The following is a 71,195-nucleotide window of genomic DNA, read 5'->3' on the forward strand; positions in this document are numbered from 1 at the left end:
ACCTAGGGAGGTGGTAGAATCTCCTTCCTTAGAAGTTTTTAAGGTCAGGCTTGACAAAGCCCTGGCTGGGATGATTTAATTGGGGATTGGTCCTGCTTTGAGCAGGGGGTTGGACTAGATGACCTCCTGAGGTGCCTTCCAACCCTGATATTCTATGATTCTATGATTCTATGTGGGACTGAGTCTGCATGGCCACACACATACAGCTGCCTGTCCAAGGGTCTGTCTGGTCCTGGCCTCAGGATTCCCCACAACCTGGGGTGACACCCACAGCCACTCGATGGGCTCTCAGAGGGGGATCTGTGGGTAGGATCTGTCCCTCATTAGAGTCACAGCCCTAGAGAGCTAGGCAGAGCTCAGCCCCATGGGACAGGGTTACAGCTTGCTGAGGCCTGGATCCCTGCGAGGAAGGCATGGCACCATGAGAGGCTGGAGGGGAGGGTGGATGGCACCCAACTGGCCTCGTGACCCTGCTGGTTCTGACAGCTCTGCCCTGAGGGAATGCAGAGCACTCACCGGTGGGTGTAGCCCCCGGGCTCTGGCCCCCCTCCCAGGTCCCTAAGCATTGCTGTGAAAGCTGGGGTGATGGCAAGGCTCCCCATTGTCCAGCCCAGGAACTCCACCCAGGGCCATGGTGAGAACGGCTGTGGGAGCTGTGCCCTGGTGGGACGGAGGTGATGCTGGTGGGGAGAGGAAGGGCGGAACCATCTCAGCTGCCCATAGTGCCCCAGGCAGTGCTATGTTCAGGGCCTTCTGGCCTCTTCGCCAAAAACAAGACCCAGCCTGTGACCTGAGTCCTGCTGGCCAGTAACCTGCAGCCAGCGCGCTGAGCTTCACCCTGGCTAGGGCGCTGCAGGCTGGCAAAGGAGAGAGAGCCCCTGGGGATGCCCTAGCTGGGCCAGCAAAGCTGGAGGTGAGAGCACTTCCCCGGTACGGCTGGCTCCTCAGGACTGTCAGTGCTGCTCCATCAGAGCGCTCAATGTTCTGGGTCTGAGCCCCATGCTGGCCCCAGCTCTCCACTGATCCACACGGCCTACTATGCTGTATCTTTCTATTTGCTATGTTAAGTAAGAACTTGCCATGATGTGTTCCAAACATCTCACGAATCCTCTTGCTTGTGCACAGCTGGCTGAGGGTTACTGCAGAGCCAGGAAGCTGGGAGTGGATGGCTCCTTTTGGGTGTGTAAGTCTCCCCGTGTCCAATCCAGGTGGACTCGCTGCAGGGAGCTCATGGCGTGAAGCAGGGGGGCTGAAGGCGCCGAGGTTTAGTCTCAGGAGGTGGTGAAGCCAAGGGCCTTACCCCAGAGAGAGAGTGTGACCCTTTGGGGCCTGACACACTGAGGGGTCCTCCCAGGGACTGTTCCAAAGCTGGGCCTGTGGATCTGTGACACTTCCATCTCCCCCTGTGATCCTATCCCTCCGGCACAGCCCCCCATCTCCCACAAGATGGTGGGTTTGGGGCTGCTGAGGGTCAGTGGTGGGGCAGGGAGGCTGAGGGGTCAGATTTGGGGCTTGGATCCCTCAGTCAGCTGCCCCCTCCTCCATTTCACCCCTCTCTGGGAGCACTACGCCACGCAAAGAGTGGGACATCCCTGTTTACTCTCCTGCTGCCTGTGTGTAGCAGGGTTCAGGCTTCTAACCAGCCGTCAGGAAGGAAGCACGGCCCTCGGAGCAATGAGGGCACCGAGGAGTGAGGTGGGATGGGCGGCTGTGGCAGCCAGAGCTGTTGGTTCCTGCCTCTGAGTGAGCAGCAGCCCTGGGGAATGCCCCTGCCCCATGCTCTCCGCTGCCCAGACTGGCGAGTGGGGTGGGGCCCTGGGAGATGCAGGGCGACGGGGGCATGGGACATGGGCACCTGTATGAGCATTGGCAGTGATTAACTGTGTCGAAGGTGCTTCCTCCATCTTTCAGTAGGCCGGGGGCTCTGTCGGTGGAGCTGGTCTCAGGGCTGTGGGGGCCTGGAGCAGGGACGAGGGACACTCCCCTTCCTCCCTTGGGATCAATAAAACACAAGGGCTGGGAGAGGACAGCATGGAGAGCGGGATCCCTGCTGGGCAAGCGGCTCTGGCGGATGGGCTCAGCACTGGTAAAGGCTTCGGGACTGCCAACCGCTGCGCCCTGTGGGATGCCACCACCTCTTAACGCAGCCCCTTACAGGCTCGGCTGGCACCACTTGTCCCTGCCGCTTGGCAGGCTATTCTGACTGTGCACAAGGAAGCACTGAGAGCTGAGCACCTCCAAGCTGGGGGTCCCCCGTCAAGTCTGTGCAGGCTCCTTGGCTGGCAGAGGTGGGAAGGGCCCAGCAGAGGAGCTGGGGGCTCCTGAATCCCCTGCTGCCAGCCCTTCCTGAAGGCACCTGCCCAGGGAAGCAGCTAGGCATCCCACCTCTAAGCTGAGTCCATAAACCAGGGCAGTCAGGTCATGCTGCAGGTTTCTGGCTGGACTATGTGCCTCTGGCAGCTGCAGGAGCCTGGCTGGTGAGGCAGAAATGGGGTCCCGAGGGACCCTGAGCAAAGCCCATTTCCCCCATGTAGCGCAAGGTGTGAGCCCCTGCCTGTGGGGAACTGAGCCTGGGCCAGGGCCTGCTTTCCAAACCAGCCCCCGCTTCCTCACATCCGCAGGGCACTGCTCCCCACCCCAGGGCAGCACCATCCGGGCCCAGGCTGGGATTTGGAGCTGGCCCTGCAGGGGACTGGCTGGCAACTGCCATGCCCTGGGACTCCAGCTAAGGCACGGGGTCACGTCTGACCCCTTTTGGGCAGCTCTGACATGCTGGGTGACCTGGTGCCCTGCGCACTCCCAGGAGGTGCCAGCCCATGGCTGGGCTACAGGAAGGCAGGGGCTGCACCATGGTCAGGGCAGGAGAGGTTATGCCCGGGGAGAGGGCCCTGCCAGCTCACAGTGGCTGCCTGCTGTACCAGCACTGGTGAACCCCTCAGTCTGGGGTGGCACATCTATGCTGCTGCAGTGGCACGTAAGGGGCAGGCTCCTCCCTGGCTCCCCAACCAATGCACACAAACTGGACCTGGACCTGCTGAACGGCAGTGGGCTGCCCCTCCCGCCCCGATGAGGAGGCACGAAGCTGCCTGCTGTGTCCCCAGCCCCCAGCAGCCCCGTAGTGGGCCCTGCACGGGGCTCCCCTGTGTGCCGGCACAGCCCTGCCCCCGCCCGCTGTCACACTTAGCAGCCATTAAAATCATTTAACTGTTCAAATATTCAACGGGTCGCTTAAATATTTATCAGCAACGTTATTCTGATTGTTAAACACACATCAGTGCAGGGTGGAACCCAGCTCCTTGCTCATCAGCCCAGCCCCATGTGCACATACCGGCACGCCCATGCACATGCGTGTGCACATGCACACCCACCCCAGACACATGTGCTCAAGCACATGCACATGCATGCTGCCTCTGTGGCAAAGAGGGTGAATGTGCAGAAGAAGGCTGCTGAAATCCCGGCCATCTGGCTAGGTGAGACCAGTGGTTACGGCAAGGGCCCTTGGCTTTAAGCCACTGATCTCCCTGTGGAGGGACCCAGGGAAAGTCGAACCACTTCCCCCCATTCCCCATTCATTCGGGGTGGCAGAGCCGGTAGGAAGAGAGCCCTCATGCACCCGCACATGTGCACCCCCCCCCAATACCTGTCTCCGGCGAGCTAGCTAGGGTTGCCAGGAGCCAGGTTGAAAAGGGACCCTGGCAGCTCCAGTTGGCACCACTGACTGGGATGTTAAAAGTCTGGTCAGTGTCACAGCAGGGCTAAGGCAAGCTCCCTACCTGTCCTTGCTCCGCGTGGCTCCTGGAAGTGGCAGGCATGTCTGGCTCCTAGGCGCAGGGATGGCCACAGGGGCTCTGTATGCTGTCCCTGCCCCAAGTGCCAGCTCTGCAGCTCCCGTTGGCGGAGAACCACGGCCAATTGGAGGTGTGGGGGTGGCGCCTGCAGGCAGGGGCAGAGTGCGCAGAGCCGAGGGTCATGTCACCACTTCCAGGGAGCCGCCTGAGTGAGGTAAGTGCCACTCAGAGCCCGCACCCTGCACCCTCTCCTATGCTCCAACCTCCTGTCCCAGCTCTGAGCCCCCTCCTACATCCAAACTCTCTCCTAGAGGCCGCACCCCTCACCCCAACCATCTGCCCCAGCCCTGAGACCCCTCCCACACCAAAACTCCCTCCTGAAGCCTGCACCCCAAAACCCCTCCCACACTCCAGCCCTCCGCCCCATCTTGGAACTCCCTCCCACACTCCGAACCCTTCATCTCTGGCCCCACCCCATACACATAGCCCATACCCCTTCCCACACCCCAATCCCTTGCCTCAGCCCAGAGCCCCCTCCCACACTCTGAACCCCTCAGCCCACCTCTGAGCCCGGAGCCCCCTCCTGCACCCCAACCCCCCCATTCCTGGCCCCACCCAGAGCCCGCACCCCCAGCCAGAGCCCTCACCCCCCTCACCCCAACCTTCTGCCCCAGCCCTGAGCCCCGCACCCCTAGCTGGAGCCCTTATCCCCTCTCGCACCCCAACACTCTGCCCAGTGAAAATGAGCAAGTGAGTGAGAGTGGGGGAGAGCGAGTGACAGAGGGAGGGGGGATGGACTGAGTGGGGTGGGGGCCTCAGAGAAGGGGGGGCCTTGAGGCAGGAGCAGGGCAGGGGTGGGACAAGTATGTTCAGTTTTGTGCAATTTAGAAAGCTGGCAACCCTAAGCCAGAGGGCTCTTGTGAGCAGCCAGGGCCTGCAATTTCCACTCCTGAAATGCATCAGGGGAGAGCTCCACAGAGGCAGCAGGAAGGATTGCGAGGCGCTCTGCTGACACTCCAGGGGTCTGCCCCCCTCGATGGGGGGGAGAAGGCAGGGCCCCAGAGCTCAGCTCTGCCCTGCCCCTTCCTCTGCTGAAAATCAAGTGCTTGTCAGAGCTGAGCTGGGCAGTTGTAGGGGAAAGGCTGATGAGACCCAGGTTCCCTTGGCTGGGATACTCAGGGCTGGCCACCCGGCGGGTTGCACTGAGGAGGCTGCGGCCCAGGCGAAAGCTGGTGCAGCGCATCCCCACCATTAATGCAGCGTCAAAAACCAGATGCCGTTTGTGCCTCTTTATAGCAACTGGATGGTGCATGGAGCCTCCCAGCTCCCCTGCACCTCTGCCTCAGGCACACGATGACTAGCTGGCTCTGACCACTCTCCATTTGCTGGGGGACTTTGGCCGCATCCCCACAGGACCAGAATGGTGACATTGCAAGACGGGGAATGCTGAGCCCTTGGGATGTGCAGAGTGCTCCCGCCCCGCAGGCCCTGCTGCAGCAGAGCAGCCCCCCTGGTGTCCTGCAGCCAGGAGGCCGAGGCCAGGGTGCCACAGCTGCATGCTTCTCATCAGTGATGTGCTTCCGGGCTCACTGTCCTTCCAAGGACTGCCATGCACTGCAGGGAGCCCTCCCCACCCCTCCACCTTGTGCTGTTGGGTGCCCTCCCTGCCCCTCCCCCATGCACTGCGGGGAGCCCTCCCCACCCTTCCCCCATGTGCTGCGAGCTGCCCGCCCCCATGGGCTGCTGGTATGCCCCCTGTGTCCCTCCCCCACGCACTGTGGGGTGCCCTCCCCACCCCATCCCCATGTTGCTGGGGCACCTCCCCACCCTTCCCCCGTGTGCTGCTGGGCTGTCCTACCTGCCCCTCCCCCGTGTGTTGTAGAGAGATTTATCAAGCAGTAACTCCTAAACCTATTGGTGACACTCCACATTCGCACCTTGGTTGTGCCCTGGCTGCCTATCCTGTGCCTGTCTGTGCACGGGCACTGCGGATCCGTGTGAGTGGGGTGAATGCACAGGGAATCGCCCAGGAAACACAGGGCAGAAAAGGTGCCGGTCCTAAACCTCTTATGTCAGTGCTGTAGATGTCACTGTGGCCAGACCCTGTGCTCCGGCCTCCGCCGAACGCCAGTGAGAGCTGGAGGGGCTCAGCATCTCACGGGTTGGCCCGGGGCAGGTCTGCATCAAAAGCCAAGGGCAAGCGAGGGCAGCCTTTGCGTAGCTACTGATTCGGGCCAATGCTGCCCCCCACCCCCCCAGCTCCCCTGGGAGCTGCCTGGCGAAAGAACCTCCCTGGACATGCCTGGAGTCAGCTCCTCTTCTTTGGACACCTGATCTATGGCCCATCCCTGCTCAGAAGGAGGGACTGCCAGCCTGTGTGATGGGGTCCCCCAGGACCTCACCAGAAGGAGGGGGACTGAGTAGAGGGCTAGGATGGGTGGGAGCTCAGATGAGGGGTGGGGGGTTCCCCAGAGTTCTTGGGGCACTGAGCTGACCTCTGTCTGCAGGCAGGCCCTTGTGTTCTGGGGCTTTCCCAGCGCTGCCCCCTGAGGGCAGACAACAGCAGGGCTTGGGAGGTTTCCGTGGGTCCCAGTGAACTGTGAGCATTTGGGAGGGAGCCCTGGGCTTGGAGAAGGGTCCTGCTGCTCCTTTGCCTGCAGGGTGCAGCGAGTGGGAGCCCTGTGGCTGTTCAGAGGAGGGGAGAATTGCTTTGGGAGGGAGGGGCAAGAGAAGTCTGCCAGGCTGTGCTGATACCGGGATTCGCCTGCCCCCTGGAGAGGCTAAGCAAGGCTTTTCTGGGCTCAAGCCCCCGTGAAAGAGGCTGCCTGCACTTCCTGAGCACTGCAGGGGGGGGTTCCAAGGGTCAGGAGTGCCCAGGAAGAGGGGGGCCACAAGCCCCTTTCCCAGCCAGATCTGCTTGGCCCAATCCTGCCTACTCCCTCCCCAACAGCTCGCCCCCCACCTCAGGAGCATCAGAAGGACCCAGACACTAGGATGCCAGGCAAGATTTTGGTTAGATCCTTCCAGAGGTGCCAGGGGAGGCTGCTCTCGTGGACGAAGCATGGGCCTGTGGTTCGGGGCACTAGGACTGAGGGAGCTCTGCCACAAACTGCGTGGGTGGGTCATTCCGCCTGTCAGCGCTCCAGCTACACAGCGAGGCCCATAGCCTTGCCCTGCTTCCCTGGGCAGGTGAAGAGCAATCCTGTGAGGGGCTCTGCTAAAATGGAGGGTGGTTCTAGGGACACCCACCGCAGCTGGCCCTAGGGTGTCTTGAGTGGGAAGATTTTGGCCCTGAGAGAGGCAAAGCTGTTTGCACCTGCATTCCTTTGAAAAGTGTACAAAGAAAAGCAGCATTTCATAGAATGGGAATAATAGAAAATGCATCACCACAAACAAACAAAGGCAAAGGAAACAGCTGAGCATTTTGCCTCTGTTGACACCACTTGAAATCTGCTGTGTAATCTGCACTCTCTGTAATATTTCTGGATACCCTTTGCTGTAAGATTACAAGGCCTTGTATCTGAGTATCCTTGAGCCAATGTTTGCATTATTCACTCGCTCCTACCTAAGGAAAGGACAGAATAAAGATTATTCATAAAAACAATATTAGCAAGACAGAGAAAGGGAGACAGATTATCGCCGGCTAAGCACATTGGCTGGGAATGCACCATCCAACAAAGCTGCCCAGTGCTGGCTGGCAAATGCCCCTTTGCTAGCAAAGCTGCCCAGAACAGTCTGGGAAATGTGCCTTCTGTAACATTGTCCAGCATGGCGAGTGAAATGCCCTGTAACTAGCTCCCCACTACATCAAAAGGGCTAAGGCGATCCTGGGACACAGAAACAGGGGAATCTCGAGTAGGAGCAGAGAGGTTATTTAATCTCTGGATTTGTGCTGGTGCTGGAATCCTGTGTTCAGTTCTGGTGTCCACAATTTAAGAAGGGTGTTGATAGACTGGTGAGGGGTCAGAGAAGAGCCACGAAAATGATTAAAGGGTTAGAAAGCTTGCCTGATAGTGATAGATTCAGAGCTCAATCTATTTAATTTAAAAAAGAGAAGATTAAGGGGGGACTTGATCCCAGTGTGTAAGTACCTACAGAGGAATGAATATTTAATAATGACCTCGTCAGTCTAGCAGAGAAAGGATAACATGATCCAATGGCTGGAAGTGGAAGCTAGACAAATTCAGACTGAAACAGGGCATACATTTTTAACGATAAGGGTAATTAACCACTGGAATAATTTACCCGGGGTGTGGGGGATTCTCCATCACTGACAATTTTTAAATGCAGATTGGCTGTTTTTCTAAGAGATCTGCACTAGGTATTATTTGGGGGCAGGTCTCTGGCCTGTGTTATATAGGGGGTCAGACTAGATGATCACAATGGCCCCTTCTGGCCTTGGAGTCTAGGAATATTTTAAACCTGGCAGTGTACTGCTGTGGATGAGGGCCCTGGGGAATGGCAACCCAGCTTAGTCACTGAGGGAAGAATTACCAAGCTTAATAAAGACGCCTTACTCATGTAAAGGTCTTTATCCCTACTCGGGGTGATGCTGAAATGCTGACTACAAGGTAGGCTCTTGTATTCCCTGGGATTAGCACTGCCAGCCAAGCAGATCTGGACATGGTGGATTTGCCAGACAAAACATCAGCTGGGTGTTCAGCGGCACTGGGAGAATGCAGCCAATGCAGGGTCTCCAGCCAACATTCTCCAGCCAGGGAATGTTCCATTTCAAGCACTAGCTGCTCTTACCTGATGCCCCAGATACTGAACGGGATCAAATTCCTGTACACTAAATTGTGGCCGGAATTAGAACCAACCAAGCCACAACAGATCAGGCTGAATTGGGCAGGGACAGAATATGGGACCTGCCATTGTCAGTCAACCTTTACAATGGGGCATAGCCAGCAGCCGCGACCCTTAGGAGAGAACAGACAAGGCAAGTGGGAAGCAGAGCTCGGGGACTGAGCTGTAACTAATAATTTAGTCTGTAGATGTAGTCTCTTTCTCTGCTGGTGAATTTGGTCCACAATTTTCAAATATCCCTGTTATTCAGAGTTATTTGGTGGATACTTCTGAGAGGCAATTCTTGGCCTGTTGCTTGTTTACGACTGGTTTGTTTCATAGGTGCTGGGGGTGTGGGAGCTGTCACAGACTCACAGGTTGTGCCCACTCTTGGCCCCATATGGTCCCTAGGGGGAACCCCCTTCAGTGTGACAGCCCTTCTCGGGGGTCCACTCTCTCTCGGTAGTTAAGCCCCTCCGCCTCCTGGAACCACACCTCTCTGAGCCATAGCACACCTGTCTTGTGCCGTGGTCTCCCTCAGGACCCCCATGGCCTCCACTCCCAGAGGGAATAATGCAACCCTGATCTCTAGAATGGAGCGACTCTCAGCCAGCGTAAAACAGAAGGGTTTACTGAGCATCTGAACACAGCACAGGAAACTCTTGGGGCCCTCAGGCCTGGCCTCCCTCAGCATAGTACATCTAAGTCTCCCCTGCATCCACGTAGGCTCTGCCTGCTCTCTCTCTCCAGTCTAGAGACCCTGCACTTTCCAGCTGGGCATCCGATATCATCGGCCCCAACAGTTCCTCCCCTGTCCTTTGTCTTTTGTCCCAGGTAAACAGGTCTGGGGCCCTCTCTCTTCCGTCCTTTGTTCCCCTCTGGCTGGAACTGGTTGGTCAGGTCACTGGGGTCCTCTCTCCTCAGCCCTTTGTCCTTCCACTGGTCAGAACCGGCTGACTGCCAAGCTGAGGTGGGCCTCTTAGTCACCAGGTCACCAGCTGTTAGGGTTCCCCATCTCCAGGCCGTTGTCTGGGGGTCCTGGCTGCTAGACGAGGTCACACCTGGTTCTGTGCAACAACAAACCCTCTCCCACCACCTTGTTAAACATGCAGCACACAGGGAAACTGGGGAGCGCACACACTATTCATGTAAAACACCACAAAACCCCCCAACTTCGTCACATCTCTCCCCCCTTTGAGTCTGAACAGAGGGGGTCACTCCAACCGGTCACCTGGGGAAGTTCAGGCCCCCCTCTCTGGGACACAGCATCAGCTATAACATTCATGCTCCTCTTAACATGGACCACCCCCATATGAACATTCTGGTGGATCAGACTCCACCCTACGAGTTTGGCATTAGCCCTTTTCATCCGGTGCAGCCATGTCAGGGTGAGTGATCAGGGGCGAGTGGTCAGTGTACACCATAAAGCGCCACCCAAATAGATACGGCTGCAGCTTTTCAAGAGCCCATCCTTCTCTGGCATTCCTTCTCTGTGGCCATGTAGTTCTGCTCCCAGAGGAGCAGGTTCTTGCTCAGGTACACAATGGGGTGTCTCTTCCCCTTCGGATTGGCCTGCATCAGCACCGTGCCCAGCCCTGCGCCTGAGGTGTGTCGGTGAACACCATAAAGGGTTTCTCAAAGTCTGGGTTTACCAGCAGCAGCCCCTGGGTTAGAGCCTCCTTCAGTGAACAGAGTGCCCCCCTGGCACTGCTCGGTCCACACCTCTTGTCTGACTTGCCCAATTTACCAATCTTCATATTGAAAGCTAAAGTGGGGTTCAAACCTTCAGTAGTACCCTGCCATCCCATTAGAGGCCTGGGCCTGTGTCTTGGTTTGAGGAATGGGCCAATCTCTGGTTACCTTCACCTTGGCTGGCTCTGGCTTTAGGCAGCCACTTCTCAAACTGTGGCCCAGGTACGACACCTCTGCCATCCTCATCTTACCCTTTCTGGCCTCTATCATCCATCCTGCATCCTGGAGGTGTCCCAGCCCCTTCTTCACTGGGACACACGGTTCTCCCAGGTCAGGCTCCTTCAGCTGGTTGCTGATTTCACAGGGCTCTCCCCAGGCGCTCATCACACTGAGCTGAGACCCCTCTTCTGGTCTCCAATCAGGCACATTGTCGTACCAGACCTTTTGCAGTTCCTGGGCCCTGGCTAGGTTCTTGCTCGCCAAACCCATGAGCTCAGTAAGCTTTCCCCAGAACGATAGTTCAGAATCCACCACCGATTCCCCATTTGTTTCTCATCAAATTCAGGGGTCCCCTCCTTCTCCTTCCATACACCAACTCAAAAGGGTAGACCCCTGTGCATTTCTGGGGCAGTAAATGTTCTGCAGCAGCTCTCGCCGAGTGTGCTGAACCCCCTGATGTTTAGAAGAAGGGACATCCCCTTGGTGGTACTTCTGGGGGATCACCAGACACCCTCTGATGCCCCAAGTTCAGTTTTCCCTCAGGGAGCCCTTTCTTGGTACCAGCTCGCTTCTCTCACCTGGATCTTTCCCCAGGATCTCACAACACCGGAGCCCCACAAGGCCCCTGCTTCTTCCAGGAGTGATCCTTCTGTGGCTAGGTCTAGAATTCAGCTGCTGGATTCGGGGCCCAGCCCTCATTGTGTTCCTTAGTTTTCCCACCTCAGGACAAGGCCTTGGTCTCATCCCTGTTAAGCCCTGTCCCTCACAACTCACTTCCCCGCTTTGGAGGTTCCACGCCTCCCTGCTGGGTGGATTGCCAGTGCCAGGCCAAGTGGCCCTCCCTGACCTCAGCCACAGGGAAGGACCAGGGCACCATCTGGCCAGTTCTTCAGTCCATCCCCCATCAGCACCTCTGCAGGTAGCTGATCACGCACCCCAACCTCTTTGGGGCCCCCATTCAGAAGTATCCTCGCTACAGAACCTTAACTGGGGGTCTGACCAACCCCAGCGTCCGTTTCCCAGTGAGGGTAGGGCGTGAGCCCACTGCTGTGGTTGCCGCATCAGAGCCAGTGTGAGCCACCTCTCCCCTGTGCAGGGCTGTTGTCCCACTCAGCTCCAGGGGCTGGCTACAGACAGCCAGGTACCTGGAGCTTCGTAGTTCTTCCCTTGTACTACTAGCGAGGGGAGAAAGTACCCCACTCCCTGCCGCGGGGCCATTTTTGGGCCATTCACATGCTCACTGGTTCCTGCCCTGTCCGCCTTCCGATCTCTGGGTTCAGCTCTTTGGCTGCTACTGGCATGGGGTCCAGATCCTGTCTTAAAGAGACCCAGCCACTTCCCAAGAGTACATCAAAGCTCATGTGCCAAAGGACTCCAGCTAACCGCCCTGCACCCCGATCCTTCCTGTGTCTGCACAGGAACCCTGGGTGAATGGCTGCCATCTGGGAGCCTTCCCCCAAGTTACATGGCCCTTCAGCAGCTGGTGAGGTTGCATCACACCCACAAGAGTCTTGGTCCCAGAATTGCTTCACACCCACAAGAGTCTCGGTCCCAGAATTGCTTCACTCCGTGAATGTCTTCCCACTGACCCCCACCTGCCGTTCCCACTGTGGATCAGAAGGGCCTGAGCCCGGGAGTCACAAGCAGACATATCGGCTGGGCTTGGAGTAGAAGCCCGTCTGCCTTCTCCCCTCCCCTGGCCAACTCTGCCCCAGGAGCTGGCTGGGTGATGGGTTCCTAGCTCACACTCTCAGCCTGTGTTACAGGCTGTCTCCCCTTCGCCAGTTAACCCTTTGAGGGTTCTCTTGGGCAAAGATGTCCTATGGTCTTTGGGCATGACACCACCTTGGGTCCTTTTTGGCCACAGTAATTACATTTCTGGTCCCTCAAGTCCCATGAGGGAGGTCAGCCTGCCCTGGCCTTCACGGGCACCCCTGAGTTGGGCTTCCTTGAGTCCCACCTTTGAGAGGTCTCTGGGTGACTCCCCTTCTGAGTCCCCAATGTGGGTCTCCCTCCTTCCCCCGATCTGCTGTCTACAAACTCATCCGCCACTGCGCAGATCTTTAGGCTTCTGGTCCACTAACCACATCTTAAGCTCTGGAGGGCAGATGTCATACAGCTCCTCCAACCCCACCAGGTTATGCACATCCTTGATGGTCATGGCCCCTGTGCCCTTTCCCCACTTGCAGAGATATTCCCCAAGCAGGTTGGCGACCTCCTTATAGGTGACGCCTGAGTTCTTGTGTACACCCCGGAATGGTTTCCTATATGCCTCGGCGGTCAGTTCAAATGTCATCAGCAAAGCCTGCTTGAATAGGTCATAGTCTCCCGTATCAATACCATCCATTTGGTATCTCAGATGGGCTCATGCCTGGGGTGGGGCTAGCTTGTCCCGCCACTTGCACTGCCATGGCCACACTGCTATTTTCAGTGCGCTAGCTCGCTCAGAGCTAGCCTGGATATATCCACCTGAGCCAGAAATTACACCTCCCACTCTGGTGTAGACATCCCATAAAATGGTGCCCAGATGGCAGGGGAGGGCAAGAAAGCCATGATGCAAACCCCCATCATTGGGAGTGTTTTGTTTGCATCTCACTTCCCTTCACTTCTGCTGCGGTGGATGCGTGTGTGTGTGTGAAGTTTCCCTTGTTATTATTTTCCATTCCATTTTCTCCCATTTGTTTTTCCTGTGTTAATTCAGAAGCAGGCTCAGCACTCCCTTGCAGATGTGGGCTACCATCCTGAAGACTCTGGGACCTGGCACACTGTTACACATTCCAGCTGTGCACTGCAGGTATAAGATGCTCCCTTATGCCATTGGTAGCACTTTGCACTGGTGTAAATGAGTGCCCGAGAGGCCCGGCAAATCCGGCCCAACAACAGAACATGAATGGGCCAGGGGAATGTCTCCATCCAGCGAATGGTTCCACAGGGACTACACCCCCATACCTGTGTATAGAGGGGCAAGGAGCTGCTGCCACCCAGCCAGTTGTAAATGTCCTCTGGATGGCACTCAGAAGGTTAAATACATACCAGTAAAAACTGTCTCAAGTGCAATCAAGATGTGTTTGGTGCAGTTACTGAATTAACACATGGATATGAAGGTGCAAACAATGTGATCCCTCCAAGTTCTGAGAGGATCCAAGCCTGAAACAGGAGTGACTGCTCCACCCTGGTAACAGCCAAACTAGAGCAGGAGCGGAGGTCTGCTTCCAGTGCACACAAGGCAGCCACCCACACCAGATACCAACCAATATCTGATGAGTCCCTCCACCCAGCACATATGGGACAGGCCCTCGTGGGAAATCAAGCAGCACAGAAAACCAAGGAATACAAGACCTTGATGCTAGATGAAAACCACTGGGGTTAATCACAATTTTCTCCCAGTTTCTTCTCAAACTGGCACTGGCATTTTCATGCCCATGCAGTGGGAGGCAGGCGACTGGGCGAGACCTGTTGGTGTGACATCTAGCAGTCCTCTGGCAGTACTAGAGCCCCGGAAATGAAGCTGCGAACTGCCCCGGCTTTGTGAGTGTGCAATGACCCTCATGTGTAATCACAGCTTTCAGGCTGGTGGGAGATAGGGTCACTCTGTCATGGAAAAAGACCCCAGTGCACAGATCTTCTGCCCTGCAGACATCACTCCCGTGGTGAGAGGCACCCTTAGCAGGGCAACGCCAGCAGGTCAGCATGAGAGTGAAGTAGGCAGCATGCCAGAATGCTTGAATAGTGGCTTAAAAAACAACAGTTACTGCTGAAAACAGAGTGTGTTTGTTCCTGAAACATAAGCACCTGGACTAAGAGGAGAACAACAGAAGGGAACAGGCAAAAGTCGAACAAAGCCAATTGCTGAGAATAAAGGATGCTCAGAACTGCATTGTCAAGAAGAGGACCACACAGCACAGGGAGGGACATGTGCCATCACCATGGGAGCCAGCTCTATGAGGCAGACAGGCCTGCATGGAAAAACTGAGCCCCAAAACTGTGAGTTTAGGAGGAAGAGACTTTTGACTGTGAGGGAGTTCTGCCTACATTGCACATGTCAACAAGTGCCGGTCAAAGCTGAGCTGCTGAGAAGAGGGGAAGTTCTCAACTTCTGTCGGACGATCAGAAGAGTCCTGTGATTTCGACTCTAATTGTTTGCTACTGTTGCATTTTTTAAATTACTTTTGAGTCAGAACTTTATAGGATGGTTGAGATAATGTCTGTGGCCTGAGCCAAGACCAGGGCTGGCCAGAAAACACCGAAAAACATTTTGAAATTCTGAGAAAGAGACAGTCCCTCCCCCATCCCTGCCAATAGGCTGCATGTCTGGGAGGCCCTGCTTCAAGGCCTTGCGCTGCCTGATTTGGAGCAGCAAGGTGAACTGTAGGCTCCCACAACCTGGGTAAGTGCCCCAACCACCAGCTAGTCTGAGCTGGTGTCTCTCCCATGCTTGGTTTCAGCAAAATGGCATTTTTGATTTAAAAAATGTCATTGAAAACTTTTCAACCAGCTCCACCCATGACCACATACCTGCGGGCCAGTTGCCTGCTTGGGTATATTTTGGGATACATGGACTTTCTGAGTCTGAAGTTACTGGAAGAGGTGATTCTTTATCTGCATAATTGGGCCTGACCAGAGCCCACTGGTGATGCCAGTGACCTCAGAAGGGGCGGGCCCCAATCTTCTTCTTCAAGGAGCTCTGAGAGGCGTTCCACAGGGGAGGAACTGGCTAGGCCACCATCCCCGTACCATGAACGAAAGGAAGAAGCTATGTGCCATCATTCACAAGGAGTGTCTTATGCCTCAGCCTCCTGCCCCTGTCATTGGCCAGCCCAAAGGCTTAGCTTTAACAGGCTGAGCTCTCCAGCAATCCAGCTCCAAGGCATCAGCACTCCTGTTTCTCTCCATGTGCTCGCCCCAATGAGTCCCGCTGAGTTCAGCCTCGTGGAAGTAGACTTTTCACTCTTTAGGGAACAATGCACCCAGGGCATATCTTCAGTGGCAGCACAGCCTTTGCAAAACAAGGGAGCGTTCCTTATTCCCTGGAAATCAGCATCCCAGAGACTGGGTTAGCATGGGAAAGCCAAGCTTAGGTCAGAGTCCATTTTAGCAAAACCCTCTGGCTCACTTTCCTCAGATCCGTCTCAGTCTCTGCCTCCTTGTCTCTGGGGGTGTCAGAGCGCAGTTCTTAATACAGCCAACTGGTACCTCTTGTCTTTGTTCCCAGTTGCAGCCTCTGCTGTGAACCACATTCAGCTTGCCTGGACTCCCCAGTCCTTCAGCATTAATGTCCAATCTTTAGCTACTCCATTGTCTCTCAAGGGAACTCCATTCCTAGGTGCTGATTCCATTCAGGCCTTAATAATGTCCCAAAGCAGATAGCATATGTGGCACTCTGCCTTGCCTCACTCCTCTCCCCCCCAGGAGAAATCAACCTCTTTACTCCCAGCAGGCAGCAATACACATGGGTGTGTAAACTGAGTCATGCATATTCATCAAAATACTGTAAAAATGCCTGTATTCTCCTCATCCTGCTGCTGGCTTGCTTCTGGCTCCTGATTCATTTGCCTGCAGTTGCTGCTGGCCTCTGGCTGTGCATTCCCCCATGCGCTTCCTTCACCATCGGGGTGGGGGAGTCCAGCGACATGCACCATCTAAGGCTATGACTACATGACAGAGCATTAAATATCAGAGTCAATAAGCCCACCAGCGAACGTGTGCAATCATGTACCAGTTTCCTGAAGCTGAATGAAATCACGAGAGTCGTGACAACCATCCTGCATAGGCACCAACCTTTTGGATTTTGTTTCCTTGTTCCAGTTTGTTTAGTAGAGGAGCCTGTACCACAGCATTCCTGTACTTGTTTTGAACTCCAGCAGATGGCTGGGAGTGAGCATGTGTGAGTGTGTGTGTGTGCGTAGATAGAATCACAGACTCTTGCTGAGAATGGCGCCTATGGAATAGTTCCTCAGCTACCTAAACCAGCCCTAGGTTAAACGAGTCTTGTGTCTAAAAGATCACACACACACACACACACACACACACACATACACATATTTCATGGCTTAGGAGCAGTATGTTTAATCCTGAAAACCCTTGCTATTTTCCCCTAGATTCGTCATTTGAATGTTAAATGCACCAAGCTGTGAGGTCCTGAATTTCATTGGAAGGTTCATATTGGCCGTGTGCTGGGGAGAGAAGGGATTGACACTCACCTACCATCAGTCAATTGGGAAGGCTGCTTACCTGGCGTCAGAGCGGCACTCCCAACATTAGCTTCAACCCAGGAGTGATCTCACCCTCCTAAGTCAGCTCTTTGGCAGGCCCCCTGAACTTATTGCTTGGCACTGAGACCGAGAATGCCCTTGTCTTTTGGAGACTGGCAGCTCGAGAAGACCCCTGCCACACCAGTGAAGACACAGAGTTCACAAGAGCTTGCGGCTCTATCTGATATGACTTAATCAATCTGATCATTACATGAATCTGATGATTTGCTGTTACCCACATCCCTGGGGTTTGATCGGTCTATCTGCACCCCAGACTTTTGTTCCCACACTTAGTTTCATTAATAAAACATAGCATTGGAAGCTGTGTGGTCTGGAGGCTTCCTCCCTCCAGTGAGGGTCTGGGGAATCCCCTGGGCAAAGACCCACCCAGTGGTTATCCATGGAACGGCCCTAGAGTCCTCCCAAGACTGGGGCCAAAGATGGGTCTTGAGGGAGAGCTGGCTTCTGCATTGATCACTTGTTGGATAAACAACATGGTGTCCAGACCTTGGAGGGCCTGGGCTGGTGGACACAAGCTGGAAACCTAAAGGCTGAGCAGTTCCCCAGCAAAAGTCTAGTCTCCTCACATTATGGGAACGGCCTGATGTGGGGAGGGAAATGCTCCATTGTTATGGGAACTGCTCAGTGCAGAGTGGGGAACATCCCTTTGCTGTGGGAGCCACCCAGCGTGGAAAGGGGGATAGGCCCTGTTGCTATGGGAACTGCCCAGTCTGGGGATGGAATTAAACACCCTGTCACCATGGGAAGTGCCCAGTGTGGGGATGGGATTAAACACCCTGTTGCTATGGAAACTGCCCAGCATGGGATGGGATTAAACACCCTGTCGCTATGGGAACTGCTCACATGGGGATGGAATTAAACACCCTGTCACTGTGGGACTGTCCAGCATGGGGATGGAATTAAAGACCCTGTTGCTATGTGAACTGCCCAGAATGGAGAGGGAAAGTCCCATTGCCCCAGAACCAGCCCAGGGGAGGGGGAAATGCCCCATCCCTAGGAGAGCTGCTTGACAGAAGCAGGAAGCCGCATCGTGAGCTGCAAGGGGCCTGGGTGCCTGGGGTTCTGCCCCTCTGTCCCAGCCCTTCCCAGGGTAGTTCTGAAGATGCGCGTTTTGCTTTTCGAAGGGGTTTGGTTTTGATGACTCTGCACAGGGAAGGGTTGAGTGCTCTTGACCTGGATTGTGCTGCATTGTCTCCCTGGCCCCTTACAGGGCAGCCCTCACCTGCCCCACCCCAGCAGTGTTCTCTTGGCCTAAGCAATAAAGTAGTTTTGCAAGCAAAAAACCCTGATTTGCTTGTTTTAAATATTGAACAGATGGGTAGCAGAGTGCAACGCGGAGCGAACGCTGCTCGCATGGACTCAGCAAGATCTGTGCGTGCAGGAAGGAGCAGAAAGGGCCTGCAGAATGCTTTCTCCTCCACCGCCCAGCGTGGTCTCTGCTCTACTGCCATCCCGCCTGCCATTCACCAGTGCCACATCACATGGCAGAGAACAGCTGTTGCTGATGGATGCAGATGGACATGGGCCTTGAGAAAGCCCTGAGCTATGGGTTATACATGGTTCAGAGACTCAGCCGCACGCCCCGGAATCTTGCCCAGGAAAAGGCATTGTCCATGAATGAGGGGAGGGATAGCTCAGTGGTTTGAGCATTGGCCTGCTAAACCCAGGGTTGTGAGTTCAATCCTTGAGGGGGCCATTTAGGGATCTGGGGCAAAAATTGGGGATTGGTCCTGCTTTGAGCAGGGGGTTGGACTACATGACCTCCTGAGGTCCCTTCCAACCCTGATATTCTATCATTCTATGAATCACGTGAGAGAGAGTCACAAAGTGTTGATGGACGCGGGGCCGTGTGAGACTAGCAAGGCCAGAGAGGTTTCAGAGTAACAGCCGTTTTAGTCTGTATTTGCAAAAAGAAAAGGAGGACTTGTGGCACCTTAGAGACTAACAAATTTGTTTGAGCATAAGCTTTCGTGAGCTACAGTTCACTTCATCGTATCCATACTGTGGAAAATACAGAAGATGTTCTTAAACATACAAACCATGAAAAAATGGGTGTTTACCACTACAAAAGGTTTTCTCTCCCCCCACCCCACTCTTCTGCTGGTAATAGCTTATCTAAAGTGATCACTCTCCTTACAATGTGTATGATAATCAAGTGGGGCCATTTCCAGCACAAATCCAGGTTTTCTCCCCCCCGCCCCCCCTCAAACCCACTCTCCTGTTGGTAATAGCTTATCTAAAGTGATCACTCTCCTTACAATGTGTATGATAATCAAGGTGGGCCATTTCCAGCACAAATCCAAGGTTTAACAAGAACGTCTGAGGAATGGGGTGGGGGGGGGTGTTTCTGTTGTAATATCGCAACTTTCATGTCTGTAATCGCGTGACCAGAGAGATTGAAGTCTTCTCCGACTGGTTTATGAATGTTATAATTCTTGACATCTGATTTGTGTCCATTTATTCTTTTACGTAGAGACTGTCCAGTTTGACCAATGTACATGGCAGAGGGGCATTGCTGGCACATGATGGCATATATCACATTGGTAGATGTGCAGGTGAACGAGCCTCTGATAGTGTGGCTGATGTTATTAGGCCCTGTGATGGTGTCCCCTGAATAGATATGTGGGCAGAGTTGGCAACGGGCTTTGTTGCAAGGATAGGTTCCTGGGTTCGTGGTTCTGTTGTGTGGTATGTGGTTGCTGGTGAGTATTTGCTTCAGGTTGGGGGGGCTGTCTGTAGGCAAGGACTGGCCTGTCTCCCAAGATTTGTGAGAGTGTTGGGTCATCCTTCAGGATAGGTTGTAGATCCTTAATAATGCGTTGGAGGGGTTTTAGTTGGGGGCTGAAGGTGACGGCTAGTGGCGTTCTGTTATTTTCTTTGTTAGGCCTCTCCTGTAGTAGGTGACTTCTGGGAACTCTTCTGGCTCTATCAATCTGTTTCTTCACTTCCGCAGGTGGGTACTGTAGTTGTAAGAATGCTTGATAGAGATCTTGTACGTGTTTGTCTCTGTCTGAGGGGTTGGAGCAAATGCGGTTGTATCGCAGAGCTTGACTGTAGACGATGGATCGTGTGGTGTGGTCAGGGTGAAAGCTGGAGGCATGTAGGTAGGAATAGCGGTCAGTAGGTTTCCGGTATAGGGTGGTGTTTATGTGACCATCACTTATTAGCACCGTAGTGCCCAGGAAGTGGATCTCTTGTGTGGACTGGTTCAGGCTGAGGTTGATGGTGTGATGGAAATTGTTGAAATCATGGTGGAATTCCTCAAGGGCTTCTTTTCCATGGGTCCAGATGATGAAGATGCCATCAATATAGCGCAAGTAGAGTAGGGGCATTAGGGGACGAGAGCTGAGGAAGCGTTTTTCTAAGTCAGCCATAAAAATGTTGGCATACTGTGGGGCCATGCGGGTACCCATAGCAGTGCCGCTGATTTGAAGGTATACATTGTCCCCAAATGTAAAATAGTTATGGGTAAGGACAAAGTCACAAAGTTCAGCCACCAGGTTAGCCGTGATATTATCGGGATAGTGTTCTTGACGGCTTGTAGTCCATCTTTGCGTGGAATGTTGGTATAGAGGGCTTCTACATCCATAGTGGCCAGGACGGTGTTATCAGGAAGATCACCGATGGATTGTAGTTTCCTCAGGAAGTCAGTGGTGTCTCGAAGGTAGCTGGGAGTGCTGGTAATGTAGGGCCTGAGGAGGGAGTCTACATAGCCAGACAATCCTGCTGTCAGGGTGCCAATGCCTGAGATGATGGGGCGCCCAGGATTTCCAGGTTTATGGATCTTGGGTAGTAGATAGAATATCCCAGGTCGAGGTTCCAGGGGTGTGTCTGTGAGGATTTGATCTTGTGCTTTTTCAGGGAGTTTCTTGAGCAAATGCTGTAGTTTCTTTTGGTAACTCTCAGTGGGATCATAGGGTAATGGCTTGTAGAAAGTGGTGTTGGAGAGCTGCCGAGCAGCCTCTTGTTCATATTCCGACCTATTCATGATGACAACAGCACCTCCTTTGTCAGCCTTTTTGATTATGATGTCAGAGTTGTTTCTGAGGCTGTGGATGGCATTGTGTTCTGCACGGCTGAGGTTGTGGGGCAAGTGATGCTGCTTTTCCACAATTTCAGCCCGTGCACATCGGCGGGAGCACTCTGTGTAGAAGTCCAGTCTGCTGTCTCGACCTTCAGGAGCACTGGAGGCTGTGCAACAGTCACTGCCACTTGGTCTCTGTGCCCAAGATTGGGGCTAACTTTGGAGCCACATTTGGAGGCTGACAGGAGCCCTGCGCGGCTCAGCAGTTGGTGCTAGGGTGGTCCCCTCCCGCTGCCAGCCAGCCTCTCAGACGAGTGATGAGTGATCAGGAGGAGGGTGATGGCTCCATTTATGGCTGTGGGTGTTTAGGACACAGTCCGATCTGCTTTCGCCCAGCCATGTGGGCCCAGTGTGCAGTGCAGGGAGGATGCTGCACCTGCCTGGGCTCGGAGGGTGAGTGTGGAGCGCTTGCCAAAGAAATCCTGCCGGGGCTTTGCTGGACTGAGATCTACAGATGAGACGGCTTCACTGCAGGACCCCACCAGGCGGTGTGACAAGCCCAATCCTACTCCGTGCCAAAACAGGGGCAGGGCAGCTCCCTTCTGCCAGCAGGAAAACTGGCCATGCCTGTACCCAGCACTCTGCTTGTTAGCAGCACGCTACAGGAGGAGAGCGGCAACCCCTTCTCCATGCACACAGTTCTCCAGCGTGGCCCCCTTCCACAGCCAGACATCCCCACCCTGCTGTCCCTCCCAGGGCCTGAGAACTTGTCACCCCCTGGCCAGGGCTCTGCCCCTCCATCAGCCAGAGATCCCCCCCGCTCTCTCCCCCGCCCCGGCCTGAGAATTCACTCTCCTGGCCAAGGCTCTGTTCCTCCCACGGCCTGGAGGGGTCCATTCCCCTCATCCTTCCAGCGCGCACGGACAAGGTGCGGCCCCTGTTCCTGGCCGCCCCGTGCTGCTCCCCAGCAATGCAGTCTGCATACTGTTTCCCTCGCTGCAAGGGAACGCTCTGAATTATTAAAACGAAAAGTGATAATGAAGAAAGGTAACAGAGAGGAAGGGGAAGAGCCGCGATGTTGGAGAGAAAGTTTTCTGGAGATGCCAATGTGAGGAGCTCTTTGATGGGCAGCTCCTTTGATCAGAGCTCTGAATATAGCCCTCACGTTTCCCTGTGTGAGCCCGCTGCCTAATTACCAAGCAGCAGGGCCGCTTGTCGTCCTTGGCACGTTGCTGTAATAGATTTCACCGAGCTCCCAGCCCTGGAAGGACATTGATTCTCCCTGCAGCCATAGGCTCAGGCGAAACATTGCGGCCCATCGATTTTTTTAAAGAAAGATTTTCTTTATTTTCATTAAATCATTAATCAGGGAGAAATCTACATCTGGATCATTTCCGTGCCTGGAGAGAACGGGAGGAAAGTTCTATCGCCATAGAAACTGTTCCCTATCATTTTAAGCCTTGGATCAGTCCCTCTCTTGTCAAAAGGCCTAATTGTTGCCCCGATCTCCGCTGCTCAATTAGCAGTGATGGCTCCCTTCAAGTTAATTGCTGGAGATGGGAGGAAGTAGGACAAGTGTAACCTTTGAGATGAAAAGATTTTTTTTCATTCCTTAGCTTTTTTTGCTCCAACACACTTCAGCGCACTCAGCTCTCTGCTGAGACAGCAGCTGTGGGCGGGAGGAGAACACGCTGTCCATTGCAGGAGGGCCGAGAGATCGACTCTAGGTGCTTCTCTCCTCCCCCATTGTGGGGGCCCCTCTCAACCCTTCTCCTCCCACCAGGGACCCTCTCTAGAGCCCGTTCCAAGGGGCACGCAACATTTCAGGTTGTCCTAGACTGGCTCCATAATCCAGAGCCATAAATTCGAATTTGGAAAAATCATGGAGCAGGTCCTCAAGGAATCAATTCTGAAGCACTTAGAGGAGAGGAAAGTGATCAGGAACAGTCAGCATGGATTCACCAAGGGCAAGTCATGCCTGACTAATCTAATTGCCTTCTATGACGAGATAACTGGCTCTGTGGATGAGGGGAAAGCGGTGGACATGTTGTTCCTTGACTTTAGCAAAGCTTTTGACACCATCTCCCACAGTATTCTTGCCAGCAAGTTAAAGAAGTATGGGCTGGATAAATGGACTATAAGGTGGATAGAAAGTTGGATAGATTGTCGGGCTCAATGGGTAGTGATCAATGGTTCCATGTCTAGTTGGCAGCTGGTATCAAGTGGAGTGCCCCAAGGTTTGGTCCTCGGGCTGGTTTTGTTCAATATCTTCATAAATGATCTGGAGGATGGTGTGGATTGCATCCTCAGCAAGTTTGCAGATGACACTAAACTGGGAGCAGAGGTAGATACGCTGGAGGGTAGGGATAGGATAGAGAGGGCCCTAGACAAATTAGAGGATTGGGCCAAAAGAAATCTGATGAGGTTCAACAAGGACAAGTGCAGAGTCCTGCACTTAGGATGGAAGAATCCCATGCACCGCTACAGACTAGGGACCGAATGGCTCGCAGCAGTTCTGCAGAAAAGGACCTAGGGGTTACAGTGGGCGAGAAGCTGGATATGAGTCAACAGTGTGCCGTTGTTGCCAAGAAGGCCAATGGCATTTTGGGATGTATATGTAGGGGCATTGCCAGCAGATCGAGGGACGTGATCGTTCCCCTCTATTCGACATTGGTGAGGCCTCATCTGGAGTACTGTGTCCAGTTTTGGGCCCCACACTATAAGAAGGATGTGGAAAAATTGGAAAGAGTCCAGCGGAGGGCAACAAAAATGATTAGGGAACTGGAACACATGACTTATGAGGAGAGGCTGAGGGAACTGGGATTGTTTAGTCTGCAGAAGAGAAGAATGAGGGGGGATTTGATAGCTGCTTTCAGCTACCTGAAAGGGAGTTCCAAAGAGGATGGATCTAGACTGTTCTCAGTAGTAGCTGATGACAGGACAAGGAGTAATGGTCTCAAGTTGCAGTGGGGGAGGTTTAGGTTGGATAGTAGGAAAAACTTTTTCACTAGGAGGGTGGTGAAACACTGGAATGTGTTACCTAAGGAGGTGGTGGAATCTCCTTCCTTAGATATTTTTAAGGTCAGGCTTGACAAAGCCCTGGCTGGGATGATTTAGTTGGGGATTGGTCCTGCTTTGAGCAGGGTGTTGGACTAGATGACCTCCTGAGGTCCCTTCCAACCCTGATATTCTATGATTCTATGGTTCCCCCTCGACTCTAGGAGCCTCTTACACTATCTCCCAGATATGCAGGGGAAGGTTTCCAAAGGCACCAATGGCAGGCAGATGCCTAACTCAATCGACTTCCAAGGCCTTGAAAATCTTCCTTAGCCCCCTACGCCCCAGCCGCATGAGCTGGGGGAGATGACACCTGTGAGCCAATTACATGACAGGCAGGGAATTCAGTGCAGGTCCTCATTGCAGCCTACCTCTGCCCTGCTGTGTGGCAGGGTGTCCCACCACATGCTCCTTCAGTGACTTTCTGCACCTGCCGGGATGCATATTGCTAGTGGCGACCAGCTGTGGTTGTAGAGAAGGTGCAGTTGTGTTGCCCTCTGTTGTAGCATTTGCTGAACAGGAAGTGCTGTTGCCCAGTGTTATCCGGTTACTCTTTGAGTACAACAGGCTAACTTCCATGGGAATGTTAGCTCGGAATTTCCTGACTTTCCACATCTTAACCTCCTGGCAGAGGGTTTTGCGTAGGGAGAGGCTGCACTGTCTAATGATTACAGCAGGGGACTTTTGGGTTCCATTCCTGCCTTGCTACCGACTTCTTGTGTGAATTTGGCACGTCCCCTGACCTCCTGGCCCTGTGCATTCTCCTAAACACTTCCCACCATTGCAGTAGCCCACGTCTAGCTCCAGCCCAGACCTGCTGCTGCTAGTGGGCCTGCGCTGAGCTGTCGAGAAGAATGCTGGCAGCCGGTTTACGCTAGTGCTCCTGTTGCTACCATCAGTGGCAATGTGATGGGGAGGCACTTTCCGGAAAGCCCTAGGGCAGAGCCAGCCTGTGCACCTTAGGGGTCTGCCCCGTGAGCTGGCACAACACTGACCTGCCCTGGGGTTGTGTGGCTCCCTAGCTAATGTCCTCAGCTGGATAGTGCTATGGGTGTGCAGAGTTCTGTGCTAAGCTCCTGGCTAAATGGGCTCATGGCTGTTTTCTTGCCTGCCTGGCAGCATCTGGGCCATCAGGAGCAGTTACTGCCAGTGCCAAGTACAGAGCCCCTGGGGCACTTGTTCTGCTCAGTGTAGGTGGCTGGATGCAGGGCTGGGAGCTATCACAGGGTGTCAGCCATTGAATACAATTCTCCATTCTCCATTGGAGCCCCATCAACAGGGGTCACCAAGGAAGGTCTAGAGCTTAACATGTCCCGTGACCCTACCCTGATGCTGGCTAGTACTAGTGGAAGCCATCCTCCACTGGGGAGTTCTGGGGTGGCTCAGCATAAGGGTGGGACCTGCTGTCTAAGGGACCCAACTACCCTGACACCTCATTCCAATGGAAGGAGCTGAGGCAGCTGCCAGGTCTCTGGGGCAGGCTAACCCTCAGACAGCCTCTGCTCCCATGGCACTGGCAGCTGCTCACTAGAGCCCAGAACCCCTGTTCTCCCCATGCTGGGAACAGCTCTGCCAGCTTGTCCTGAGCACACCCAGCTCCACCAAGCTCATTGAGGATCCAGCACGGTGGTATCCGAACGCTCCTTGGGTGGGGCAGGTTTCACCCCATTACCTCAGTGCTGGGGGGATGTGGGAGGAGGCGTCCTGCCCATTCAGAGGTTGGAGAGTCCCCCGTCCCATCTGCTAAAGCCAGCTGATAATCCCAGCCCATCTCCTGGCACTGAGAGAAGCACTCGCCCAGTGCAGGCAGCCAGTGGCCAGGGCATAGTTCCACTGGTATCTTGTGCCCATGCCTGCCCTTTGCTCCCAGCTGGGTCTGCCATGGCTTGTGGCTGAGGAAGGATGAGGGCTCAGGCCCAGCGGGCAGCGGCGTGTTCCACCAGGGACCCAGGTTCCACACTCTCCTCGGGCGCAGCACTGTGTCCCAGCAGAGCTCTGGGCAGCTGGAGGATCCTGCTGTGATGCTGCACTCCCTATGTTTTATGGAAATATGCTTATGAGTGTGAATATGATGTAACTGGAATATGATTTATGCAAAAAGTCTCTTGTAAGGTATCATAACAAAGGTTATAACCTACTGAATATATTCCTCCTATTTGCATGCATGTATCATTCTTGTAGCTGAAGCTAGAAATATGAAGTATAACTCTGAGATCGTAGCGTAATTATGCAAAGTGTGGGCCATTAACTGTGGTTTAGAATCTTGATGGCTCCCATTGACTAGGACAATTGGTTGTAAATGGTTTATCTACCTGCAAGCCTTCCTGTGGACCTGTGGGCCAATCCAGGAAGAACGGAGACCGGGGTCTTACAGTTACATCATATTCACACTCATAAGCATATTTCCATAAAACATATAGAGTGCAATGTCACAGTGCTGTGCCCGAGGAGAGTGCGGAACCTGTAACCCTGGTGGAATAAAGACTGGGAGTGGATGGGTCATTACACAAAGTAAAAACTATTTCCCCATGCTAATTTTTTCCCCCTACTGTTGCTCACACCTTCTTGTCAACTGTTTGAAATGGGCCATCCTGATTATCGCTACAAAAGGTTTTTTTCTCCTGCTGATAATAACTCACCTTAATTAATTGGTCTTGTTACAGCTGGTATGGCAACACCCATTGTTTCATGTTCTCTGTGTATATATATATCTTCCTACTGTATTTTCCACTGCACGCATCCGATGAAGTGGGTTTTAGCCCACGAAAGCTTATGCCCAAATAAATTTGTTAGTCTCTAAGGTGCCGCAAGTACTCCTTGTTTTTTTCTCCCCCACAGACTAGACTCCTTCCTAGTCTGGGCCCAATCCTTTCCCCTGGTACAGTCCTTGTTAGAGCCAGCAGACATTTCAGGTGGTAAGCAGGGGCTTTCTCATGACTGGCAGCCTTTGTCCTGCTCCACCCCCTTTTATAGCTTTTGCACAAGGCCGGAATCTTTTGTCTGTGCTTGTCCTCACCCCCGCCTCATCAGTGGAAAAGTACAAGGACTTGGTGACTTACTTTGTTCTGTCTGTTATTACTTGAAACCACTTACATCCTACTTTTTATACTTAATAAAATCACTTTTGTTTATTAATAAACCCAGAGTAAGTGATTAATACCTGGGGGAGCAAACAGCTGTGCATATCTCTCTATCAGTGGTATAGAGGGTGGATAATTTATGAGTTTACCCTGTATAAGCTTTATACAGAGTAAAATGGATTTATTTGGGGTCTGGATCCCATTGGGAACTGGGTGTCTGGGTGCTGGAGACAGGTAACCTGCTGAGCTGTTTTCAGTTAAGTCTGCAGCTCTGGAGATGTGGACCAGACCTGGGTCTGTGTTGCAGCAGGTTAGCGTGTCTGGCTCAACAAAGCAGGGTTCTGGAAATCCCAAGCTGGCAGGGAAAATGGGCTCAGAGGTAGTTTCACCACACCAGGTGACAGTCCCAAGGGGGTCTCTGTGACCGAACCCATCACACCTGCTGAAGGGCATAAAGGCAGGACACTGATGGGCCTGCAGAGTGGGGCTGAGAGCAGTAGATGGAACCTGGCACAAGGTACCATGGGAGGAACCCCAGGGCCCCATTGCCCAGGGCTACCCAGGGCGGGTGGAATGTTGGTGGACCCTATTGGCCATGCAATTGCAGCCCTTCAACATCCAGCTCTGTGGCCAGGCAGTGGGCTCCACAGGTTCTGGGCAGAGAAGAATTTTCTATTGACTCTGAATCTACCAGCCACTGATTTCATGGCGCGACTCCCGAGGAGACGGGGTAAAGGAGTCTCTGATCAGCCGTCACTCTACCCTTTCTCCTCGTGGGCTGTGCCCCCATCTCCTCCAGGCTGGGAGTCTCCCCTCACACGGAAATACCTGTGGGGCTTCTGACCATCCCCTTGTAACCGCCACAGCTGGGCATGGTGAGCCTCACAAGGCCAGTTCAGTGGCATATCTCTCAAAGCATGTTGGGATCTTCACTGGACAAGCGCTGGGGGAAGGCAGCTGTATTATTAATGCAATCAAGCATCCCATTGGCTTTGTGAAATGCGGCTGCACACTGCTCCAATGGCTGCATTGAGCCATCCATGCTGACCTGCAAGACATTCTCCTCGGAGAAGACCAGCATGATCCATGGCGAGTCATTGAGGACATGATGTGAGTTTGTCACCGTGCATTATCTCTCACTCAGTTGAGTCACATTTTAGCTGCCATAGTGCTGCCCGGTCCCCGAGCCCATGGACTTGCAGGCCTTGCTAGTTCCCATCTAACTGAGGAACTTGGGGTCAGTAGCAACGCTGTCCAAGCTGCAGCCCCTGCCAGTGCCTGGCTGCAGGCACAGCGGCTCCAGACTAGCAGTGTGTCTGTGCTCTGTTTAGAGAGTACCACTAGGGATGCAAGTTCCTGAGCAGGTCTATACAAACTGCATTTTACCTCTCATGAAACAAAGCTGTGAGCAGAAGGAAATCCTAGTGGATACACTGCTAATGATATGGAAATTGATACAAAATATATGCAAACAGGATGCCACAAGCCTGGAGTTCCCCAGACCTGAACAGATAGGAGGCTGTATTGACATGCTCCACGGAGGAGCCTGTGTCAGTCCCCGAAGGTCTTGAGTCAGAGCCGCAGCAGTTCCAAGGCACAGCTTGGACTTGGCAAGGTTCCCATCTCCGGTACTGAATGCACGAAGCAGCTCCAGCGCTCAGAGCTCAGAACATGCAGCTCCTCAGCACTGCTGTTCAGCAGAGCTGGGCCAGCTACTGGTCAGGAGCTTAGCCCCTCTCCTGAGTCAGACTGGCCCTGATCACATGCCAAGATAGCCAGTAGTCAGATGTCTTTGGCCAGTGGATCAGGTGAATGTTTTTCATGAGGTTTCTGTTCTTTACCATTGGCTCCAGATGCTGGGGGACACTGGTGAGAGAGGAGAGTAACCAGAGGGTAATGCACCATTCAGGGAAAAGGTACAGGTTGGTAAACATTCCTATTCCAGTGGGTGAAAGCTACAGGTTCACAGCCTTTTTCAGGGGGGTCTGGCAGCCAGCCGGCTGCTGACGAGCCACGGAGGAACCAGCTCAGAGTTACAGAGCAATTGTTTTGCAACAGATCAGCTCCACTGTTCAGGTGCCTGTTGGGCCGAGCAGTTTTGGGGTGTCAGTCTCTGGCTGATCTCGTCAGTCATCCTGCCAAGTCAGCCAGCCTGGCATTGCTCACACTTGGCTGCAGGAGTGGGGATCTGGGGAGCTAATTTCAGAAAGCTACAGCTAGGTTGTTCTCCCCATAGCTTTCACTCTCAGAATGCATTGCCTGTGGAGATAGGCTCTCATCCTCCCTCAGTCCCTGCTCCTTTGCCAGTCTTCTTTGCCCAGACCCAGGGCAGCTCCTACTACAGGTGCAGGTTGGTGCTGCTGGGGATGGTCCAAACTGTTCTGGGCCCGCACCGCGTGACTGGGACTCCGGCAGGGGGGTCTGTGGAGACCCTCTGCCCAGCGGTCTCTGGTTACCTGTAAGGGCAGGTCCAGCAGGGAACTGTTCCAGCATTGCTCTCTGAGCGTGGTTATACCTCTGTATCTGTACAGCCCATAGGTCTGACCCAGTACAGCCGTTTCTATGCTCTTAGACAAGTCCTAAGCATGGAGCTTTTGACAGCGGGTTCCTTGCTGTCACTAGTGTGAAGGGGCACCAGCAGAGGTGGAATGGGCACAAGTGCACACAGGACTGGTTCGCGCTTTCTCTTCTGCTCAATGGAAATGAGCCCTTAGAGCTCAGGCAGATGCTGATGGCCCCAGGGCCAGTTGAGTGCTACACATGGTGACTTCCAGCCCTTGGTGAGAAGGTCATTAAGGAGGGATGGTGGAGGCATCCCGGGAGGAGCGGTGAGTGGGGAAAGAGCTCAGCTCAGTGTGGTAATAGAGCCGGGAGCAGGGGCAGAAGCTGCAAGGAGAGAACTTCTGATGCACATGCAGACAGCCCCCCAGCCGCACACCCAGCCCCTATCTGATTCCCTTGCACACTGACTGGGCTCGCAGCTGGTGCACCTGTCTCGACTCTGAAGTTTCTGACATATCTGCAATTAAAAGCTCACCCTGAACATTGCATTAATGTCAGGTTTGCATCTGCTTTTGCACGCGCCAGGTAAGGAGGGGCCGGCAGGCTCGGGGAGGGATCTCACGTGGCAGCTTTTAATAGAAATGCACTTGCCTGTCACTGGCTTCTCCTAATTTCTCTTGAAATGTTTGCTAATTGCCAGTGCTGGCGGTTGTGTTGCAGGCGTGAAGTTCCCCCTTGCAGCCCATTTCTTCCACCCACTTTATCTCACCCTCCAACCATAAGCTGCAACTTGTGACTTTGGGAAGGCAGTGTCACCTAGTGGCTAGACCACCAGGCTGGGCTCTGTCCCCCTCTCTGCCTAGACAAGCCACCTCATCTCTGCACCACTTTCCTCTCCTATCAGTGGGGTAATGCCTCCTTTGCAAGGGCAGCTGGGAGGGCTCATTTCTTTCTTTTAGCCCCCTTGGTTAAGATACAGTTAGAGTGAGCGTTGCTAATTGCAATTCTCTCTCACATCCCATGGACATCCTGTAGACAGATCACAAGCTAAGGCCACGCAAATCCCAACCTCCAGGCCTAGTTCTTACACCCAGAAGTCTTCTCAGTGGCCAGCGTCCAACCTTAACTCTGCCCCTGGGCCCGTGTGACTAGGGCTGGGGCTGATCCAAACCGCTATAGCAGCCAGCAGTGACCATCCTGGAGCTTATTTTGTGGGTATTCCTTTCGAGGTGTGAGAGCAAAATGTTATGACTGCACAGTCATCTCCACATGCCCTAACAATACGATCAGGGCTTTGTTACAGAGGGAAGCAGTGACAGAAATTGGACTCTGATGAGATGGGCTGAGATTCAAGCGCTAACACCTGCAATAACTCACAGGGAACATCGCCTGGAGCCAGACAGCATATGTTCAGCTCCAGCTTCTTGCCTTTCTGCTCAGCTGTACAAGGCTTTTATTGCCTGCAGCCTGAGGGGACAGAAAAGCTTTAACGCCTATTGGTGAATGCCCCTCTTCACCTCCTACTTGGGACATGCCGTCCATGGCACCACAGCTCGGAAACAGCTTTCTGGATTGCAGCAGCTGTGCTGGGCAGGGAAGGGGAGAGAGGGTGACAGGGGGCAAGTGCACGCTGCAAACCTGGACTGCCAATATTTGCTGGCGCCCCCAGCAGCGCCATGCGAGCAGGAGGAGGTGCCGTTTGTCCCGCTGGGTTGCTCCAATGCCTTGTGCTGCGGCTGCTCATGACAGAGCAGGGTGTGGCTATGGCGGGCCGGGAGGCGGGCCTGTCACTCCTTCTCCTTTCTCCCAGGCACCCCCTCCCATCGCTGCTGTTCCCTGCAGCCATGCTGGGGCCAGTGCTAGGGAGAGGCCAGCAGTAGCCCAAGGAGGAGGGGCACAAGCCTGCTGTGCAAGGGGGACGGGGAGATGGGTTTTAGCTGAGCTGGTTTAAGTATCTCTGCCAGGTGCTTCATCCCAGGGACTGAATAACAACCCAAACCTGCTGCATGCGCTGCCAGGGCCGTTGGGATCAGTGGATGCTCTGCCCACTTCCTGCTGGCCTGTGCCCCCAGACACCCTTCCCAGGCCATGGTGGGCAGCTCACAGTGCCCAGCCTTGCCTGCTCATCGCCTTCCCGCAGCACAGGGGGTACGAGGGCACCACACTCCCTGGGTTCCTGCTCTACCCAGCAGATGCCCCCAGTCTGCCAGTCTGGGTCTCCCTCCATCCACTCTTGCCCCTCCATCTCGGTCAAGCGGCGGACATCAGAGGGGAAGATGGAAGCGCCTCTTTTCTGGCACTGGGGTGGTCACTCCCCCCAGCCTCTGGAGCTGGTGATGGGGGTACGATAGCGTATGTAACCAGCGATCCATGGTCAGAAGGAAGATCCTGCAGCTCAGCACTGAGACAGGGGAGAAGGAAAAGAAGTAAAGTAAGAGGACTGAGGCCAGGCCAGGCCAGGCCAGGCCTGGCTGAGCTGCCCCTGGGACGAGAAGAGGCTGGTCTTAGAGCAGTGGGTGCAGGGCTCCAGTTGGGCACCAGGCTGTGAGTCCCTGGATGGTTTCCTGCTGCAGAGCCCCTGCCACGTGGCAAGCTGAGAATGAATGGCAGCATGTGGGCGGCAAACACAGAGTTACCAATATCACAGTGCCCCTGCCTGACCCTTTCCCTTTGAATGGCTTCACCTCTCCACAGGCTGATGACTCACAGATCTACTGATCCACACCTGCCCTGCCCTGCTGCCCTGCTCCTCTGACCCGGCCCTGCCTGGCTGGCTACCGGCGGGACACCCAACCCTCTGGCCCAGTGCTGCGCGCGCCCCTCTTGCCCTGCCCAGTCTCACCCTGGGGTCTCCTTTGGCTCCCCACATGGCCAGGCTTCCTCCCTGCCAGTCCCAGTGACCGATGCCCATCCCCTTCCTGGCCAGCTCCCAGCCTCTGGCTGGGCCCCTGCCCCTAGTGCCGGGTCCGCCCAGACACAGCAGCTGGCATCGCCCTGCTCTGTTGATTGAACCATGCTGGTTCCCTCCATTCACGCCCCCTTCCTCACTACATTCTGCTCAGACTCCTCAGGCTCATCCTTAGGTGCCTGCATGACCCCACCCAGCCTCACGCCAGACGCCCCCTCTGCTTGGTTGCCACCCCTGTCATTACCTGCTCCCCCTGCCAGCCCCTGGTCCTCTTCCGGGATGTCTCTGAGCTCCCAAAAGGAAGAATGAGAACTCGGGGAACTAGACCGGTCAACCTCACCTCAGTCCCTGGAAAAATCATGGAGCAGGTCCTCAAGGAAACCATTTTGAAGCACTTAGAGGGGAGGAAGGTGATCAGGAACAGTCAAAATGGATTCAACAAGGGCAAGTCATGCCTGACCAACCTGATTGCCTTCTCTAATGAGATAACTGACTCTGTGGATGTGGGGAAAGCAGTGGACGTGATATATCTGGACTTTAGCAAAGCTTTTGTTACCGTATCCCACAGTATTCTTGCCAGCAAGTTAAAAAAGTATGGATGGGATGAATGGACTATAAGGTGGAAAGAAAACTGGCTAGATTGTCAGGCTCAACGGGTAGTGATCAATGGCTCGATGTCTAGTTGGCAGCCAGTATCAAGTGGAGTGCCCCACGGGTCAGTCCTGGGACCAGTTTTGTTCAACATCTTTATTAATGATCTGGATGATGGGATGGATTGCACCCTCAGCAAGTTCGCAGGTGACACTGAGCTGGGGGAGAGGTAGATACGCTGGAGGGTAGGGATAGGGTCCAGAGGGACCTCGAAAAATTGGAGGATTGGGCCAAAAGAAATCTGATGAGGTTCAACAAGGACAAGTGCAGAGTCCTGCACTTAGGATGGAACAATCCCATGTACTGCTACAGACTGGGGACCGACCGGCTAAGCAGCAGTTCTGCAGAAAAGGACCTGGGGATTACAGTGGATGAGAAGCTGGATATGAGTCAGCAGTGTGCCCTTGTTGCCAAGAAGGCTAATGGCATATTGAGCTGCATTAGTATAAGCGGGGGAATAGTCCCGCTATTGTGGGGAACTTTCCTGGCTTCTGCACTACCCCGGTGAAGTGGGCTAGCAGTGAAGTGGGCTAGCGAAAGGATCTGAGTCCTCGCTCCCACTTCCTTTACCCAGTGGCCTCCCTGCCCTTGAGGACCCCCCTTCCACTCTCCTATCTGGCAGAGTCCTTGTAACCCCAACAAGGCTGGGCCCAGGATTCCTGGGCAGCTCGACCCCCAACCCTGCTGTGCTCACCTAGGACAGGGGCTAGGGTGTCCCCACTCTGGGGTACTCTCTCTACACCGGGCACTTCTCTGAGCCACTGACCATTACATACAATTTAAAGCAAATGCAAGTTATTTAATCAACAATTAATTTTAAAAAGAATAAGGAATAATGAGAAAGGTTAAAGGAAACACATCAACCTGCTCTGTGGCAGGGAACATCACAAACAGTGTCTCTGGAATGTCAGGGCAGTTCACAGTCTGTTCCTTGTAAGTCCCAGGCCTTCTTCTCAGGCCCTGGCTGTGCTGTAGGGATGCTGTGTGTTGGACACTTGCTCTATTGGTGGCCACGCGCTCTCAGGCTCTAAGTGGTAGGACTCTTCTTCCTAGTGTCACCCCCGCCCTGTTGGGGTTACGATCCAAGCCTGGCCTCCAGAGCCTCTTGGCTGAGGGTTCTCCCTGTGCTGGGCCCGCTGCCCAGGGTCCCCCTCGCTCTCCCCAGCTGCTCACTGCACCCACGTCCGGACTGCTCCAGCCCCAGCTCCAGCTCCACTCTGTCTCAGCACTGCTGCTGCTGCTGCTCTGCCTCCAGCTCCCTGGGCTGCTTCTTTGGCCCCTCTGGCTCTGGTTGCTGCAGCTCTCCTCCCAGGGCAAGTCTGCTCTCTCTGGGTCTGTGCCTCTGGCTTTGGGGCTGCAGCTCTACTCCCAAGACAGGGTCTGCTCCCTCTGGATCTGGCACAGCTCTGCTCTCCAGCTCAGCTTGGGCCCCACCCCTGCTTTCTCCTTAGCTCGGCCCCCCTCTGTCTGACCTAGGCAATTCCAGCTCACACGGAGGACGGGACCTCCCTGGCCTCCTGACTCCCTGATTAGCCTGCTCGCCCTGTCATTCAGGCTGACCCGGAGCATTGGCCTCGCCCCATTGTTCCTGGGAACTATCAGTCTCAGGGTCCTGATTTCCTATAGACCTTTCCCCTTTTAGTACTGGGAGCTAGCAACTAAAACACCCCTACTGAATGTAAGGGGGCAACAGTTCCCTTACATTAGTAGGAGCATTGCCAGCAGATCGAGGGAAGTGATTATTCCCCTCTATTCTGCACTGGTGAGGCCACATCTGGAGTATTGTGTCCAGTTTTGGGCCCCCACTACAGAAACGATGTGGACAAATTGGAGAGTCCAGTGGTGGGCAATAAAAATGATCAGGTGTCTGGGGCACATGACTTACGAAGAGAGGCTGAGGGAACTGGATCTACAACCTATCCTGAAGGATGACCCAACACTCTCACAAATCTTGGGAGACAGGCCAGTCCTTGCCTACAGACAGCCCCCCCAACCTGAAGCAAATACTCACCAGCAACCACATACCACACAACAGAATCACTAACCCAGGAACCTATCCTTGCAACAAAGCCCGTTGCCAACTCTGCCCACATATCTATTCAGGGGACACCATCACAGGGCCTAATCACATCAGCCACACTATCAGAGGCTCATTTACCTGCACATCTACCAATGTGATATATGCCATCATGTGCCAGCAATGCCCCTCTGCCATGTACATTGGTCAAACTGGACAGTCTCTACGTAAAAGAATAAATGGACACAAATCAGATGTCAAGAATTATAACATTCATAAACCAGTCGGAGAAGACTTCAATCTCTCTGGTCACGCGATTACAGACATGAAAGTTGCGATATTACAACAAAAAAAACTTCAAAACCAGACTCCAGCGAGAGACTGTTGAATTGGAATTCATTTGCAAATTGGATACAATTAACTTAGGCTTGAATAGAGACTGGGAGTGGCTAAGTCATTATGCAAGGTAACCTATTTCCCCTTGTTTTTTCCTCCCCCCCCCCCCCCCCCGACGTTCTTGTTAAACTCTGGATTTGTGCTGGAAATGGCCCACCTTGATTATCAGACACATTGTAAGGAGAGTGATCACTTTAGATAAGCTATTACCAGCAGGAGAGTGGGGTGGGGGGAAGAGAAAACCTTTTGTAGCGGTAAACTACCATTTTTTCATGCTTTGTGTGTATAAAAAGATCTTCTACACTTTCCACAGAATGCATCTGATGAAGTGAACTGTAGCTCACGAAAGCTTATGCTCAAATAAATTGGTTAGTCTCTAAGGTGCCACAAGTACTCCTTTTCTTTTTGCGAATACAGACTAACACGGCTGTTACTCTGAAACCTGAGGGAACTGGGATTGTTTAGTCTGCAGAAGAGAAGAGTGAGGGGGGACTTGATAGCAGCCTTCAACTACCTGAAGGGGGGTTCCAAAGAGGATGGAGCTCGGCTGTTCTCAGTGGTAGCAGATGACCAAGGAACAAGAAGCAATGGTCTCAAGTTGCAGTGTGGGAGGTCTAGGTTGGATATTAGGAAACACTCTTTCAGTAGGAGGGTGGTGAAGCCCTGGAATGGGTTACCTAGGGAGGTGGTAGAATCTCCATCCTTAGAGGTTTTTAAGGCCCCGCTTGCCAAAGCCCTGGCTGGGATGATTTAGTTGGGGTTGGTCCTGCTTTGAGCAGGGGGTTGGACTAGATGACCTCCTGAGGTCTCTTCCAATCCTACTATTCTATGATTCATTGTCCCCACCCACCTCATACAGATCCCTCCATCCACCTGGGTCTGGTCAGACACTTCCCACTGCACAGCCAGATGTGGGGTGAGGAGAAGGGGGCAGGGTGGAGATTGCAGGCCTGGCTCTGCATCACCCCTTCCCTGCACGTGTCCGGTGGCCCGAACCTTGGGGCGGCACTGAGCAAAGCAGGAGCCGGCCCCTTGCTGAAAAGGACATTTGCCCAGTGCTGTTAAAGGGGAGTGATCCCTGCACTGGTGTCCACAGTTACTGACCACCAGGATCCCCCACCATTATTAACCAGCCTCTGCTCTGCCCCTCGACCACCAGGATCCCCCACCATTATTAACCAGCCCTTCTCTGTCTGTCTGTCTGAGGCAGACCTAGTGCAATCTGCGCACAGACCCAGCAGTGCTCAGAGCCATATTTTCCCTCAGGAGCATTTTCCTTGAGCTAGTTATTTTCGGGTCAGTCTGTGATGCACCTGAAGCGTCTCCCTTTCACTGTGTGATCAAGCTGCTACCTTCCTTTCCCTGGCTGTGCTTGTGCTGTGCCCAGCGGGGCAGGAACCTTGCCTATACCTGCAACACCAGCGCAACTTCTGGGCTAACACAATTCTCAGCCTTAAAAAACAACGTGCTGGTCCCCAGCCAGCGCTCGCCCACTGTCAGCTGAGTGCGGGAGTGGGTGTGGCCTCTTGCCCTGTCCCCAGCTGTACTGCCGCTCCCCAGAGCCAGCAACCCCGTAGCAATGCTCAGGACCAGACGGCTGGCTCTCGGAGTGATTGAAAGCGCTGAGGTTCCTAGCCCAGCTCCCTGCCTCTCCCCTTTGGAATTATTTATACTGACAATACAGAATTGTCACTTCGCACTGCCTGGTTCCCCCCTCCCCCCGGTACCAGCCCTAACAAAGCAAATCATCCTGATATGAAAGGGAAAATTAAATTACCCCAATAAAGCTTTAGTGCTGCTTAATGACATCACCAGGCTCAGGTGTTAATTAGCCGAGTACAAAGGAAACTAAATGTGAAAACGTGAATTCTGGCCCCTTTTCTCCTGTTGCAGCATCGAATGAACAGGGAGCTCTGGCGCAGTTGCTCCTGCCCCGGTTACACACAGAGGCTTGGCAGTGGGCCCTGAGTGTGCGCACACACACACACATGCACGCACACGTGCACACACAAAGTTGCATACATGCACACATGGCTTTGTCGGTGGCAGGGCTGGCTCGCAGAGCGGCTTAGCCTGTGCACTTTTCACTCAGGCGCCTGCAGTCGCAGGGAAGGCAGCTGCCCACGGGTTAGTGGGAAGCAGCGTCTGAGGTGCTTGCAGCTCTGCTGGAGTCTGGCGAAATGCCTCCCTGCTGGCCGGGGGGAGTGTGCAGAGAATCCGCTGTGGCTGCCACCTCCAGCAGGTGAGTGATCGCTCCCTCGCTGGGTTCTCCCACCCCTCCCCCTGCATTCCCCTCTCCTCAGCCACACACAGCCTGACACATCCCCGTGCTGAGGGGACTCCATATAGGCCCTGACTGCTGCTCCTCTCGCGGGGCTGCAGGCCTCAGCCCTGGCAAGGAGATGGCAGGGCGCTTTGCCTGGATATTTCAAGGACTTTGCAGGTAAAACTTTCACCATCTGGGCATTTCCGCTGACCAACCCCCGTGACCCAGCTGGCTGGCTCTTCCTCACTGAACTTGGTCTGGTTTAAATGGCCTGTGCTGGTGTCTGTACCTCCCCCAGACAGAGCCATCTCAGAGCAGCCACAGCTCTGTGGGGCTGGGCCTTCCCTGTTTCCAGTCAGACATGCTATGATCTTCCCCTGCTGCTGTAAATTGGCTCCAAGTGGCACCTTTTATATGTCAGTTTCGCCTACACGCTTTCAGATGTCAGCAGCCTGCATGGCAGCCTAGCCTGTGAAATCACCAGCTCCACACCTCACCTCCTTCTCTGGAGCCAGCATAGCCTGGGCTGCTGGGGGGCCAGGGTGCCCATGTTACTTCCACATGGGGCCCGTGTCGGAGTCTCCACTGTGCAATGGGGTGGGTGTAGCGCCCAAGGAATGAACAGACACTCAGGGAGAGGAAGGGAACAAAGGGAAATCCCTGCAGATACACCAGTAACCGGCCTGAGCCTAACAGCTAATGCACCTGGGGAACGGGACGCCCCAGAGTCCCTGCTGGAGCCCAAAATCCATGATGTGAGCAGGGTACACTAGCAAGTATCTGATCCTATTGCTCCCTGAGACTATTCATGGACCCACCAGGCTCTCTGGGGAGCAGAATTCCAGACACCGTTGGGGCAAAATACCCTATGTATTTAACCCCAGTGTTGTTGCTGCTTCAGTGAGATTCATACTACCCTCATTTCTGTGCGTGCTATGGAGACTCAGCATCGGACACTGAAAGGAGAACCTTCCCCCTCGCAGTCTCCTGTTCTCTGGAGTGGGTGGGTGACTTATGCCCTCAAGAGGGGCATTGCAGCTAGGGCCTTGGTTCTGCAGCCCTGCAGCAATGATGCCATGCTGCAAGTGGGGCCCCAGCCTTACTTGGGCAGAGGGCTGGGTATTTCCCCACCAGTTAGAGTCAGGCCAAAACCAGCCCCTCGAACCCAGCTCCTTTGAATTTCAGAGTGTGAACAGCTCAGATCCCCACCCTGAGCTGGTCCCTGTGTTTGTCAACTGGGATCTGGTCCATAACCAGACAGGCTCTTTCCGAGTTCAGTTCAGGCTCAGCTGCAATATCAAGATAACGCCACTCCTAAGAGCTCTTGGCCCAAGATGGCTATTGGGAGATCTTGCACCATGACTGTGGAAATCTCGCCAGTTCATCTGGCTGTCCCACAGGATTTCCACCACCTTGGACCAGAATCTCTTGGAACAGCTCAGGTGTGTGCTCCTGCCTCCAGATCCCAGCAAACAGCGATGCCGCATCCTCTTCAGTGTCAGCGCATTCCAAGCACTCACCCACCTGATCATGTCTAAACAACGGTCAGCAGGAAAGCCAGGGAGAGGAAGGGAGGGAGGGACGGAGAGCCATTTTTAGACGCTAGCAAGTTTTATTCGCATCACTCCTTAAACAATAACAGCACTGGGAGGCAGCTAATGGCTAATAATGGTGCGACTAGAGTAGGAGCAGGAGGAGCTGCATTCAGCTGCACAAACGATGCTCTCACCATGCGGCTGCTGACGCTAACTGGCACCCTGCAAAGGGCCCGAGGAAACTCACGCATTGTTTGGCTCCCGTTTGAGATGGCTGTTGAGAAAATAAAAGCACAGACAGGAGTTTAAGGAGATAAACAGACACCGAGGAGCAGCATGTGAGTCGTGGCAGCAGCGAGTGGGTGCCTGGCAGGCCAGTCTGCACAGACCCTGCGGGATGGCGTGCTCCTTTACAGGGTGGATAATTGTGTACTCGGACCTCTCCATGGGAGCATGCAGGTTCGAAGCAGGGGCATGAAGGAATCAGATCCTCATGAGTCAACATGCATGACCAGCAAGATGTCTGGGTAGCCCTGTGTTCAGCTGGGCACATGGCACATGGACACTTGTTTGTGCACCTCCCAAAGATCTGAAAATCAGGCTGTCTCTCTGGATGTCCCTGTGAGGGATTGTGTACCAAGAGCCTCTGCAGCCAGTGATCATTCCCCAGTGCCGGGTACCCGGAGTGCTTCCACATCTGTGGGCAGAGGCACCACATAGCTGTGGCTAGTGGGTGCACAAATGAAAGGTTCTGGGGGGTCATGCCCAGATTCCTTGGGACGCCTCTGGTCTGGATGCTGAGTAGCAAGGAAGCAGCACTCCCCCTGATGCTCTCACTGTGTCTGCAGCGTGAGGTGGGAGGAAGCAGCAGGGGGCTGGCTGTGTTATCATAGCACTTGGGCACCTGAGTCATGGACCAGGACCCCATTGGGCTAGGCGCTGGCTCCTGGCTGAGCTCCTCCCCCGCCACATAGGGCTGCTTTGTCTTCTCTGCTGCTAGAGTCCCATGTTGCCTCTGCCTCCACCCCGACTCACCTCAGTGGATGGTCTGCAAAGCAGGCATCAGGGCTGGGACTCCAGCAGCAGGGAAGGTGAAGCAGCCCCATGTCGTAGGGGAGGAGGTGGCAGCAGGGACACAGAGAGAGCACCGCTGCCAGCGGGAGTGCTGCCTCCTTGCTAGTGGGCATCCCCGCCAGAGGCATCCTGAGAAATCTGGAGGAGCAAGTGACCCTGCATACCCCTCCCGCACATGTCACCTCTGCCTATGGGACTGCATGTGTCAGGGCTTGGGCAATTTACCAAACACTGACTAGCTGGAGGGGGCTGCGACAGGCAAGGGTGGATCCCCTGGAAAGTGCAGGGACAACACCATGGTGAGGGGGCCAGCCACTCTGCAGCCCCAATTGCAGCTCTGTACATGTACCTCGCCTGGGGTTCCCTCTTCTGAGGCAACTTCTAGGCTAGTAGGTTTGGTGCACTCAGAGTTCCATCTGCCACCCCTTCCAGAGCTACTGCAAGGGAGAGGTGATCTGTCTCCCTCCTGCAGAGCCGCCTAGCCACTGCACGGGATGGGGGCCAGAGGGGGTGGGCTTGTCTCTGCTGCTCTCCCCTCTTCCACATTGCATATTTTGGGCCCTTTTCCACAAGGAGTAACTCAGGTCCTGTCCCAATGCTCAAAGCCAGCAGGGGGTCTGAATGAAACTGAACAGAGTTGGCCCCACAGTATGCCAACATTTTTATGGCTGACTTAGAACAACACATCCTCAGCTCTCGTCCCCTAATGCCCCTACTCTACTTGTGCTATATTGATGACATCTTCATCATCTGGACCCATGGAAAAGAAGCCCTTGAGGAATTCCACCATGATTTTAACAATTTCCATCCCACCATCAACCTCAGCCTGGACCAGTCCACACAAGAGATCCACTTCCTGGACACTACGGTGCTAATAAGCGATGGTCACATAAACACCACCCTATACCGGAAATCTACTGACCGCTATTCCTACCTACATGCCTCCAGCTTTCACCCAGACCACTCCACACGATCCATCGTCTACAGCCTTTGCTCCAACCCCTCAGACAGAGACAAACACCTACAAGATCTCTATCAAGCATTCTTACAACTACAATACCCACCTGCTGAAGTGAAGAAACAAATTGACAGAGCCAGAAGAGTACCCAGAAGTCACCTACTACAGGACAGGCCCAACAAAGAAAATAACAGAACGCCACTAGCCATCACCTTCAGCCCCCAACTAAAACCTCTCCAACGCATCATCAAGGATCTACAACCTATCCTGAAGGACGACCCATCACTCTCACAAATTTTGGGAGACAGGCCAGTCTTTGCCTACAGACAGCCCCCCCAACCTGAAGCAAATACTCACCAGCAACCACACAACAGAACCACTAACCCAGGAACCCATCCTTGCAACAAAGCCCATTGCCAACTGTGTCCACATATCTATTCAGGGGACACCATCATAGGGCCTAATCACATCAGCCACACTATCAGAGGCTCATTCACCTGCACATCTACCAATGTGATATATGCCATCATGTGCCAGCAATGCCCCTCTGCCATGTACATTGGTCAAACTGGACAGTCTCTATGTAAAAGAGTAAATGGACACAAATCAGATGTCAAGAATTATAACATTCATAAACCAGTTGGAGAACACTTCAGTCTCTCTGGTCACTTGATTACAGACCTAAAGGTCGCAATATTACAACAAAAAAGACTTCAAAAACAGACTCGAACGAGAGACTGCTGAATTGGCATTGATTTGCAAACTGGATACAATTAACTTAGGCTTGAATAGAGACTGGGAGTGGATGTGTCATTACACAAAGTAAAACTATTTCCCCATGTTTATTTCCCCCTCCCCACCCCCCACTGCTCCTCAGACGTTCCTGTTAACTGCTGGAAATGGCCCACCTTGATTATCATTACAAAAGGTTTTCTTCCCTGCCTCCCCGGTCTCCTGCTGGTAATAGCTCATCTTAAGTGATCACTCTCCTTACAGTGTGTATGGTAACACCCATTGTTTCATGTTCTGTATGTATATAAATCTCCTCACTGTATTTTCCACGGAATGCATCCGATGAAGTGAGCTGTAGCTCATGAAAGCTTATGCTCAAATAAATTGGTCAGTCTCTAAGGTGCCACAAGTACTCCTTTTCTTTTTGCGAATACAGACTAACATGGCTGCTACTCTGAAACTTGTCAATTTCACTGTGTTGTGTGACAGAGCTCTGTGCTGCCCTGTCTGTGGACTCAGGAGGCCGGAGCAGCATTGTCTACACTCACTCATATTGCCAAAGGAATTTAATCATCCTTAGGGGCTAGGAACACTGTAAATTACACAGAACACAAGGTGTTACATGCCTCACACACCCTAGCTATGCCCACCCCCTTCCAACACACATACTCCAGCAGGAGCTTCCTATGACTCATCAGTGAGTGGGCAAGTGGTTTTTTCCAAGCCTGTCACTTGTGGGCGCTCATCTGTTGCCTATTAATGCTGGGTTTCTAGGGCTGTAGTTCTGGCCCAGACATTCCAACTGGGCCTGCACTTGTGTCCCTGAATACCTACTCCCCATTCCAATTCTGTCTGTAGTATCTGGCTCTGTTAACTGTTCCCACTCACTGCGATTCTACCCCTTCCTCGGCTACTTTGTATTATCATGAGAATCCAAATCCAGCAGTTACCAGTCTCCCGAGCTGACCCGTTTGGGATTTAAGGGGATCCCATCTTCTTAGCGCTGCACTCGCCTTTCATTGGCAGGTTAATACTAGACAGATGGGTGTGAATACCTCAGCGCCTCCTTAAAAATATATAGCTTGTCTCCATAGCAACTCTTTTCTGCCTTTTGCCTCAGACCAAGTGCGGCATCTGCTTTGTGATCCCTGCAGGCCAAACTCACAGCCTGCATGGGGAAGGGGGTGCAGCGACGCACAGGCTGAGTGGGGGAGAGGGGCTGCTCCCACCTTCTCTCTGTCTCCCACAGGCACTGCAGGAGTCTTGCCAGGTGTCTGACTCACCCCCTGCCCCATCTCTCCTCCAGGCCACAGGGGTGCTCACCCTTAGTGAGCAGGGGTCTGGGGGGCACAGTGGGGAGGGTTGTACTCTGGCTCTGTCACTGGCTTTTGCAGCTTGTTCTCATGCCATCTATGCCTCCTGACCTATGGGACTAGGGTGCCCAGATAGCAAGTATGAAAAATCGGGACAGAGTGTGGGGCGTAATAGGAGCCTATATAAGAAAAAGCCCTGAATATTGGGACTGTCCCTATAAAATCGGGACATCTGGTCACCCTATATGGGACCCTCTCCTCAACCCCCAGCTCACCCCCTGCAGCTGGTGGCCCATGGCAGACTCCCCCCACAAGCCCTGATGCCTGTGGCTGAAGGAGCTAGCTGGAGTGGTGGGGGAAGAGTGACAGGCTGGGCTTGAGGTGGGCGGGGTGGGAGGGCCTCCCACATGTGGTATCTTTATCAGCCCAGCCAGTGCCAGGGCTCCGTGGATCCATGGGTGGGGCTGCTTTGGGGCAGGAGGGTAGTTGGGGTGAGCCCCACCCCCACAATGGCCACTGGCCAGGCTGGTGGGCATGGCCCCATGTGGCTGCTGTGGAGGCTGCCTGCTTCTTCCATGCCAGTCATGGCAGGGGAGCAGGCGGGACCTCATCCCCTCCCCTTGGCAGAAGCTGTAAAACGGGCGTGCTCAGGGCAGGGAGGTTCCCGGGAAGCCCTGCTGCAAAGGACTCCAGCTCCAGCCCCTGTGACAGCACCAGACTCACAGGCCTGCTGGGAAGCTCTGTGCAATCTCCGGAAAGCCTGTAAATCCTCCACAAAGTCCCTCAGCCCATCTCTGAACACACCACAGCACAGCAGGCAGGCCCGGAGACACGGAGTGCCGATCCCTCATTGGGGGCTCGCCGTGCACAACACAAACTGCCTATCAAGCACTCAGAGCCACAATCGGAGAGGAGAGCAAGGCACCAGTGAAATTACCCAGCACTCCAGCCAATCCCTGGTGCCCTCCTGCCTGGCCCTGTGGGATGGGGACAGCACACGCCCTTGCTTCTCAGGTGCCCCTTAAGCCTCTCTAATGCCCAGTGTGTGGGGAATGTCTGGGGAGGATTAGAGCAGTGGAGGAGAGTGCGGCACTGATGGAGACAGGGGGTGTGGCAGGGCCTGGCAGGCTGGGGAAGGAGGGTGCTGCATCCCCGCCCCGACTCATGCCGCCTGTGCCTCCAGCATGGGTAGGGGAGGAGGGAGCGTGCTCCAGGGAGGCAGGGGCTGAGGTGGAAGGAGCATGTGGGCTGAAGAGGAGCTTGTGTTCAAGTGCCCATGGACGTGACTTCAGATGCACATCTGGAGCAAACTATGTGAGCTTAGCCATAACGGCTGTGCAAGCGTGTGTGTGTGTCCATTGCACACATAGGTGTGTGCCCGTGGATGTGTGCAGATGGGCATGCAGATTGGTGAAGATGAGTGCATGTGTGTGAGCAGGCATGCGAATGTGACTGTATGTGTGTGTGTGTGTGCATGCACACGTGCCCAAGGATGCACCCTTGTCTGTTGGTATCCCTGGGTACCTGGAGCTGTACTGCATGTGCCTAAAGCTCCCTGACCCATCTGTAGTTGCACATGTGTTCCTAACAGTGCTCTGTGCGAGGCTCTGTCCAGCCCCAGTGAAGGCGGCTCACATGGTAGCTCTGGTTCTCTGGGGAGTCTCCTCATGCTCCTAGATTTCACTGTCAGGGAATGTTTCCTAATATTCATTCTGCATTTCCCTTTGCTCAATTTCCTCCCATTACTCCTAGTTCCCCGGGGGAGCAGCAGACAATTGCCTTCCCCTGGAGTGCTGTCACGTGCACAGGGGAGTGTGGGTGTGTTTATTTATAGGGCTGCCCTGCTGCCTGCATATTTCTGTGTCTGCGTGGGCCCCTCAATGCACCCGCGGTGTTTGTATTTACTGATGCTCCTTCTAGAATGTGCTCTGGGCACAGGCACAGCCTGTGGGCTTGAGGTGGGTGGGGTGGGAGAGCCTCCCACATGTGGTGTCTTCATCAACCCAGCCAGTGCTGGGGCCCCATGAACACATGGGTGGGGCTGCTTTGGGGCAGGAGGGTAGCTGGGATGAGCCCCATCCCACAATGGCCACAGCCTGGCACAGCCAAGCCTGACTGACAAGAATGGCCCTGCAGGGATCACTGACCGGCAGGGGCCTGGGGAGAGACAGGCCTTGCACTGCAGCCTCGAGGGCTGCAAACTCAGGCCCCATCAGAGCAGTGGGGAAAGTCAGATGCAGAACCGGGGCTCCCTTCAGGCTCCCGGCCCCCAGCCCCGGCATTTAACCAGGGACTGCACCAAAGTGGTGGACCAGCACACTGGCTAAGAGGTGTCTCCCAGAGCCAGACTACAAACCTCAAAAGGAAGCGCAGATCACCCCAGCAGCTAGTGCTCCCTCAGGAGCCAACAGTGCACTGCAGGAGAACAGGTATGATGAGCTCAGTGAGCAGAGGGGCAGCCATATCCTGCATGAGCTCCAGCACTTTCAGGCCTTGCCAGCCCTGCGTGGCATGCAGTACAGGGCAGCAAGCCAGCCCAGCACTCATGGGGGAAGGGCTCAGGGGCCAGGTCTGGAGCCAAGGCCAACGGGGCCAGTGTCTAAGCAGGTGTGATGAAGTTGGGGATTTTTGTGGTGTTTTACATGAATAGTGTGTGCGCTCCTCAGTTTCCCTGTGTGCTGCATGTTTAACAAGGTGGTGGGAGAGGATTTGTTGTTGCAGAGGACCAGGTGTGACCTTGCCTGGCAGCCAGAGAATGGCCTGGAGATGGGGAACCCTAACACCCGGTGAACTGGTGACTAAGATGCCCACCCCAGCTTCGCAGTCAGCTGGTTCTGGCCAGTGGGAGGACACAGGGCTAAGGAGAGAGGATTCCTGTGACCTGACCAACCAGTTCCAGCCAGAGGGGAACAAAGGACAGAAGACAGAGGGCCCCAGTGACCTGTTTACCTGGGACAGAAGACAAAGGACAGGGGAAGAGCTGTTAGAGGCGGTGATATCAGATGCCCAGCTGAAAACCACAGGGTCTCTGGACTGGAGAGAGAGGGCAGGCAGAGCCCACCTGGATGCAGGGGAGACTTAGATGCATGGTGCTGAGGGATGCTAGGCCTGAGGGCCCTGAGAATTTCCTGTGCTGTGTTCAGACGCTCCATTAACTCTCCTGTTTTACGCTGGCTGAGAGTCACTCCGGTCCAGAGAACAGGGTTGCATTATTCCCTCTGGGAGTGGAGGGCCCGAGGGTCCAGAGCAAGTGGACTCCTTCTGGGGGCCCATGGCAAGTGACAGGCATGATAAGGCTCAGAGAGGTGCGGTTCCAGGAGGTGGTGGGGCTTAACCTCCAAGAGAGAGTGGACCCTGAGAAGGGCTGTCATACTGAAGGGGATTCCCCTCCAGGGACTGTACGGGGCCAAGACTGGGCACTTGCTGTGAGTCCGTGACAACGTGGTAGCAGAGGATGGTTTGTGGATGCGAGTGTCGATGCTTTGGAGTGAGTGGCTGCCAGCGATAAAACAAGGGAATTGAAAAATCCAGTGCAGAAGTGGCCTATAACCAGCTCCGTAAGAGGGACCTGTCACATCTGTGCAGGAGAGGGGGCTTCCCACCTGGGTTCCCCCCAGTGGATGTGAAGAGATGGAAACTGGAGCTGAGAGTGAAGGAGCTGGAGCTGGAGCTGGAGGAGCGGAGGCTACCTGACCACTCAGAGCAGTGACAACATGAGCTGGAGTTGGAGGAGAGGTGGGCCAAGAGGGCCTGTCAGGGGGTAAGTGGGGAAGGACCACGAGATGCCAGTTCTGCTGGCAATCTAGACACCAAACTGCTGCCCCAGTGTTGCAAGATCCTGGGGAAGGATCCAGGGGAGAGAAGCGAGCCAGTACCAAGAAAGGGCTCCCTGAGGGAAAACTGAACTTGGGGCATCAGCAGGTGTCTGGTGGTCCCCCAGAAGTACCACTGGGGGGATGTCCCTTCTTCTAAACTTCAGGGGGTTCAGCGCACCAGGCGAGAACTGCTGCAGAATATTTACTGCCCCGGAAATGCACAGGGGTCCACCCTTTTGAGTTGGTGTACGGAAGGAGAAGGAGGGGAACCCTGGACTTGATGAGAAACAAATGAGGACTCAGTTGTGGATTGAGGGGACAGAAGACAAAGGACAGAGGAGGAGCTGCTGGGGGCAGTCAGGTGCGCAGCTTAAAAGCGCAGGGTCTCTGGACTGGAGACAGAGAACAGGCAGAGCCTACCTGGATGCAGGGGAGACTTAGATGTATGGTGCTATGGGAGGCCGGGTCTGAGGGCCCTGAGAGTTTCCTGTGCTGTGTTCAGACACTCAATGAACCCTCCTATTTTATGCTGGCTGAGAGTCACTCCGGTCTAGAGAACAGGGTTGCATTATTACATAACATAAGAACATAAGACTGGCCCTACTGGGTCAGACCAAAGGTCCATCTAGCCCAGTATCCTGGTTTTCAACAGTGGCCAAAGCCAGGTTCCCCAGAGGGAATGAACAGAACAAGTAATCATCAAGTGATCCATTCCCTGTCGCTCATTCCTAGCTTCTGGCAAACAGAGGCTAGGGACACCATTCCTGCCCATCCTGGCTTATAGCCATTGATGGACCTATCCTCCATGAATTTATCTAGTTCTTTTTTGAACCCTGTTATAGTCTTGGCCTTCACAACATCCTCTGGCAAGGAGTTCCACAGATTGACTGTGCATTGTGTGAAGAAATACTTCCTTTTATTTGATTTAAACCTGCTGCCTATTTTCATTTGGTGACCCCTAGTTCTTGTGTTATGAGAAGTAGTAAACAATACTTCCTTATCTACTTTCTCTATACCAGTCATGATTTTATAGATCTCAATCATATCTCTCCTTAGCCGTCTCGTTTCCAAGCTGAAAAGTCCCAGTCTTATTAATCTCTCCTCATACGAAAGCCGTTCCATACCCCTAATAATTTTTGTTACCCTTTTCTGAACCTTTTCCAATTCCAATATATCTTTTTTGAGATGGAGCGACCACATCTGCACACAGTATTCAAGATGTGGGCATATTCTCTCTGGGAGTGGAGGTCCCGGGGGGCACGGAGCAAGTGGACTCCCTGAGGGGGCCCACGGCGAGAGACAGGCGTGCTAAGGCTCAGAGAGGTGCAGTTCCAGGAAGTGGAGGAGCTTAACCCCTGAGAGAGTGGACCCCGAGAAGGGCTGTCACACTGAAGGGGGTTCCCCCCAGGGACCATATGGGGCCAAGAGTGGGCACGACCTGTAAGTCCGTGACAGCAGGCACTGACCGAAAGAGGCTATGAATACTGCCCAGGATTCCAGACTTCTTTTCCCCTCCTACCCCCATCACCTCCAGTCTACCTTGTCTGGACTAACCTACAGGATCTCTCTCTGATCTGTGACTGCCAAGAAGTCAGGGGCCAAGAATTCAGAGAGTTCCACCCCCTGGCCCCACCCAAGCGAAGGCCAATAAGATGTGATGTTGAGCTCCATGAAAGATAGATGGGCTGTGACTGCACAGAACCAAGGGGACAGAGCTCAGGGTGGAGGGCTCCAGGGCAGCCAGGCCTGCACCATTACAGTCAGAGATTGAAAGATGGAAAGGCCAGAAGGGACCATTGCAGCATCTAGTCTGACCTCTTGAGTACTAGAGACTGTCTCCCAGGGACGCCAGTATCTGGCACAGGATGTGGGGTTGTGCTGGAGCACAGCTTTTGGGATGAGATGCCCAGTCTTAATTTAAAGGCTCCAAGTGATGAAGAATCCACCACCTTCCTAGGTGTGGGCTTCCAGTGATTAACCTGCTGCTAAAGATGTGCACCTTATTTCCAGTTTGCCCGTACTGCCTTTGTCTGCTGCCTTAGACAGCAGCGCCTTCTCCCCGGGCAGGTTCCTAGGGACTGTCACCAAGTCACCTCGCAGCCTTCTTTTTGATCTGCTAAATAATGTGAGCGACCCCAGCTTTGCACTATGAACATTAATGGGCAGCAGGTTTAAAACAAACAGAAGGCAGCACTTCTTTACACAATGCACAGTCAACCTGTGGAACTCATTGCCAGGGGATGTTGTGAAGGCCAAAAGTATAACTGGGTTAAAAAAAGATTTAGGTAAGTTCATGGAGGATAGGTCCAAATGGATACTAGCCAAAATGGTGAGGGACGCAGCCCCAGGCTCTGGGTGTCCCTAGCCTCTCTTTGCCAGAAGCTGGGACTGGACGACAGGGCATGGATCACTTGATGATTGCCAGTTCTGTTCATTCCCACTGGGGCACCTGGCACTGGCTGCTGTCAGACAGTAGACAGGATACTGGGCTGGATGGACCATTGGTCTGACCCAATATGGCCGTTCTTATGTACTATCAGGCAGGCTTTCCAGACCTCAAATCATTCTTGTAGCTCTTCCTTCAACCCTCTCCAACATTCCAGCATCCATCTGGCAGTGCGGATACCACACACGGACCCAGGATTCCATATGCCAAACACAGAGCCAATGTCTTCTCCCCACTCATAGATGAGCCGTTTATACAGCCAAGGACCACGCTTGCTCTCTTAGCCATGTTGCACTGGGAACTCATCTTCAGCTAGTTATTTACTATGATTCCTAAGTCCCATTCAATGCCACCACTTTCCAAAATACTGTCCCCCATCCTGGGAGACCAACACTCTTTATTCCTAGATCTATGAACTTGCATTTGGCTGTCTTCAAACACGTTGTTCAGTTGTGCCCAGCGTACGGAGCAGTACAGATCACTCTGTGCACATGACCTGGCCTTATCATTATTTACCTTTCACCAATCTTTGTGTCATCTACAAACTTTGCCAGCAGGGATTGGAGATTTTCTTTCAGTTCATTGATAAAGACATGGAATAGCCCTGGGCCGGGAACCGATCCCTTTCTTGTTCTGGGGCCCTACTAACAAGTACATTCTTTAAGAGTTAAAATGAAGGTCTCTCACCTGTGGCAATGCCAGCTGATGGGCCATCCGAGGCAGGCAGGGTAGGGGTCCAGGGCTGGCATAATATGCTCATGATGGTTCAGATGAGCAAGCAAATGAGCTGCTGCCTCCTGAACAAGCTCCAAGCGATAAGAGACACCCTACCAGGAGCACTGCAAGGGGCAATTACAGCAATCGAGCCTCATGACGGGATAAATGAAGCCTCAGCCTACACACACAGCACAGCTGGGAAAGCACCTTCCTCCCGCACCTGCGGCATGGGGCTGAGAGTGATGCTGAGCCTGTGGGGGGCTCAGAGGGGGAGTGAGCAGCCAGCCTCCTCCCCATCTCAGCACCCTATTCTTGGCAGCAAGACTTCTGCTGACCAGGGTGAGGGCCCTCTCGCTGGCTGTATTGATAAAGGACACGCTCCAGCCCCGGGCGCTGCTTAGCACTGGGCTTGTGTCTGCACTGCTTAGCATGAGTGGCCTCAGCCCTTGGGCCTAACACCATCCCCCCTGAGTGAGCCTGGGCTCCTCGGGCAACGGGGCCTGCTGGGGCTGGGGGCAGGTCCAGCCACACCAGCAAAGCAGCCCCCAGGCTGGACACAACTGTGGGGCCTGGGCGTCACCCTGGTCCCAGGGCAGCCAGAGTCGCAGCTGTGCTCTCAGGCACCTCCTCAAGCGGGGCAGAGGCAGGGGGATTCTCCAGCTCCACAGCACTGAGCCAACCTCAGCTACTTCTCCCCGTCCTCTGCCACGGCCCCTCCTCCATCCCCTCTTCCGGGAGACCCCCTCCTTCCTCTCCTGCCAGCAGCCCTTTCCCTCCGGTTGGCAGGCCAGGAGGCAGCATGGGGAGGGGCAGGAAGCGGGGAGAACAGAAACAGGGGAGGAGAGGTCTGGCTGGGCTGCCACGGGCCCTCGCAGACGGCTCTGTTCTGCTCCTGGTGTCCACTGCACACATGGCTCTGGGCCCCAAGGAGCTGGCATCTGACAGGGGCAGCGTGTCCCAGACACTGGGGATGGCTGGATTGCAAACCTGTTTGTTAAGTATTGCCCTTGGGGAGGGGGACACACAGCCCGCCAGCCACACAACGAGCTCAGGCTCATTCAATGGGAATTCAACTACCTGCACCTGCCAGGAGCCCTCTGCTGAGGCGTGGGGATCAGGATGCTTGGGCAGGAGTCAACCCCCTGCCCCCCAGGGGACCCCCAGGGACAGGGCTAGAAGCCCTGCTCCTGACTGGTGCCCCCTGGGGGAAAGATGGCTGGTTTCTGGAGGGGAATTTCAGGGCCTCGACTGGGGCATGCAGCATCCTGCTGGGGAGGCAGCCAGGCCCCATGGAGCAATCGGCTTGTGGGGGGGACCCAGGTGGGTGGCAGATGTGGAGACCTCCGGCCTCTTGTGCATTAGACACAGGGCTGGCAGCACTGTCCCCACATCTTCAGGGGATACTCATTGGCATGTGCCAAGTGGGCCAAGCATCCCCCCATGTCCAGCGCAAGAAGGAGGTGACCAGTGGCTTCATTACCAGAGGGACAAAAGCCAGCCACTGGATGGGGCATGCACCAGGCTGGATCTGGACGTGCTGAGCCAGCATTGGCTACATGGCTGGGCAGGGATAGTATAGAACATCTCCTAACGCCAGTGCAGCCACTGGCAGCACAGTATTCGCCATTTACACCCCCCGGCCTCCGTGACATGCTGCAGCCCTGCTCTGCCCCCCCCACTGCCGTCACTCACCTGCTCCAGGTGAGATCAGTCATTGTGCTAAGAGATGCCTATAGTCTAATTACCAGGCAGGCGCTCGGGACAGCAGCCACATGGCCATGGTCCTTCTATGCACTGGCTTTCCCCTCGTTTGTTCTCATTAAAGGCTGGCAGGGTGTCTAATTAGCCAGTGTGACTTGCCAGCGCCCTGCTGGCTAACACCTGTGCACACAGGCCTCCTCCCTTGCCCTGGCTCAGAATTAGCTTTCAGAATGTGCCTTGCTCGCTCGGCAGGATCTGCTCCTGTCACTGGGAAACAAGGCAGCGACTTCATAAGGGCATGGCGTCAGCCAGATCGTGGCCGCTCCCTGCCAGAGAAGCCGCAAACCCAGTGAGCTGGGGGCCAAGAAGCAGGCATCCCTGCAGCCCAGTTAGCCCACAGTGTAATGCGCAGCCCTCACACAAAGACTCAGCATTCCTGGGCATGGTGGGAAAGGGGTGTGACATGGGGGCAGAGAACTGGGAGCTACTGGCTCCATGGGGTTTGGCTGCATGTCATGCCAACCCCCCAGCTGGCACTGAACACTCCTGGGCACAGAGCCATGCTGCGGGATGGAGGCTTCTGCACATGCAGCCCCAATCCCTGTGGGAATCGTTGCTGGGGTCTGCCCTCCTTGCTCCCTTCTCACCCCCGGGGCTCTCCCACAGAGCTGTCATGTGGGAAAGCTGCTCTGATCGCCAGCCTCTCCCTACCCCCACAGGATGCCCTGGAGTGTGAGGCAGGTGTGGGGAGGCAGGACCCAATCCCTCCACCCCTAAGAAGTGGGGGATGCAGGGGACGCTGGGGAGTCTGGAGAAGTGAGGGGGATGAGGGTATTGGAGGAAGTTGGGCTGCATTTGTCCAGGACAGATGGGAGAGACTAGGTACCGGGGTGTGTGTGTGTGTGTGTGTGTGTGTGTAAGGGGCGCTGGGGGTAGGCTGAAGGGACAGGGAGATCAGGGAACAGTGACGGGATCCAGGAGTAGCCTGGGAGGAAGAGACAGGGGTATCTAGGGGGGCAGGGACAGGGGCATTTAGGGGTAACCAGGGGGCAGGAGCAGCCTCCCCCATTTTGCCCTGGTTTCCCATTACCCCCTGTGACGTTACTGACATAACCTGTGACCGTATAGATCATTGTTGCAACCATTGTTATATATTTGCCGCAAATATTGTACAAAGGTTGTTATGCAAGATGTCTATGGAAAGGTTATGATTTGCTGGTTATGATTATGCTATCTGTATGTGTGTCTCATTTTCATAGTTAAAGGTTATGAATATTGGCTATGTACTTGTATCTCAATGTGTTTTGATTCTAAGTAGCCTGAGTGAAGCATTTGGTCAGCTTCTTGAGAAAGGACTATTCTCAGTAAGTGCCCAATCAAGAAACACTTAACTGACAATGGACTTTGGGAGATGCCAATCCACATCTGAGCTTTCCTGAGAACGTTCAAACTAACAAGTAAACAATGGCGTTGGCCTGTAAAGAACTAAGTCATGCATGGACATGTGACTTGCCCATGTGACTCCAAACTCCATCTTGCTGCTGTGATCTTCCACAGGGAAGAGAATATAAAAGGCCCTGGAAACCCCTCCATTTTGTCTTCAATCTTGCTTCTGACTTCTGGAGAAACTTTGCTACAAACTCAAGCTCTGAACAAAGGACTGACTGACCCATCCCGGCTGTGGATGTACTCCAGAGACTTGATTTGAACCTGCAGTTTATTCTACCACTGCTGCAAGCCTGAACCAAGAACTTTGCCATGACTGTATGTAATTGATTCCATTTAACCAATTCTACCTCTCATCTATATATTTTTTCCTTTTATAAATAAACCTTTAGATTTTAGATTCTAAAGGACTGGCAACAGCGTGATTTGTGGGTAAGATCTGATTTGTCTATTGACCTGGGTCTGGGGCTTGGTCCTTTGGGATGGGGAGAACCTTTTTCTTTTACTGGGGTATTGGTTTTCATAACCATTTGTCCCCACAGTGAGTGGCACTGGTGGTGATACTGGGAAACTGGAGTGTCTAAGGGAATTGCTTGTATGACTTCTGGATAGAACAGTGGGGTAAAACCAAAGTCTTCTCTGTTTGGCTGGTTTGGTTTGCCTTGGTGTGCAAAGAACCCCAGCCTTGGGCTATAACTGCTCTAAGCAATTTGTCCGGAATTGATACTCTCAGAAGTGTCCCACCAAAAGCAGCATCATTACACCCCCCAGCCCAGCTGTTTATCCAGGCCCCTCCGCTCACCCCCACAGACTCCTGCCCTGTTCCACTGCACCCCAGTGGAAGGGAGGAGTCATTGCAGACATATTTCCAAGAGCTGGCAGGGTGTAGAGGGTGCCTGTCAGAAGTTGAGAAGCAGGTGGTCAGGCCCAGTGGTTGCTCCAGGAACTGGAGCCAGGAGTCAGAGCAGGAATCAAGGGTGGGGATCGGGTGGGCAGGGGGATCCAGGGGGGATCCAGTGGCAGCAGGGGCAGGGAGGATTCAGGGGGCATTCAGAGGGGCAGGGGCAGGGCGGGAATACTCCCAGCTAGGTAGCACCACTGAGCAGACTGGAGTGGCTGCTCTCACTGGGAGCCCAGTTTCCTGCCACGAGGTCACCTGTAAGAGCTATGTTGGGGACTGGCTGAGCCCTGGCTGTCTGAGGCTGAGCGCCCAGGCTGAGGGCTGACTCAGCAGTGTCCTGGAAAGCACTCCCTGAGTGGGGAGAAGCCTAGGGATGCCCTGCTGCCTGAGAGCTGCGGGCATAGCCATCTGCCACAGCTGGGCATCAGGGTGTGTGCTGGCTTGGAGCCACGGTTAGCGGGCCACCTCTCATTCCCTTGCCAGCCCCCACACTGGCACCAATGGGCGCTTCATGGGCAGCCTCAGGGAGGCTGCCCAGGCAGGCACTGACCGGCAGCTCATGCCCTCCCCTCCCTTGGCAAAGAGGTGCAGAAGCCCAAGGGCTAAGCCCTGAGCCATTCCGCATTGCTGGGATCTCAAGGCTGCCAAGAGGGGAGACACATCCCGTGGGCTCTAATGGGGTTTGGCTCAGGTGCTGAGAGACACCTTGGACCTTGCCATCAGCTGGGGGCCCACACATCAGGATGAGCGCCAAGGACAACAGCCAGCGAGGGAGGAGGGGTGCCACACGGACCCAGAGATCCAGACTCAGGAGAGGTGTGCCAAGTGCGCTGTGTGTTCTTACCATGGCACAGAATACTTACAATAAACCCACGCATGTGTTCAATGCAAGTCTCGTGGGATTTGGTGTCTTTGAGGCCCCAGCTCCTGGAATGGGGGGACTGTGTGAGAATCATGACTTTCATTTTTTAAAGTGAGTTTCTTGCCCTCCTGGTTGTAGAGACAAACTTGAAAATGACACCCCTCCCTCCCGTGCCCCTGAAGGCTCTGAAACCAGAGGCAAACGGGTAGAGTTCATCAGTTAGGTTTTTTAAATCTAATGGTTTTTAAGTCAGTCTCATGAATTTTGGGGCTGTTTCCTGATTTTGGGACACCTGGTGCTGGAGATGTGACAGCTCTGGGGGTGGGCACCACACAGCTCCGTTCTCTGCAGTAGAACCACACCTATTCCTCAAGGGGAGTGAACACCACAAGGCCAGAATGGGGCTGCACATCTGGTCCTAGCTGGGACTGCTCTGGGGGATGCTCTGATGCTCACTAGGGCTCCTCCTGGAATCTGGTCCCCACTGTCCAGGAGTGGCCCCTCGTCCCTCCAGGAGCAGCGGGATTGCACTCAGGATGTTGGGCCTCGTCTCTCTGCTGTGATCAGTCTCCCGTGGTGAGGAGGAGCAAAGTGCCTCTCTGAGTGGGCTCCATGCCAGGCCTGGAGGTGTCTCCATTGGGCTGATATTCAGGAGTCCAGTTGCCTTTGTTTTGGATTCAGCGGCAGTCAGTTCACAGGACTCTGCTGTTATCCATGTTCTGCTTAGCTAGCAGTACTGAGACCTCAGCTCTGCTGCCCGGGCCCGTGACAGATGCTCTGTGGACTTAGTGCCCAGGGACTCATCCCTGGGGCTAGAACTGGATTCCCACACTGTATTTACCATTGGCTTTACCCTGCACTGTCTGGCAAAAGAGTTTTAATGGAGGCAGCCTCTGCCCTTTTGCCCAAAGCTGGACAATCTCCCATACCGCCTACAGCCGCCTGGGATGTCTGTTGCAAGTTTCTGGCACCCTTCTTTTAGTGTCTGGTTTCCTCTCACACCGATCCTCTACCTTCTGCTCCACGTTAACCTCAGCGGCTGTTTCCTGACACTCCTCTACTCAGAGCCAGCAGCACCCACAAGTTTGCCTGTGCCATCTTTGTGCAGAGTTGTCTGGCTGTTTCTACACTCGGCTCACAATATCTCAGCCAGCGCTTACCCCCCTTCCCATCGCAACCTCCCACCAACCTGTCTCCAATCAGGGAATCTCCTAGCAGGCCAAACCTACAAGACTGGTTCTGGGGCTTCCAGTCTGTGATGCTCCCCAGTGCATCCCCGTACCTTTTCCACTCTCGGTTGGCAGAGGAATCTTTTGCAGGTTTCGTTTTTCCAGGGACACAAATTTCAACCTCTACCAGGAACCCATCAAAGCACAGCCAATCCTGCAGATTATAAATCATGAGTCAGGCCCCAAAAGATTATATTCTCGGGGTTCTTTTGTCCATCTTTTAATTGTTGCACTCCCACACCCATCCCCTGTCTGTGGGTGACAGCCAGCGTTGCCAATGCTCCCAGATTTATTGGGTCAGGGGATTATGTCCCCTGCTCCAGGCGTGCTTGCCCCGCATTTACCCATCCCCTGCCTAGAAATTAATTCTTCCTTCAATCATTCCTGTCCCTCGCAGCCCCCATCAGTTCTGCCCATCGCCCCACACATTCCCTATCCCCACCCCATCTGTTCAGCCTCTCCCTGCTCCTCCTGAGGCTCTTCATCCCCATCTGCCAGGCCTGGGGGGCTGCATCAAGGTCCCCATCTGCCTTCTAGGCTGTGGGGGAGGGGGACTCCAGGGGCTCCTCACCCCCTGTGACGAAGTTGGGGATTTTTGTAGTGTTTTACATGAATAGTGTTTGTTGTTGTAGAGGGCCAGGTGTGACCTTACCTAGCACCCTGGACCCCTGGACAATGGCCTGGAGATGGGGAACCCCAACAACTGGTGACCTAGTGACTAAAAGGTCCACCCCAGCTTGGCATTCAGCCAGTTCTGGCCAGTGGGAGGACAAAGGACTGAAGAGAGAGGGCCCCAGCAACCTGTTTACCTGGGGCGGAAAACAAAGGACAGGGGAGGAACTGTTGAGGGCGGTGATATGGTGGGGGCGGCCCTGCTGGAAAGTGCAGGGTCTCTGGACTGGAGAGAGAGAGCAGGCAGAACTGGTCTAGAGAACGGGGTTGCATTATTCCCTTTGGGAGTGGAGGCCATGGGGTCCAGTGCAAGTGGACTCCCTGAGGGGGCCCACGGCAAGAGACAGGCATGCTAAGGCTCAGAGAGGTGCGGTTCCAGGAGGCGGAGGGGCTTAACCCCCGAGAGTGGACCCCCGAGAAGGGCTGTCACATTGAAGGGGGTTTCCCCCAGGGACTGTACAGGGCCAAGAGTGAGCACCACCTGTGAGTCCTTGACAACATGGTAGCAGAGGATAGTTTGTGGATGCACCCTGTAGAGAGAGGGCTGGCTGCGAGCGCAGGCGCTTTGCAGTGAGTGGCTGCCAGCGATAAAATGAGGGAACTGAAGGAACCAGCGCGGAAATGGCCTATAAGCAGCTCCGTAAGAGGGACCTGGCACGTCTGTGCAGGGAGAGAGGGCTGAGTGTGGGGAGGCTCACCCAAGAACAGCTGATTGCCCGGCTGGTAGAGAGTGATCAGTCCGAGGACCAAGTTCCAGATCCCAGCTGGGCTTCTGGGATTCCCGGAGAGCCTGGGAGTAGCAGGGGGAAGTTGGGGTAGTGGCAGGAGGTCCCCCAGTGCAGTTCCCCAGCCAGGAGGGGGGCTTCCCAGCTGAGTTCCCCGCAGTGCGTGTGAAGAGATGGAAACTGGAGCTGAGAGTGAATGAGCTGGAGCCGGAGGAGCGGAGGCTAGCTCACTGCTCTGGAGCAGTGAAAACATGAGCTGGAGTTGGAGAAGCGGGCCAAGAAGGCCTGTCAGGGGTAAGTGGAGAAGGGCTTTGACACACCAGTTCTGCAGGGAATCTAGACACCAAACTGCTGCCCCAGTTTAAGCGGGGGGAGGGGGAGGGAGGAGGGATATTGATGCCTATCTCACAGCCTTTGAGATGGCTTACCTACTCCGCTGTCTAACCCCTCTCCTTCTGGGTCCCAAGGCCATAGAGGCATTCAGACAAAACCTCTAGGGGTGAAGATTGGGGCAGGGGATGCGTGGCCTCACACAGGGGCCCCACCAGAGGCTGCAGCTCCTTATGGATCTGGATTGTTAATCCCACATGTGGGGTCTTGGACATGAGCCCTCCTCGTGCCGGCCAGGAGTAACAGCTACCACCCCCTCCCTAGCCTCCCGAGGCTCCCCTCCTCATGCCACAGGGCACAGACCTGCGCCTTGCAGGTCAGCATGAATTGCGTGGCACTGTACAGCACTGTATGGGACTCCCAATGCTGCACAGGCATGAACTAATGAGCACTTCTGGCACCCCACATGAGACCACAGCATCCTCCTCCTTTGTATGGATGGGGACAGAGCGGAGGGGCCGCAGAGCGAACCCAGGAGTCCTGACAACCAGGCCCTTGCACTGACCACTAGACCACGCTGCCAGTCCTGTAGGGGTGGGAGACTGTCTGGAGAAGCAGCTCTGTCAGTGCTGCTCACATTGAGCCCACCCACAGGGCCCAGGGGAGGTGAGCCCAGCAAGACCCATGCTGACTGGAGTGATGGGGCTTCCAGCTCCAACCCTGCTACTCACAGCAGGCTTCCCAATTTCTCCAAGCTCTTTTCCTGTTCTGCCAGCCCATTGCTCCTAGTCACACACCAGTGGCTGGTTCTCCTCTCACGCCGTTGTTGCAGAAGGGTTCCTCTGGATTTAATCAACTTTCAAACTTCTAAACCCCAAGGAGCAACCAGGGCAAGGAGATGGGGGCAGCAGCTCTCAGGGCTGGAAGTATGACGGGGAGTAGCTCTCAGCTCCCCTCCCTTCAGCATCAGCCCCAGCTGTGGCTGCAGGATTCCAGCTCTCACTGGTGCACCGAGTGCCTCCCAGGTGTGATACCAGCCTGGCCTACCTGGCTGCATCGGCAGACGGAAAGCCTGGAACCAGCTTTAGAGGTTCATGGCAATGACTTACTGCTGAGCCATGATCATGGTGGTTTCAATGTCAATACACAGGGCTCCATTCTCCCTGGCCCATGGGAATTTCCTACAAATCCTGTCAGCTGGGGGTTTGGTGCATGGGTGACAGCTGCCCTCCTGGATGACATGCCGGGGCTTGTGCCGGGGACCTGCAGAGCTAAAGCTTGAGCTGTCCCAGCTTGAGCTAAGGAACTGGGCACTGTAGCACCCCGTATCAGAAAGGATGTGGACAAATTGGAGAGAGTCCAGCGGAGGGCAATGAAAATGATCGGGGGCTGGGGCACATGACTTATGGGGAGAGGCTGAGGGAACTGGGCTTGTTTAGTCTGCAGAAGAAAAGAGTGAGGGGGGACTTGATAGCAGCCTTCAACTACCTGAAGGAAGGTTTCAAAGAGGATGGAGCTCAGCTGTTCTCAGTGGTGGCAGATGACAGAACAAGAAGCAATGGTCTCAAGTTGCAGTTGGGGAGATCTAGGTTGGATATTAGGAAACATTCTTTCACTAGGAGGGTGGTGAAGCACTGGAATGGGTTACCTAGGGAGGTAGTAGAATCTCCATCCTTAGAGGTTTTTAAGGCCCCACTTGACAAAGCCCTGGCTGGGATGATTTAGTTGGGGCTGGTCCTGCTTTGAGCAGGGGATTGGACTAGATGACTCCTGATGTCTCTTCCAATCCTAATATTCTATGAAACAGACACACACAGAGACAGGCAAATACCCACAGCTGCACAGCACACCTACCACACACCGCTGCCTTTCAGAGCCTGCAGAACAGAAATCACTGGGACATTAACAATGGGGGAACATTTAATAGTTTATACACAGAAGGTTCTTTAAATCCAGTTAATAACCCCCCAGCCCATAGCCCCAGTAACAACCAGACAGCCCCCAACTCTCCTGCACAGACCCCCATTAACACTACATGGGCCCTGCCCATTGGCTGTTAGTGCAGCAGGCTCTTGGCTCCAGCACCTTATGTGAGCAAGTGGGATTCTGCCAGCTGGAGGTTTGTGGGGGGACAGAGGCTGGGGGAAGGAGAAGGGCAGCAGTGGGAGGCAGGGGAAGGCTGCCAGGCTCCGTCCTCAGGTGTGCATAGGACACATTCAACTGGGAGCTTGTTAGACAAGGTATTAGCATCCCTTGCAAACAGCTGACGTGGTTGCAGCGAGCTGCTGCACACACATCACCGGGCTCCCAGGGGAGGCTGTGCTTCGATTCGTGCCGCGCATGGTGTCCACAGAACAGATGCAGCTTGGATGTATTTATTTTTTTGCTGGTGAATGTTAATCTCAGCTCAGCTGAGAATGCTGCTTAGACACGGGCTGCCTTCAGGAATCTTCCCTGAGCCAGCCAGTGCTGCTCTTGCGTCCCGGCACAGCACGCCCCCGTCCTGGGCCTCGGTGAGGCTGGGGCTTGTGAGCTCCTAGCGCTTTGGGAGACAGGCACTATGCAGCAAACACAACAGCTGGGCCTCTCCCCTTCCTCATTCTCCCTCTTGCTCATTGTCATCCCAGATTGCTCCCCTCTTTCCCCCAGGTACTTTGCAGCTCCCTCTCTGCAGTATCTGGGCACTGCCCATCCTGACGCTCCTGGGAGGGAGGCAGGGCTGGTAGCCCCATTTACATATGGGGGACAAAGCCCATTGAGAGTGAAGTGCCTAAACACCCTTGATAATCTGGGTCAGAGAGACTAAGGGACTTGCCCAGGAAGTTGGTGTCAGAGCAGGGAATTGAGCCAGGGTCTCCTAAACCCCAGGTTAGCACCCAAACCACTGGATCATCCTTCCTAATCTCGCCGCGCCTGGCCCCATAGGGTATGTCCACACTGCATGCTAAGCCCGGGCTTTGTCTCAGGGTTGTGCCCAAGGCCTGCTTCCATTCACACACAAATCTGTGGACTCAGGTCAGCTCAGGGCCTAGGTACTAGGGCCTCCTAGGGGGGTGGGTCAGAGCCTGAGTCCCCCTGTGGCTCAGACCAAGCCCTGTTGTTTTGCAGTGTGGATGCAGCCAAACTGCAGCCCTGAGTCAGAAGGTCTGAGCGGTGCAGTATTGATGCGTTAGCACCATAGGCGCCGACTTCTGGCGCCGGTGGGTGCTCGACCCCCCCCTCTACCCCCAGCTCTGCCCCGACTTCACCCCTTCCCCTCCCCCTCCCGCCTCCATGCCAACCCTATCCCAAAGTCCCGGCCCCAACTCTGTCCCCTCCCTGCCCCTATTCAACTCCTTCCCCAAATCCCTGCCTAGGCCCTGCCTCTTCCCCTGAGCATGCCATGTTTCCACTCCTCCCCACTCCCTCCTGGAGCTTGCTACAGCTGTTTGGCAGTGGCAAGTGCTGGGAGGTAGGCTGAGGAGCCGGGGACGTGGCGTGCTCAGGGGAGGAGGCGGAGGAGGAAGTGGGGGGGATCACATCCCTTCTCATTTGTCTCCTTTCTAAGGGAACAATCCCACTCTTTTCAGCGTCTCGTCAAAGGGGAAATTTTCCAGACCCTTGATCAGTCTCATCACCCTTCTCTGAACTCCTGTACTGCTGCAATGCCTTTTTAGAGATGGGGGTGCCAGTGCTGCAATATGGTGTCCAGATGAGGCTGCAGCATTGAGTTATTTAGGGGCTTTATTTTTTGGTTTAGTCTCCATGCTCTTCCTTCTGCCTCCTAACATCCTATTTGCTCGTTGGAAGCACAGCTACACACAGGTCCCTTTCCTGAGTGGATAAGTTTAGGATGAGTTGTTCAATTTTTCCCTCCAATGTGCATTACTTTGCATTTGTCAACATTTAATTTCATCTGCCCTCATGTTGCTCATTCCCCAAGCGCAGTTAGGTCCTTCAGAAGTTCCTCACAGTCTTCCCTGAACTTGACTGACCTAAATAATTTTGTGTCACTATAGATTTTGCTGCCTGACTCCCCATCCTTGTTCCAGACATAGCACAAAATCTTGAGGCCTCTGATGTTATCCTTTTGCTGTGATGAAATCTGACCATTTAATCCTACTCTTTGTTTCATATCTCTTAGCCAATGTTTGATCCAGGACAATATTTTGACTATCACAGCAAAACTATTTAGTTTCTTTAGTCGCTTTTTATGAGGGACGTTGGCAAAGGCCTTTGAAAGTCTAACTAAATTATGTCAGCTATTTCTCCTTTAGCCACCATGTCACTGACACATTGAAAGGATTCTAGTAGATTAGTGAGGCATGATTTTCTTTTGCAGAAACCTTGCTGGTTAGTGCCTGTCAGATCATGATCTCCAACGGGAAAGGTAAGGGAAAGGGGAAGATTATCCTTTTTGATAGATCTACTCACCACTGTGAGCAGCCCCCTGCGCTCTAGGGGTCACCGAGCAGGGCCAATCATTTACTCAAAGGGCTGTGCACAATGTGGTAAATTTTCAGCTATCCTAAAGGACTGGCCAATTTCTTCAGCAAGTAGTTCTTGGTCAGCAGCTTCTTGCCAGTTGTGATGTTATTGACATGAACTGTAACCATATAGATCATTGTTGCAACCACTGTTATATATTTGCAGCAAATATTATACAAAGGTTGTCGTGTGAGGTGTCTATAAAAAGATTATGATTTGCAGGTTATGATTATGCTATCTATATATCATTTTTGTAGTTGAAATTATGAATATTGTCTATGTACTTGTATCTCAATGTGTTTGATTCTAAGTAGCATTAGTGAAGCTTTTGGTCAGCTTGTTGAGAAAGGAATTTGCAGATTAAGTGCCCAATCAAGAAACACTTACCTAACAGTGGACCTTGGGAGACTCCAAACCACATATGAAAAGTCTTCCTGGGACGTTCAAGGTAGCATGTGAGCAATGACTGCCGCCTGCAAACTGAGTCATGCATGAACATGTGACTTGCCCAGGTGGCTACAAATGCCATCTTGTTGCTGTGATTTTGCACAGGAGAACAAAGGGGTTTCTGCCCACAATAGAAAGAATACAAAAGGCCCTGGAAACCCTTTCATTTTGTCTTCAATCCTGCTTCTGATCTCTGGAGGAATTTTGCTACAAACCGAAGCTCTGAACAAAGGACTGACTGACCCATCCCAGCTGTGGATGTACTCCAGAGACTTGATTTGTGCCTGCAGTTTATTCTATCACTGCTCCAAGCCTGAACCAAGAACTTTGCCATTACTGTATGTAATTGATTCCATTTAACCAATTCCAGCTCTCATCTATATTTCTTTCTTTTTATGAATAAACCTTTAGATTTTAGATTCTAAAGGATTGGCAACAGCATGATTTGTGGGTAAGATCTGACTTGTCTATTGACCTGGGTCTGGGGCTTGGTCCTTTGGGATCAGGAGAACCTTTTTTCTTTTACTGGGGTATTGGTTTTCATAACCATTCATCCCCATAACGAGTGACACCGGTGGTGATACTGGGAAACTGGAGTGTCTAAGGGAATTGCTTGTATGACTTCTGGGTAGCCAGTGGGGTAAAACCGAAGTCTTCTCTGTTTGGCTGGTTTGGTTTGCCTTGGTGTGCAAAGGAACCCCAGCCTTGGGCTATAACTGCTCTAAGCAATTTGTCCTGAATTGATACTTCTCAGAAGTGTCCCACCAAAGGCAGCATCATTACATCCCCTGCCCAGCTGTTCACCCAGGCCCCTCCGCTCATCCCCACAGGCTCCTGCCCTGTTCCACTGCACCCCAGTGGGAGGGAGCAGTCATTGGAGACATATTTCCAAGATCAGGCAGGGTGTAGAGGGTCACCCTGTCTCCCCAGCCAGCTCCAAACTGAAACCCCTTTCTGCTGCCTCCCTCAGCCACAGCCACAGCCCCAGCCCCTCCTCCAGCTTTTGTCCAGTTTCCCCGGCAGATGGTGTCACCTGGCCCCAACCCCCTCCTGGGCTCAGGTTACGAAGGGCAGCCGCCATCATTTAGGTGCTGGCTGTCAAGTATCATCCCTCAGAGAAGTCACACCCTTATTTCCTAGTATTGGTGCAGTACCCCAGGGAAACGGAGGCACACCCCATGTTAGCAGAAGACAGTGAACTAGTAAAACTCTCGTGCAACATTACCAGGTCAATACTCCCTACTCCGTCACATCTCTCCCCCCTTCGAGACTGAACTGAGTGTGGTCACTCTAACCAGTGATCTGGTGAAGTTCAGGCCCCTCTCTCCGGGACAACGCATCAGCTAATCACATTGGCACTCCCCTTCACATGGACTACCTCCATATCGTAATCCGAGGAGCAGGTTCAACCTCAGGAGCTTGGCATTGGCTCCTTTCATCTGGTGTAGCCAGGTCAGGGGAGAGTGGTCAGTGTACACAGTGAAATGTCGCCCAAATAGATATGGCTCTAGTTTCTTAAGGGCCCATACCATAGCCAGGTATTCCTTCTCTATGGCCGCGTAGTTTTGCTCCCAAGGTAACAACTTCTTGCTCAAGTACACGATGGGATGTCTCTCCTCCTTTTCATCAGCCTGCATTAACACTGCACCCAGCCCCGTGTCTGAGGCGTCGGTGAACACCATAAAGGGCTTGTCAAAGTCTGGGGTTACCAGAACTGGGCCACTGACCAGAGCCTCCTTCAGCGCACAGAGAGCCCTCTGGCACTGCTTGGTCCAGACCACCTTGTTTGGCTTTCCCTTCTTGTATAGCTCAGTGATGGGGGTGGCTATGGAGTTAAAAGAAAAGGAGTACTTGTGGCACCTTAGAGACTAACCAATTTATTTGAGCATAAGCTTTCGTGAGCTACAGCTCACTTCATCGGATGCATACTGTGGAAAGTGTAGAAGATCTTTTTATACACACAAAGCATGAAAAAATACCTCCCCCCACCCCACTATCCTGCTGGGTAATAGCTTATCTAAAGTGATCACTCTCCTTACAAATGTGTACGATAATCAAGGTGGGCCATTTCCAGCACAATTCCAGGGTTTAACAAGAACACCTGGGAGGAAGGGGGGTAGGAAAAAACAAGGGGAAATAGGTTACCTTGCATAATGACTTAGCCCCTCCCAGTCTCTATTCAAGCCTAAGTTAATTGTATCCAATTTGCAAATGAATTCCAATTCAGCAGTCTCTCGCTGGAGTCTGGATTTGAAGTTTTTGTTGTTGTAATATCACAACTTTCATGTCTGTAATCACGTGACCAGAGAGATTGAAGTGTTCTCTGACGGGTTTATGAATGTTATAATTCTTGACATCTGATTTGTGTCCATTTATTCTTTTACGTAGAGACTGTCCAGTTTGACCAGTTTGACCAATTCCTTGAGGAATTCCACCATGATTTCAACAATTTCCATCCCACCATCAACTTCAGCCTGATCCAGTCCACACAAGAGATCCACTTCCTGGACACTACAGTGCTAATAAACGATGGTCACATAAACACCACCCTATACCGGAAACCTACTGACCGCTATTCCTACCTACATCCCTCCAGCTTTCACCCTGACCACACCACACGATCCATTGTCTACAGCCAAGCTCTGCGATACAACCGCATTTGCTCCAACCCCTCAGACAGAGACAAACACCTACAAGATCTCTATCAAGCATTCTTACAACTACAATAACCACCTGCGGAAGTGAAGAAACAGATTGATAGAGCCAGAAGAGTTCCCAGAAGTCACCTACTACAGGACAGGCCTAACAAAGGAAATAAAAGAACGCCACTAGCCGTCACCTTCAGCCCCTAACTAAAACCCCTCCAACACATTATTAAGGATCTACAACCTATCCTGAAGGATGACCCAACACTCTCACAAATCTTGGGAGACAGGCCAGTCCTTGCCTACAGACAGCCCCCCAACCTGAAGCAAATACTCACCAACAACCACATACCACACAAAAGAACCACTAACCCAGGAACCTATCCTTGCAACAAAGCCCGTTGCCAACTGTGCCCACGTATCTATTCAGGGGACACCATCACAGGGCCTAACAACATCAGCCACACTATCAGAGGCTCGTTCACCTGCACATCCACCAATGTGATATATGCCATCATGTGCCAGCAATGCCCCTCTGCCATGTACATTGGTCAAACTGGACAGTCTCTACGTAAAAGAATAAATAGACACAAATCAGATGTCAAGAATTATAACATTCATAAACCAGTCGGAGAACACTTCCATCTCTCTGGTCATGCGATTACAGACATGAAAGTTGCGATATTACAACAAAAAAAACTTCAAATCCAGACTCCAGCGAGAGACTGCTGAATTGGAATTCATTTGCAAATTGGATACAATTAACTTAGGTTTGAATAGAGACTGGGAGTGGCTAAGTCTTTATGCAAGGTAACCTATTTCCCCTTGTTTTTTCCTATCCCACCCCTCCCAGACGTTCTTGTTAAACCCTGGATTTGTGCTGGAAATGGCCCACCTTGATTATCATACACATTGTAAGGAGAGTGATCACTTTAGATAAGCTATTAATAGCAGGAGAGTGGGGTGGGGGGAGGTATTTTTTCATGCTTTGTGTGTATAAAAAGATCTACACTTTCCACAGTATGCATCCGATGAAGTGAGCTGTAGCTCACGAAAGCTTGTGCTCAAATAAATTGGTTAGTCTCTAAGGTGCCACAAGTACTCCTTTTCTTTTTGCAAATACAGACTAACACGGCTGTTACTCTGAAACCTATGGAGTTAAAGTGTGGCACAAATCTTCAGTAATACCCTGCCATCCCAATAAAGGCCTGGACTTGCTTTTTGGTTTGCGGCGAGTGCCAGTCTCTGATCGCCTCCACCTTGGCTCGTTCTGGCTTTAGGCAGCCACTCCCCACCCGGTGGCCCAGGTAAGATACTTCAGCCATCCCCACCTTGCACTTCTCAGCTTTGATGGTCAGCCCAGCCTCCTGGAGTTGGTCCAGCACTTGTTTAACCTGGGACATATGGTCCTCCCAGCACAGGCGCCAACTTCTGCTGGCGCCGGTGGGTGCTCGCGCCCCCCCCAGCCCCACCCCAACTCCACCCCTGCCCGCCTCTTCCCACCTCTGCCCCGCCTCCATTCCAGCCCCTTCCCCAAAGTTCCCCCCCAACTCCGCCTCTCCCTGCCCCATTGGACTCCTTCTCCAAATCCCCTCCCCAGCCCCACCTCTTCCCCGCCTCCCCCCCTGAGCACACCGTGTTCCCGCTCCTCCCCCCTCCCCCCAACAACTTGTTACGCCGTGAAACAGCTGTTTCGTGGTGGCAAGCGCTGGGAGGAGAAGCGGGGACAGTGCGCTCAGGGGAGGAGGTGGAGGTGAGCTGCGGGGCGGGGAGGGAGCTCCAGCCCCAGAGCACCCACGGAGCACCCAAGGAGTCAGCACCTATGCCTCCCAGGTCTGGCTAAAGACACAGATGTCATCAATGTACGCCACAGTAAAACTCTCCATCCCCCTCAGTAGCTGATCCACCAGGTGCTGGAAGGTAGCAGGCACCCCCTTGAGGCTGAAAAGCAGGGCCATGAACTCATAGAGTCCCGGAGGGGTGATAAAGGCAGATTTCAGCCTGACATCTGCATCCACTGGCACTTGCCAGTAGCCCTTTGTAAGATCCATAGTGGTAAGGTAGCGAGCTCCTCCCAGCTTGTCTAGGAGCTCGTCAGGCCTGGGCATGAGGTAGATATCAGACACGGTGATGGCATTAAGCTTCCGATAGTCCACACAGAACTGGATTGACCTGTCCTTTTTGGGGACCAACACCATAGGAGAGGCCTAAGGGCTGGAAGATGGCTGGCTCACCTGCAAAGCCAGCATGTCACTGACCTCTCTTTCCAGGTCCTGAGCAGTTTTCCCTGTGACTCGGAAGGGGGAGCATCTTATAGGAGGACCCAGTGGACAGTCAGATTAGTGCGTCCAAGCTGGATGGAAAACAGCTGTCGGTACAAACGCAGCACCCCTCTGGTCTCATCTTACTGGACAGGTATTAGGTGATCAGAGAGGGGAATTGTTTCCAGGGAGGAGCCAGCTCCTGTCTCAGGGAATAGATCTACTAACGGGTCATCTCCCTGCACCTCCCAATGCCTACACACGTCCAGCACCACATTCCCCATCATAATATGGCTTCCTCATATTCACATGGTACACCCGGCAGTGGTGTGCCCGGTTAGACAACTCCACCACATAGTTTACCTCATTTAGTTGCTTGACAACCTTGACAGGGCCTTCCTAGGTGGCTTGTAGTTTGTTTTTTCTCACGGGGATGAGAACCATCACCTGGTCCCCAGTGGCGTAGGCGCGGGCTCGCGCCATGCGGTCATACCAGACCTTCTGTTTCCTCTGTGCTCTGGTCAGATTCTCCTTGGCCAAGCCCATAAGCTCAGCAAGTCTTCCATGGAAGGTCAAGACATACTCCACCACTGTTTCTCCATCGGGAGTGGCCTTTCCTTCCCATTCGTCTCTCATCAGGTCCAGAAACCCCCTTAGCCTTCTTCCATACAACAGTTCAAAAGGCAAAAATCTGGTAGACTCCTGGGGCACTCCCCTGTACGCAAACAGCAGGTGAGGTAAATACTTGTCCCAATCCTGCTGGTGCTGGTTCATAAAGATTTTCAGCTTCATCTTCAGAGTTCCGTTGAACCTCTCCACCAGCCCATTGGACTGGGGGTGATATGCTGAGGCCCAGATGTGCCAGACCTCACATTTTTCCCACAAGCACCGGAGCAGGGCCGACATGAAGTTGGATCCTTGGTCTGTCAAGACTTCCTTGGGGAACCCCACTCAGCTGAAAATGGTCAGCAGCGCATCTGCCACTGTTTCTGATTCGATAGAAGACAAGGCCACTGCCTCAGGGTAATGGGTAGTGAAATCTACCACCACCAGAATGTATTTCTTCCCCGACCGGGTCATCTTGCTGAGAGGCCCCACTATGTCCACAGCCACCTTCTGAAAAGGCTCCTCTATGATGGGCAAAGGTCTCAAAGCCGCTTTCCCCTTGTCCCGGCCTCCCACACCATCTGACAGGTGTCACAGGATCTGCAATACTGTTGGACAGTATTAAAGACTCCAGGCCAGTAAAAGTTCTGTAGCAGTCTCTGCCTGGTACACCAGATTCCCTCGTGTCCTGAAAGAGGGATGTCATGGGCCAGGTACAGTAGCTTGTGGCGATACTTCTGGGGGACCAGCAGCTGCCTTTGGATCCCCCACAACTCCTCTTCCCCAGGGGGAGCCCATTCTCGGTACAGGAATCCCTTCTCCCACAGGAACCTCTCCTGGGAGCCTCTCCCCATGATCTGTGCTGCACTGAAGCCAGCTAGATCCCTTAGCTTCTGCAAGGAGGGATCTTTCTGCAACTTGGCCTCGAACTCAGCAGCTGGAGAAGAAATGGGGGCCTGCTCCCCCTCGCTGGCTGGGTCTGAAGCCTCTGCCCCTCTGAGACTTGTCCCTGGGCACGCCCTCCCCACCAGGGTAAGGACCTGTGCCTCCGGTGAGGTACCCTCCTTGATGTCAGGGCGTAGTGCCCCTCGCCGGCTCTGGATACGGGTCATGACTAGGGCATTCTGGGGGTTACTTGGCCAATCCTCTAGTTCACCCCCCATCTACACCTCAATGGGCAAATGATGGTGCACCCCCACCTCCTTGGGGCCCTCCTTGGCCCTCCATTTCAGATGTACCCTCGCCATGGGCACCTTGAATGGGGTCCCACTCACGCCCATCAGGGACAGGTAGGTATCGGGCACCACCCCATCTGGGGCCACCACCTCAGGCCGGGCCAGCGTCACCTCAGCGCCAGTGTCCCAGTATCCGTTGACCTTCCTCCCATCTACCTCCAGGGGAACAAGGCACTCATTCCGCAGGAACAGCCCCGGGCCCACCCTGTAAATTGAGAACCTTGAGTCAGGAGCATCAAGCCCCGCAGAGGAGCTGGTCTGGGAAACCCCTCCCACCTGAGCAGTTGGTAAGCTGCCAGCCCCTCCTGCCTGGGAAGCCTGCCCCTCCTCCAGCTGGGTCCCTACCAAGTGAACCCTGTGAGGGTTCGATTTGCTCAGCCTGTCCTTGAGCTTGGGACACTGGGTCCGTACGTGGCCTCTCTGCCCACAGTAATAACAATTCACGTTCCGTTGGTCCCATTGAGCCAATCGGTTGTTCCTGGTGCCGGTTGTTCCCCTGGAGACGGGGTTCTCCACATTCCCCCTTTAGGGGGTCCCAGGGTGGCTCTCTCTCTGCACTGTGGTGGGCTTATTCTTTTGGGACTCCTCCGTTCCACCCCCTGACTGGCTGTCCACAAACTCGTCGGCCAGCTGCTCTGCGCTCTGCAGGTCCTCTGGCTTTTTGTCCGCCAACCATATCCTCAGGTCAGATGGGCAATGTTCATACAGGTGCTCCAGTACAACCAGTTTAACCATGTCCTCCTTAGTCTGGGCCCCATCTGCCCACGTGTGGACATATCCCTCTATTCAGAGGATCAGTTCCAGATATGTGTCCCCACGGGTTTTACGCTGACTCCAGAACTTTTTCCGGTACTCCTCCCGAGTCATCCCAAACTTGCATAACAGGACCTTTTTGAACAGTTCATAGTCCCCTGCCTCCACCCCTTCCATTCGGCTGTACATCCCTATGGCTTTGGGGTCCAGTAAGGGGGTGAGAAACTGGAGCCTGTCTGCAGCGTCAACTCTGTGCAGCCCACAGGCCTTCTCAAAGGCCATCAGGAATTCCTCTATGTCCTCCCCTTCCTTAAACTGGGACAGGATGAACTTATCAAAGCTCCATGCAGTCCTGGGTCCCCCCTCACTCACCACAGCAGGGGGCTCTCCATTCCAGCCAACTCAGCTCCGTGAGGATCCTCTACTGGCTGCGGGGGTCACAGTGTCCCCTGTGTTCGCCTGGCTACTTCTAACCCTTCCCCTAGCCATAGGTAGGAGGGGCCTCAGAGTGCCGTTGGCAGCAGTCTGACCACTCCCAGCTGGGACAGACACCGGTGCCAGCTCTACATCTGCCAGGCTGCTTCCCTCATGGACAGGGATCAGCTTCTCCGAGTGATCCTTCTCCTCCAGCTGGGCAATCAACTGTGCTTTGGTGGCCTTCCCTCTGC

At 53.8% G+C, this 71,195-nt stretch overlaps 1 long non-coding RNA gene across 1 annotated transcript; it reads right to left on the reverse strand.

Annotated features, from left to right (window-relative positions):
* Positions 1 to 39,309: 39,309 nt before the first annotated feature.
* Positions 39,310 to 57,851, reverse strand: LOC122466776. The gene is made up of 3 exons (XR_006292579.1): positions 57,757 to 57,851; positions 56,440 to 56,540; positions 39,310 to 39,466 (listed from the first exon to the last, which is right to left on the reverse strand). It is a non-coding gene; the product is annotated as an uncharacterized LOC122466776 (long non-coding RNA).
* Between the last annotated feature and the right edge of the window lie 13,344 nt (positions 57,852 to 71,195).

The sequence above is a fragment of the Chelonia mydas genome, chromosome 8 (genome assembly GCF_015237465.2).
Source record: "Chelonia mydas isolate rCheMyd1 chromosome 8, rCheMyd1.pri.v2, whole genome shotgun sequence".
Taxonomy (NCBI): Eukaryota; Metazoa; Chordata; order Testudines; family Cheloniidae; genus Chelonia; species Chelonia mydas.